The sequence below is a fragment of the Erinaceus europaeus genome, chromosome 10 (assembly GCF_950295315.1).
Source record: "Erinaceus europaeus chromosome 10, mEriEur2.1, whole genome shotgun sequence".
Taxonomy (NCBI): Eukaryota; Metazoa; Chordata; class Mammalia; order Eulipotyphla; family Erinaceidae; genus Erinaceus; species Erinaceus europaeus.
In genome coordinates, this window is record NC_080171.1 from 94,272,386 (window position 1) to 94,344,474 (window position 72,089).

At 38.9% G+C, this 72,089-nt stretch overlaps 3 protein-coding genes across 3 annotated transcripts; 1 reads left to right on the forward strand and 2 right to left on the reverse strand.

Moving 5' to 3' along the window:
* Window positions 1-784: 784 nt before the first annotated feature.
* Window positions 785-1,800, reverse strand: LOC103129010 (olfactory receptor 1L1-like). The gene has a single exon (XM_007539952.2). It carries the CDS (start codon window positions 1,715-1,717, stop codon window positions 785-787), a length of 933 nt encoding a protein of 310 aa, XP_007540014.2. The 5' UTR covers window positions 1,718-1,800.
* An 18,238-nt stretch (window positions 1,801-20,038) lies between these two features.
* On the reverse strand, window positions 20,039-20,974 carry LOC103129009 (olfactory receptor 1L1-like). The gene has a single exon (XM_007539951.2). It carries the CDS (start codon window positions 20,969-20,971, stop codon window positions 20,039-20,041), a length of 933 nt encoding a protein of 310 aa, XP_007540013.2. The 5' UTR covers window positions 20,972-20,974.
* Window positions 20,975-66,408: 45,434 nt separating this feature from the next.
* Window positions 66,409-67,341, forward strand: LOC103129059 (olfactory receptor 1361-like). The gene has a single exon (XM_007540019.1). It carries the CDS (start codon window positions 66,409-66,411, stop codon window positions 67,339-67,341), a length of 933 nt encoding a protein of 310 aa, XP_007540081.1.
* The last annotated feature ends 4,748 nt before the right edge of the window (window positions 67,342-72,089 follow it).

Sequence of the window (72,089 nt, forward strand, 5' to 3'; positions counted from 1 at the left end):
ATAAAATTAACATCAGGAAAGACAAATAATTTAGAGGATTTTTTCTTTTTTATTAGTTATTTGATATTGATTTAAAAAATAAAAATATAACACCTCCACACTATTTCAACCACCTGAGTTCTGAACCCCCAGTCCCTCTATTGGAAGCTACAGCAGTTCTCCCAAGTTTGCAGATATGGGGTAACTATTATGTTTACTGCTGTCCATCTATGCTTATGTATATTTGTCCTTTTTTTTAAGGTACAATCTATTCCTTTCCAAGTCATATATACACCAACTACCTAGTCTAATGCAAACTCTCTGGTTCCTGATGGAGTTAGGAGTTCAAATTCCTCCAGTCATCTTCCCATTATCATTTCTTTCCCACAGGGTGTATGGATCAAAATTATTTATGAGGTGTAGAAGGTGGGAATTCTGGCTTCTGGAATTGCTTCTCTGCTGGGCATGTGTGATGGCAGGTCAGTCCATACGCCAGCCTGTGATCAGAGGAATTTTCAGCTGAGTTTGGAAGAAATACAGTAAGACTTCCTGGAAATGTGAGATATGATGGAGTAAAAATAAAACCATGTAGAAAGATTCAGATAGCGCTCATCTTAACTAATGGGTCATAAGTATTACTGAATACAATGTTAGCAATGATGGGAAAAAGCCCTATAAGCCCTATATATTTTTCCATCACCCACGATGTGCCTTTATTAATATTCCTCAGTTACTCATAAAAAGCATTTTAAATTAGGGATTAGAGAAGCTGCATAGTTCAACAAATGCTTAACAGAAACCCATATTATTGAGATTTTATTTTGACAAGCAGCTTCCCCAAGCCCCGCTTCATGTCTTTGTTTCTCAGACTGTAGATAAATGGATTTAGCATTGGAATTAGTATAGTATAGAAAAGTGTTGCTACGCGATCTTTGACTGTATAACTAGATAGGGGCTGAAAATATACATAACTTGCACTTCCATAAAACAAAATAACCACAGTGAGATGAGAACCACAGGTAGAGAAGGCCTTATATTTCCCAGCTGCTGAAGGGATCTTCAGAACAGTGATGAAGATTCTCAAGTAGGAGATTATGATACATGTACAGGGGGTCATTATGACAAAAGGAGCTTCTGTCTTTATCACTATCTCATTGACAAACGTAGATGAGCAGGACAACTTAAGCACTGGGTTTACATCACAGAAGAAGTGACTGATAACATTGGAGGCACAAAAGGTGAGTCGATTCACTAAGAGGACATGGAGTAGTGAATGAAGAAATGGGATGATGAACGCGAATACCAATAAGATGCCACAGAATTTATAGCTCATTTTGGTGACGTAATGAAAGGGGTTGCAAATGGCCACATAACGATCAATGGCCATGGCGCCTAGGAGGTAACTATCCACATTTCCAAAGGATAAGAAGAAATACATCTGTGTCAGACATTCAGTATAAAGGATGGACTTTGCTTCTGATAAGAAGTTTGTCAGCATCTTTGGAATAGTAACTGTTGTGTAGCAAATATCAACAAAAGACAAGATGCTTAGAAAGAAGTACATGGGAGTCTGCAGGCGATTATCGGAATAGATGACAAGGATAATGATTAGATTTCCCATCAGAATGACCATGTAGATGGCTAGAAATAAGGCAAAGAGAGGCATCTGATCCTCTGGCCTAGAGGAGAGCCCCATTAGGACAAATTCAGAAGGTCTTGTTAGGTTGTTCCATCTCATAGTGTTGACTTTCCTTAAAAATAAAACAGACTTTTATTATACATAGCACACATTTCCCAAGCATTTAAGACTTATTCTCCCACTTATAGTAAATGGAATGTTTATCATACTGCTACTTTCCTCCATTAGTGTAGATTATTCATCATAAAAATTTTTTTTGGACTTCCAGGTAGGATTTCCATGACCTGATCATGGAAACTTGAAGCTCTCTCATCAAAATGACTAAATGAATTTCATCATTAACTGAGGAAAAAAGCAATTTCCAGACTAATTCAGCTATCTCCTGTTGTCTCTGAGGTAAATTGCCTCAAAAGTGAACCTTGGACCCTGCACCCAACCACCACAGTCACCTACCACCTGCACTGACACAACACACCTGCCACCCAACTCCCACTGCCTGCCATCACTGCAGCCCTCTCAGAGGACTCCTGGTGCAGGCACCAAACACAGCAATAACACTGGAAGCAAAAAAAACAAAAACGGGGTGGGGGGATATGAACAGACTATCACTGCATAAGAGACACAAAAGGCCAACAGCCATGGGAAAAAGTGCTCCAAATCACTGATTGTCAGAGAAATGCAAATAAAGAGAATAATGTGATACCACTTTACCCCTGTGAGAATGTCATACATCAGAAATGAGAGTAAAAACAAATTCTGGAGAGGCTGTGGGGACTAAAGAACACTCTTGCACTGTGGGTGGGAATGCAAATTGGCCAAAGCCCCATGGAGAGCAGTCTGGAGAACCCTCACAACAGTATAAAGGGACTTTCCTTATGACCCAGTAATTCCACACCTAAGGAATCAAACACACTCATCCAAAAAAAAAAAATCTGTTTATACCTATGTTTGTTTGTTTTTTTAATGAAAAGAAAACACTGACAAAAACCATACGTTAAGAGAGCTACAACTCCACACAATTCTCACCACCAGAACTCCCTATCCCATCCCCTGCCTAGATAACTTTCCTATTCTTTATCCCTCTGGGAGTATGGACCCAGGATTATTATGGGGTGCAGAAGGTGGAAGGTATGGGTTCTGTAATTGCTTCCCCATTGAACATGGGCACTGGCAGGTAGATCCATACTCCCAGCCTGCCTCTCTCTTTCCCTGGAGGGGCAGGGCTCTGGGGAAGCAGGGCTCGAGGACACATTGGTGGGGTCATCTGCCCAGGGATGTCTGGTGGGCATCAGGTTAGCATCTGGAACCTGGTGGCTGAAAAAAGAGTTAACACACAGAATCAAAAAAAAAATAAATAACTGTTGACTAATCCTGAACCTAAAGGTTGGAAAAGTTCATATGAAGAGTTGGGGTGGGGGATCTCTGTTTCATAGATAGTTAGTAGGCCTATTTTAGTTATATTCCAAAGGGCCAATGACTATACTAGTTGTTTCTTTTTCCTGAGCCTGATATCTGATATGCAGGTGCATCTAAATTGTATAACTAGGTTTATAGCATCACAATTTATAATAGCCAAAAACTAGAAATAACCCAGATGTCTAGCAACAGATGAATGACTGAGAAAATTGTGGTGTATATACACAATAGAACATTACTCAGCTATAAAGAATAAAGAATACAACATCTTTGACCCATCTTGGATAGAGCTAGAAGGAATTGTGTTAAGTGAGATAAGCTAGAAATAGAAAGATGAGTGAGATGATCCTGCTCATAAACTAGATGTTGAGAAAGGAAAACAGAAAGGAAACTCAAAGCAGAATTTGGACTGGGTATGAAGTATTGCACCAAAGTACGTGTTTCAGGATTGAGGGAGGGTAGATTTTCAGCGCCACTATATGGGGTAGGGGTAGTGACACACCTTTTTTTTTTTTAAATCCTCATTGAGGGATTAAAAGTTTATAGTCAACAGTAAAATACAATAGTTTGTACATGGGGCACAGATCTTTGATGGTGGGAATGGTGTTAATCTATACTCTAATTTATAGTTTTATAAATCACTATTTATTCAATGTTGGGGGAAATATATTACCTCTAGTTCGTTAAATTCATAGATTTCAGCTCTGAGTATATATTTCTTTAGTCTAAGAACTTAATGTTTCAGTTTTATACACTGAATATATTTGGACACTGACCTTACATTGTTAAAGCATTTCTAATAATAATTTTTTGAAATACTATATCAAAAATAATCTTAGACCAGGTAGAGCAGAAGCAACCAATCTTTTCTTCATCTAATAGTTATTTATAAATAGCATTAAATGATGTAAATCATGGTAACATCTCCTCTGGTACACTAAACCTAAACATGATATTTTCAAAGTAAACCAATGCCAAATAACTTGTGTATATCAGTAAGTCTCTGTTGCTTTCTTAAATTCTAAGACAGCAAGGAAACTTCCTCATTCTCTTTAAAATTTACGTTTCTTTCAGTCCCAGAACCTCTGGGACTTTGTTTGTATTTCTTCATGCTTCTCCTTTTGATTTCCGCCCCTGTGATACTGCCTCTGCTGTCTTCAATCAAATCCATGTAACCTGGGCCACCATACCATGTTTTTCTTCACACTGTATCCAGAGATGCCAAGCCGGTTACCTCAAACTCCAGTAATCTGGTGAGACTTATTACCTAACACATGGGACTCCCTACCTCCATTTCATATGGTTCATTCCCTAACAACGTTACAGACTCTAGATATAGTCCAGGGCCGAAGGGGCAGGGTACATGGGCACATGTATCCATTCAGTTAGGAGAAAATATATACCTCAAAGTAAAAGTTCTCACTAATCTGCTGTGGCTAGACATAGACTCAATAAGTTCAGCAAGCAAGTAGAAAAAACTAAAGAAGACATCAAGTACCTAATCAAATATTCACTACTTAGGCCTACACACCCACCTCTCCTATCTCCTACTTCACTTCTCTCAATAAATTCAACCTTGTCTAACCTTGTCAGATAAAGTAAGAACGACAAAAGCTAGACAAGGGCATGAGACTGGCACACTTTAATGATGACTGTTTTGGTCACTCCCAGGCCATCCTATCATCTGAGACTCTAGTCAGTTAATCTCTGAATTTGCATATTGATATATAGGCCTACACCTCTAATAGATACTTCTCTCCACCATCACTGGTAAGTTCCATCAAGAAATCATCATCAGTCCTTTTGTGGGACTTTCCAGGAGCTTGCCCTCACTGTAGAGCAGCAATAGTAGGGACGGCCCCACTCTCTGAAGGGACATTTGGTCAACATACTCTGCCACTTGAGGAAGACTGATCTGGAATGAGTGCATCAGAATGTTCCTGGTTGTGATCATAGACTGCAAGTTTAGATTGACAGGGAGTCAGAGGTTACAAAGGCTTCTGTGCTGAATATGATGAGACATGGGCCTTACATCAGATCAATGGGGTAAACAATTAATGATATTTATATAACTTCCTCATTTTTGGAGCTATTTTCTGCACTAACCCAGCTCTCTAGTCATAGTCTGAACTCTAACACCATCTTCCCAGACAATACTTTTAATTCACCTGCATGTTTCTTACTGATCTCAGGCAAAAATTACTCAGGTCATGGGCCACATGGAATAAATCTAAAATAAACTTCTTAGCTTCTTTTCACATGAAGACCCCTAGTTTCATTTGCTTTATTCCTACCTTTAGGTTCCTGTTTATTGAACAATTTGCTTCACATCTTACCACGTTTCAGCCTCCAAGTTGCGGATGCTACCTTAACACTGTCTTGACCTCCCTAGACAGATAACCTCAACAGTGTGTCCTGAAACCTCACCTCTCCAGAGACCTACCCCACTAGGAAAAGACAGAAACAGGCTGGGGGTATGGATCAACCTGTCAATGTCCATGCTCAGCAATTACAGAAGCTAGACCTTCCTTCCACCTTCAGCACTTAATAAAGAATATTGTTCCACACTCACAGAGAGGGGTAAAGAACACAGAAGCTTCTAATTGAGGAGATGGGATATAGAACTCTGGTGGTGGGTACTGTGTGGTATTGTACCCTTGTTATCTTACAGTATTTTTCATCATTATTAAATGACTAATACAAATTATAAGAAATGGAAACTATTTCTACAACAGACAATAAATTCTTTTTTTTTTTTTTTGCTCCCTGCAATTTCAGAGACATGTAGAGAATCTGGGAAATAGACTACAGAAAGGATAGTAAGATCAGAGGAAGAAATGGGCATAGAGAGACCTACCTCTTCTCTCATCTGAAATGCTGTCTGATAATCATATTCTGATTCAGCTTCATACAAGTCAGGTACAGATTAGAACAAGGGGGGGAAGCTTTACCTATTTGGGTATTTTTGTAGGCCAGCTTGCTTGGGTAATTATTTTGGGATCACCTATACATTTAGTTTCTAAGTTTTTTCCTTGATTATTTATTTTGGAATTTGGACATTGAATATTGATATTATTTTATAACCCTTTTGCTGCCTTCATTGTGATCAATAGATCTTCCCAACCCCCAAGTGAATTATTACTTAACTAGGAAAAAAAAAGGCCCAGAGAGTTGAATCTAGTGTTGCATAGATATAGCCTCTTTCTTATTTTTAAGCATATCCTATTCTTACTTACCAACTTGTGGGCATATTATTTTTTATGAGATCATGACTCATTTGGCAGTCCCAATTCAAGGCACACAATAGGGAGAACAGCTACTCACTTATTCTCTTCGTCTGCTTTATAACTATGAATTTTCTCCTATGACTATCTCAATCACTACTGCAGATGGCTAACACTTACTTACCTTTGACAAACTTTCAACTATTCCTGAATATGAGTGCATTCCCAGGTACTGCAAGGCTCTCCCAACTGATGAAGTCATATTGAACCTTTTTTCAATTTTTGTTTGTCTTGTACCTTTTCATCAAATCCCCAGTGTTCAGTTAGAAAACTAAGTTGAAAACAACTTATTATTTTCAATTATGAAAGACAGTCCTCTAAGGAACCAGGAAAATCATATCTTCTACTCCAAATACCACTGTTCTTCTTCATTTTTCCTAAAATTTCTTACAGTGTCTTGATGTTTATGCCATAGGAAACAGTCAACAAATTGCAAAACAAGTAGAATAGGAGAAAGTGTTTGTAAAGCATATGTTTCATATAAAGACTTAATGACCAAAATATATAAGGTAGTGTAAAACTCAACAGGAAAACAAGCCAATTAAAGAACTAACAAGGGATCTGAAAAGACATTTCTTCAAAGAAAGATATAGTTATAAGATGTAATGAGGAAAACACCAAATGAAACTTGGACTAGATGTAGAGTATTATAGCAGAGCAAAGGACTCTGGGGAAGAGGGGAAAGGAGGGATTGTAGAGGATGCTGGCATCCTGGAAATGCATTTAATTTGGGGCTGAGAGTGTATTGCAGACATCTGTCATGAGATGATGAGAAATTTTACCCATATGTCAACAATGGCATTGTAAATCAGTAAGCCCTCAATAAGATGATTAAAATGATATAGTGAAGAATCTAGTATTTATGTAGGAATTATTAGAATTTCAATTAATATATCAGAACACCAAAGATTTGACACTATATTACACACATGACTATAGAATTCTATAAACATTTATTACCTATCACCACTAGTTCAAATAATTAACCCAGGGCTCAAGCGTTAAGAGTAGACTGTTTTAAGATACAGTTAAGGGTGGATGAGAGTGTGATCTGGCTGTGACATCTGTCACCGTATTGATCACCAGGCTTGATTCTGCTGATCTAGCTGGCTAGGCAGGCGTCCCTTTCCTCCCTCACTGCTTCATGCTGCACACGTGGTCAAAAAGGATGCCTTCCCTGAAAAGAGAAGACCAGTCTTTGGTAGAGTAGCTGCGCTTCCATACTAGAACCTCCAAACAAGCTCTCAAGATCCATTTGTAGGAGAATGTGGGGTAATCAAGCTTCCAAGACTGCAGATACATCCAAATGAGGTTCTGCATGTGGCAGTCTGCCTTTCTAAAAAATAAATAAATAAATAAATACAATTAAGAATTAAGGGCTGGAGAGATAGCATAATGGTTATGCAAAAGACTCTCATGCCTGAGGCTCTGAGGTTCAATCCCCAGCACCATTGTAAAACTGAACTGAGCACTACTCAGGTTTCTCTTTCTCTCTTTCTGTGTTGCTCTCATTAAAAGAAAGTAAACAAAATATTTAAAAATATACAATTAAAACTAAACAACTCTATCCTGTATACTTCCTTCCTCTTAAATTGCTACAACTATAATTTTTTTATTGGTTTCAAAATTTACCTTAATATTTCCAATATAATTATGAGAAGATTCTATTTAATTTTTTTAAAGATTTTATTTTATTTACTTATTTATTTATTTTTAACTTTTTAATTTTAAAAAAGGAAACACTGACTAACCCATAAGATAAGAGGGGTAGAACTTCACACAATTCCCACCCCCAGAACTCTGTATCCCATCCCCTCCTCTGATAGTTTTCCTATTCTTGATTCCTCTGGGAGTATGGACCCAGGGTCATTATGGGATTCAGAAAGTGGAAGGGCTGGCTTCTGTAACTGCTTCCTAGCTGAAGATGGGCATTGGCAGGTAGATCCATACTCCAAGCCTACCTCTCTCTTTCCCTAGTAGGGTGGGCCTCTGGTTAAGCAGAGCTCCAGGACACATTGGTAGGATTGTCTGTCTAGTGAAGTATGGTTGGCATCATGCTAGCATCTGGAACCTGGTGGTTGAAAAGAGTTAAGATACAAAGCCAAACAAATTGTTGAACAATCAGGGGCCTAATGGCTGCATTAGTGCAGGTGAATAGTTGGGGGGCTCTCCATTTGGTAGATAGCTAGTAGGCATATTTTAGTTATATTCCAAAGGGCCTGTGGCTATACTAGTTTTTTTTTTTCCCCTCAAGATTATTATGCCAAAACAATCTTGAGAAGACAGAACAGAACTGGAGTCATCACATTGCCAGACCTCAAATTGTATTATAAGGCCATTGTCATCAAAACTGCTTGGTACTGGAACATGAATAGACACTGACCAGTGGAATAGCATCGATAGCCCAGAGGTAGCTCCCACACCTATGGACATCTATCTTTGACAAAAGAGCCCAGACTATTAAAAGAGATGTGTCTCTTCAACAAATGTTGCTGGAAAAAATGGGTTGAAACATGCAGAAGAATGACATTGAACCACTATATCTCACCAAACACAAAAGTAAATTCCAAGTGGATCAACGACCTGGATGTTAGACTAGAAACTATCAGATACTTAGAGGAAAATATTGCCAGAACTCTTTTCTGCATAAATTTTAAAGTCATCTTCAATAAAAACTATGGGACTACATCAAATTAGAAAGTTTCTTCACAGCAAAGGAAACTATTACCCAAACAAAGAGTCCCTTCACAGAATGGGAGAAGCTCTTTGCTTGCCATATATCAGACAAGAGGCTAATAGCCAGAATATATAAAGTGCTTGCCAAACTCAATAACAAGAAAACAAATAACCCCATCCAAAAATGGGGAGAGAACATGGAAAGAATATTCACCACAGAAGAGAACCAAAAGGCTGAGAAACACATGAAAAAATGCTCCAAGTCTCTGACTGTCAGATTAATGCAAATAAGACAACAATGAGATACTACTTCACTCCTGTGAGAATGTCATACATCAGAAAAGGTAGCATCAACAAATGCTGGAGAGTTGTGGGGTCAAAGGAACCCTTCTTCACTGCTGATGGGAATGTAAATTGGTCCACCCCTGTGGAAAGCAGTCTGGAGAACTTTCAGAATGCTAGAAATGGACTTACCCTATAATCCTGCAATTTCTTTCCTTGGGATATATCCTAAGGACCTAACACATCCATCCAAAACGGTTTGTGTATACCTATGTTCTTAGCAGCACAATTTGTAATGGTCAAAACCTGGAAGCAACCAAGTGTCCAACAACAGATGAGTGACTGAGCAAGTTGGAATCTATATACGCAATGAAATACTACTCAGTTACTAAAAATGTTGACTTCACCGTTTTCAGCCCATCTTGGATGGAGCTTTAAGAAATCATGCTATCGAGCACATACTGAAAGAACTACAAAAATACATCAACAGTAATACAATAAGGGTAGGAGACTTCAACACCCCACTCTCACAATTAGACAGATCAACAAAGCAGAGAATCAACAAAGAAACAAGAGAATTAAATGAAGAGATGGACAGACTAGACCTCCTGGACATTTTCAGAGTCCTTCACCCCAAAAAACTGGAATAGACATACTTTTCATATCCACACAACCCATTCAAGGATAGACCACATGTTAGGCCACAAAAACAACGTCAACAAATTCAAAAGTATTGAAATCATCCCAAGTACCTTCTCAGACCACAGTGGGTAAAGCTAACATTCAACAAAAAACAGAAAATTACTAAAAGTCACAGAATTTGGAAACTCAACAACATGCTGCTTAAGAACTGCTGGGTCAGAGAGGTACTCAAGCAAGAAATTCAAATGTTCCTGGAAACAAATGAAAACAAAGATACAAGTTATCAAAATATTTGTGACACAGCTAAAGCAGTATTGAGAGGGAAACTCATAGCCATATAATTCCATATTAGAGAACAAGAAAAAGCTCAAATAAACGACCTTACTGCATGCCTTAAGGACTTAGAGGAAGAACAAAGGAACCCTAAAGCAACCAGACGGATGGAAATCACTAAAATTAGAGCAGAAATAAACAACATTGAAAATAAGAGAAACATACAAAAGATCAATAAAGCAAAATGTTGGCTCTTTGAAAAATTAAACAAGATTGACAAACGCCTAGTCAGACTCACTAAAAGAGAGAGAGAGAGAGAGAAAGAAGACTCAAATAAATAGAGTTGTAAACAATAAAGAAGATGTCAGAACGGACATCACAGAAATCCAGAAAATCAGCCAAGACTTCTACAAAGAACTATACTCCATCAACCTAGAGTATCTGGAAGAAATGGAAGAGTTCCTGGAAACATATACCCTTCCAAAACTGAACTAAGAAGAACTACAAAAAATAAATGCACCAATCAAAGACAGAGAAATTGAAGCCATTATTAAGAATCTTCCCAACAACAAAAAGCCTGGACCAAATGGCTTCACAAACGAATTCTACAAAACTTTCAGAAAACAATTAATACCTATATTTCTAAAGCTCTTCCAAAAAATTGAAGAAGCAGGAATACTCAGTTATACCTTCTATGAAGCCAAAATCACCCTTATAACAAAAGCTGATAGGGAAACAACAAAAAAGGAAAACTATACACCAATATCTCTGATGAACATAACTGCCAAACTAATAAACAAGAACCTAGCCAACCAGATACAGCAGTATATCAAAAAGATTGTTCATCATGACCAAGTGGGATTCATCCCAGGAATGCAAGGCTGGTTCAACATCCGTAAGTCAATCAATGTCATACACCACATCAATAAAAGCAAAACCAAACACCACATAATTATATCAATAGATGCTGAGAAAGACTTTGAAAAAATTCAAAACCCATTCATGCTCAAAACACTACAAAAAATGGAAGTAGATGGGAAATTCCTCAAGATAGTGGAGTCCATATATAGCAAACCTACAGCCAACATCATACTCAATGGACAGAAGCTGAAAGTGCTTGCCCTCAGATCAGGGACTAGACAGGGCTCTCCACTATCACCATTACTCTTCAACATCCTATGGGAGGTTCTTGCCATAGCAATCAGGCAAGAGAAAGAAATAAAAGGAATACAGATTGGAATGGAAGAAGTCAAGCTCTCACTATTTGCCGATGATATGATAGGATACATAGAAAAACCTAAAGAATCCAGCAGAAAATTACTGCAAGTTATTAGGCAATATAGCAAGGTGTCAGGCTACAAAATCAATGTACAAAAATCAGTGTCATTTCTATATGCAAACACTAAATCTGAGAAGAAGACATCCAGAAGTCACTCCCATTCACTGTTGCAGCAAAATCAATAAAATACCTAGGAGTTAAGCTGACCAAAGATGTAAAAGACTTGTATAGTGAAAGCTAAGAGTCGCTATTAAAGGACATAGAAACTGATACCAAGAAATGGAAAGACATCCCATGCTAATGGATTGGAAGAATAAATATCATCAAAATGAATATTCTCCCCAGAGCCATATACAAATTTAATGCAATACCTATCAAAGTTCCACCAAGCTTCTTTAAGAGAATAGAACATAAAATACAATCATTTATCTGGAACCAGAAAACACCTAGAATTGCCAAAACAATCTTGATAAAAAGAAACAGAAATGGAGGCATCACACTCCCAGATCTCAAACTATATTATAAGGCCATCATCATCAAAACAACCTGGTGCTGGAACAAAAATAGGCATACTGACCTGTGGAACAGAACTGAACACCCAGAAATAAACACCCACACCTATGGGCATCTAATCTTTGATAAAGGGGCCCAAAGTATTAAATGGAAGAAGAAGGCTCTCTTCAATAAATGGTGCTGGGAAAACTGGGTTGAAATATGCAAAAGAATGAAACTGAACCACCTTATTTCACCAGAAACAAAAATAAACTCCAAATTGATCAAGAACTTGGATGTTAGACCAGAAACTATCAAATACTTAGAGGAAAACATTGGTGTAACTCTTTCCCACCTAAACCTCAAGGACATCTTTGATGATCCAAACCCAATTGGCAAGAAAGACTAAGTCAGAAACAAGTCAGTGGGACTACATCAAATTGAAAAGCTTCTGCACAGCCAAAGAAACTATCACACAAACAAAGAGACCCCTCACAGAAAGGGAGAAGATCTCCACATGCCGTACATCGGACAAGAGTCTAGTCACTAAAATATACAAAGAGCTCAGTAAACTTAGCACCAAAAAAGCAAATGACCCCATCCAAAAATGGGCAGAGGATATGAACAGAACATTCACTCCAGAGGAGATCCAAAAGGCTAGCAAACATATGAAAAACTACTCCAGGTCGCTGATTGTCAGAGAAATGCAAATAAAGACAACATTGAGATACCACCTCACTCCTGTGAGAATGGCATACATCAAAAAGGACAACAGCAACAAATATTGGAGAGGCGGTGTAGACACAGGAAACCTTCTGCACTGCTGGTGGGAACGTAAATTGGTCCAGCCTCTCTGGAAAGCAGTCTGGAGAACTCTCACAAGGCTAGACAGGGACCTACCATATGACCCAGTAATTCCTCTCTTGGGGATATACCCCAAGGACTCTATAACACCCAACCAAAAATATATGTGTACACCTATGTTCATAGCAGCACAATTTGTAATAGCTAAAACCTGGGAGCAACCCAGGTGCCCAACAACAGATGAGTGGCTGAGAAAGCTGTGGTATGGAATACTATGCAGTTATTAAGAACAATGAACCCACCTTCTCTGACCCATCTTGGACAGACCTTGAAGGAATTATGTTACGTGAGCTAAGGCAGAAAGATAAAAATGAGTATGGGATGATCCCACTCATCAACAGAAGTTCAGAAAGAAGAACAGAAAGGGAAACTAAAAGCAGGATTTGACTAAATCTGGGGTAGGGCACCAAAGTAAAAACGCTGGTGTGAGGTTGAGGGTGGATATTCAGCTTCCCACAGTGGCAGGGGTAGGGGTTGGGACACAGTCTTTTGGCAGTGGGAATGGTATTTATATACACTCCTATTAACTTGTAGTCATATAAATCTCTGTTTAATTTATGTGAACGGGGAAAATTGATTGTATGTTTCAAACTTTTTAAAGCACAGACAGAGTCTTTTAATACATAGGCTTAGTCATTGATATGTTGACTCTCTCAAAAACCTAGACCAAGGAGAACAGAAGCAACAGGTGACACAGTCGAATATAAAACATTAATCTCCCAATAAGAAAAATTTTTAAAAAGTTCTACGTAAGTATTCAGTTGCTTGCTTTTATGATGCTGTGAAGGGAAATACTACACAAGAAAATATATAGCTAAGTGATTATTCATAATAATTAATATAAGGAATCAACTTTAGTGCCCATAGACAGATGACTGGATAAAGAAGTTTTGGAATATATATTCAATGGAATAGTACTATGCAGTAAAAAAGAACAACGATTCATAAACTAAAACAAACTAATCACCAAGCAGAACTCTGCTGTCTCTTTGCGGCGGCGCAAGCACTCTCTCTTACTCTGGAACTCTGGAACCCTCTGAACTCTGGAACTCTCTCGGGGTTCCTTCGGGGCGGGACCAAGCAGGCCCGAGAAACTAACTGGACTGATCCAATTCTCTTGGCGGGGGAGAACTACCCAATGTAAAGCATACAATAATTCCCCCTTTTCTTTTTAACTAAATGACTATAGTATCAAGGGTGAGGGGTGAACAGAAACATATATCATATAGGCATTTTTAAAAAAGAAACTGGCACAAACATGGAGAAACATGTAAGCAAGTAACAAGAACCAGTGTGCTGCTAAGGGAAGGCCTGAGGGGGCCATTTTTGCCTCTGTGGGCAAAACTTATCAGCTTAAAAAAACATTTCTTGCCTCTGGGTGGGGGCGTACTTTCTTGCCTCTGGGGGGCGTACTTGCCTCGACAGGCATTTGCATGGGGGCAGGGAACAGCCTAGAGTCTCAAAGGCAGCTGGCTGCAATTTACTTACTATGAAACAAAACTTGTTATTAGCATAACCAAAGCACAATCTAATATTCTAATAGAGAAGGAATTTGAGACTTTTACATATCAACAACGTCTTTTTAACCTTTTGTTGCACCCATTTAAGATGGAGTTGAGTGCAGGAAAGGAAACCTCAGGCATGAGAATAATTAGCATAGCCATTGTGCGATCTACCATTTCTAATAGAGAAGGTAATGGAGAGTTTTACATATCAACAAGTCTATTTAACCTTTTGATTAGACCAACTTAGTTAAAATATATTGTTTGTTAACTAATTTTTACCTTAGACTTTAAATGTAAGTTAATTTTATCTTTATGAGAATTACGTTGAAAACCTTTTTCATTTAACTTTGTTAGTAAGAATTTAGCCTTAAAGTTACTGTTTACCAAACTTTAAAGATACACATAAACATGGTCATTAATACACAAGGAGAGAAACCTTTGTTACGAAGACATGTCATTTTTAAACATGAATTTAAATCTGTACTGTCTTAGTTGTTGGGGGGGGGGGTTTCACCATCCGGAGGTGGCTTCTCACGCAGCTTCACTTCTAGGAATTGCAGGTTGCAATCTCTGTACAAATATCTGCGTACTCCAGCTTGTATGCATTCAGACCGGACCGGCAGCTGGAGATCTCGTGTGCCCAGTTTAGGCAGGGAGCCCGGGGGTCCAGGAGGTCCGGGATCGTTCCAGAATTTATAGCAAGAGGGTGGGCAGGCCATCTTTGTAGAAGGCGTGGGCCTAGGTGCCCAGGAGTGGCGGCCATGATAGGCCGCCGCGGCCCTGCCCCATGGCCCTGCCATGTCTGCTGCCCTGCTCGCAGTGGCCGAGCAGCGTGGAGGGATCACGGGTCCAGTGCCCTGCGCTACGCGGTGGAGAGCCGGCTCCTGTGGGCTGGCCTGTGTGGTGGCATCGGGCTCCTGCGTATTGGCATCGGCTCCTGCGTGCTGGCATCAGGCTCCTGTGTGCTGGCGTCAGCCTCCTGCGGGCTGCGGGGCTGCGGGCGCGGTGCGCGGGGTTGTCTGGGCGCAGCCGGCTGGCTGGCTGTTTAACCAGGTGGAAACAGCAGCTCCGCGCCTCGCCTCCCGCCCGCTGGCTCTTCCCGCTGGCTGTCCTAAGTTCGCCCGAGCGAGTGGAAACCACAGAGTGGTCCAGAGATAAATGTTCCAGAAACAGCGAAACAGTCTTGTGAAGAAAGAGCAGAGACCTTTGGAGATCTCTTCACAAGCAGAAGAGAAGGCCATAGTACATAGGTAGCCAAGTTGTCTTTACTTATCTGAGAGATGCGCAGGTCAGGTCCATGTAGGCGCCATTTGTTGTTAAAATTCGGAGGCTCTAGCTGGCCGGGCGGGTCTAGCTTCACGGGCGGGTAACAGAGATGCGGAGACAATTGCTGGGCAGGGAAGCTGTATTTCTTTATTCAGGAACAACGATTCATAAACTAAAACAAACTAATCACCAAGCAGAACTCTGCTGTCTCTTTGTGGTGGCGCAAGCACTCTCTCTTACTCTGCAACTCTCCAACTCTCGAACTCTGAAACTCTGGCACTCAGAACCCTGGAACTCTGGTGGGGTTCCTAGGGGCGGGGCCCAGCGGGCCCGCGAAAACTAACTGGACTGATCCAATTCTCTTGGCGGGGGAGAACTACCCAATGTAAAGCATACAACACAAAATGCCTGGATCTGGGAGTGCTTCTGCTAAATGCAATAAGAAGCAAAAGACAACTATCAGATGATGGTTTTCCTCATATATGAAATGTTGACTGAAGCAAATGAACTTGCAACAACAAAGGTAACCAAACTGTCTTGGACTTTGTGAAAATTATGTTGGTTATGGGTGGTGGGGGTAGTCGGTGTACAGAACTGTTTGGTGTGGTGACTCATAAACCACACATAGGTGTGAAATTGTATCCCTGGAATCTTCTACTTTTGTAAAATATTGTTAGACCACTAATAAAAATTCTGCTTAGGAGGTGGCTTAGCTATAGAATAAGCACATGAATGTGGTCCTGGATTTGATTTACAATTGTGGTTTAAAAAACCACTCTTTAAAGATATTATGTGGAGGGCCACACACATTTTAGGCAATTGTTCTATCACATTATAGAAGGTGGGCAGTGACATTATGCCATATTGGCCTCTATATGGAAACTTTCTGGAGAATAAAGGACATGATATTGGATATGAAGAAGCTCATATGCAGGATGAAGATCCAGGAAGAGAGACTTTATGTTGTCAAAGAGAATATTTTGAAATCTTTGAACCTGAATGCCATTAGGTGTCCATTATTATAATTAGAAGCTGATATTATACACAGTGAGGTATTTCATAGAAGATGGAGAAATGCTTACTGCCTTATTTAGGTTGATGTTGACACTGCCCTTGAAAATGTTCTCCTGCCTATAGTCTCTGTATTATTTGGTAGGAGCAAGCACTCCATGTGTCTTATTGCCTAAGTCCCAATAATAGGTGTAAGAAGTTTCTATGTAAGAAATAGCATCTCTCACTCCCATCAGGAACATCACTGTAATCCCGCTTGTGGTCCTCTCCAGAACCTGCCCTCACTGTAGAGCAGCAATGGTAGGAACTGCCCCACTCTCTGAAGGGAGGCTGGGTCAACATACTCTGCTACTCACGGAAGACTGTCCTGAAATGAGTGCAGTCTAGAATGTTCCCAGCTATGACCATGGACTGTGAGCTCAGATTGACAGGGATTCAGAGGCTCCTGTGCAAAATGTGGATAGATATGGGATCCGGCTCAGATCGGTGGGGTAAACAGTTAATTGTATTTACGTATTCTCTTCAAATTTGAGAGTTATTCTTTGTCTAGGCCTATTCTCAACTCTGACAACATCTTCCCAGATAATGTTTTTAGTCCAACTGCATGTTAGCTATTGGGTTCAGACAAAAATTACTAAAGTCATGGGTCCCTTTGGAACATACCTAAAATAGATTTCCTACCTTCTTCCCACCCAAAGACCCCTAATTTCATCTGCTCTATTCTTACCTTTGAGTTCCTGTTTATTAAACATATTTTCCTGCTTTATATCTTACTGATTTCAGCTACCAATTTGCAGATGCTGCCATGATGCTATCCTGACTTCCCTGGGCAGACAACCTCACCAATGTGTCCTTGATGTGATGTCATTCATTGTACCCAAACCAGTATTAGGTTTATGAGATCTGGCCTCAGGTTAGGGAGGAAATAGACCCAGGATTCTAGTGGGATCTTAATTAGCTTCAAGTTTTTCTGCATTTATTTTCTTGATGATTCCAATAAAGGATGTCATAGGGACAACACTTGTACTTTACTTGATATATAAGTTTTTGCCAGTGTAACTTTTGGCCAGTTGTATACTATTTCTTTGCGAGCTTATCAAGGAGTAACAATAACGTTGATGCTCTGTTACAGAGATTAAAAAGGATGAAAGAATATACCTTTTTAGATTTGCTCTAAGAGTGACATTTTAACTAGGGAGTGAACAGTCTAGTTATATGCTACCAACTTGGTCATATCCTTAAATAGAAATTCACATGTATAGACAAGTCAAGACAAAGCATAGACAGTGAGGTTGTTGTCAGATATAACTACATGACAATCAAAAAAAAAACTATTCAGAGTAAATAAAAAATGAATTTGTTGGCATATCTGAATGTGGACTCAAATTTTTTAATATCAGTCCCTTGGATCTCACTAAATGTAGGTCCTGGGAGAACAGCCTCAAGTTATTATGTGCAATTGGTGTTTTGGTTTATTTTTTGGATGTTATTGTTTTGATGTTAAAATAAGGCATTGGGTAGCAATGATATGTTAGAATAAAAGAATTATTTCAACTATTTTACTCATAAAAAGAATATATTACTTCCTTTTTTTTACATTCTTTATTCCCATATTTTATTTATTTATTTTAGTGAGAAAAAATGAGAGAGGCAGACACCAGAGATCTGCTCTACTCTGGATTATGGTAGTACAACTGATTAAAACTGGGAGGTCAGAGTCTCAGGCATGAAGGTCATTTTGCATAACCATTATGCTATTTCCCCAGCTCCTTACTTCCTTTTGTATAGTTCATTGAGCAGGTAGAGTGATTGAGGGAAGTGTCATAAGAGGTAGTGGAGGAGGGTGTTTAGGCTCAAGTAATAAATATTAATAAATATATGATCCTAGAATTTGTGATGCTTTCTTTAGACCATTCTACTAGCACACCTTTACAACATTCTATTATGTATCAGAGATCATTAGCGAAAGGGAAATGCTTGACTGCAGATTCAGGGAGATAAAATGCTATGGTAGCGTTTTTGCTTGGCAAGCCTGAGACCCCAGGGATGAAATCCAAGGGAGAGGAGGGGGACTTTTAACATTGAAATCTTTTAAATACATGTATGAAGTATCTAGTGAACTTTTAAAACAAAATGATAAGCAAAGTGTGCATATTTTTAAACCTCACTATCAGTTATGGTATGAAATTAACTGATTTTCATAATTCTGTTTTATGATTGCAAATTGTTCCATCACAGATATACTGATGATTTTAGTGTTTTGTTGCTGGGCATTTAGGTGGCAATCAATTTTAATTTATTAATTTTTGCAATATTATTCAATTCTCAACTCTGTCCTTTTGATTCTATTTACAGAACGTGTTCTTGATAAACATATCTCTTTTTCCCCTGCTCCAGCTATTGCAAAAGATGACAACCAAGAGCATTACAAGACTCCCATTAGCGGTGCTGAAACATTCAGACACATTCTAAAATTTATTGGGTAGAGATTAAATGTGAAGGGATATTTTCCCCAATAAAATGCCAAACTGTAAAAAATTTTCCTTTGGTTAAGAAAATGGCTCTATAGCAGAGAGTACCTACTTGCAGAGATTTGTAGCAGACCACATGGCTGCTTTTAGTCAATTCATTAAAAAATTATAATTTATAAAATTAACATCAGGAAAGACAAATAATTTAGAGGATTTTTTCTTTTTTATTAGTTATTTGATATTGATTTAAAAAATAAAAATATAACACCTCCACACTATTTCAACCACCTGAGTTCTGAACCCCCAGTCCCTCTATTGGAAGCTACAGCAGTTCTCCCAAGGTTGCAGATATGGGGTAACTATTATATTTATTGCTGTCTATCTATGCTTATGTATATTTGTCCTTTTTTTTAAGGTACAATCTATTCCTTTCCAAGTCATATATACACCAACTACCTAGTCTAATCCAAACTCTCTGGTTCCTGATGGAGTTGGGAGTTCAAATTCCTCCAGTCATCTTCCCATTATCATTTCTTTCCCACAGGGTGTATGGATCAAAATTATTTATGAGGTGTAGAAGGTGGGAATTCTGGCTTCTGGAATTGCTTCTCTGCTGGGCATGTGTGATGGCAGGTCAATCCATATGCCAGCCTGTGATCAGAGGAATTTTCAGCTGAGTTTGGAAGAAATACAGTAAGACTTCCTGGAAATGTGAGATATGATGGAGTAAAAATAAAACCATGTAGAAAGATTCAGATAGCGCTCATCTTAACTAATGGGTCATAAGTATTACTGAATACAATGTTAGCAATGATGGGAAAAAGCCTTATAAGCCCTATATATTTTTCCATCACCCACAATGTGCCTTTATTAATATTCCTCAGTTACATATAAAAAGCATTTTAAATTAGGGATTAGAGAAGCTGCATAGTTCAACAAATGCTTAACAGAAACCCATATTATTGAGATTTTATTTTGACAAGCAGCTTCCCCAAGCCCCGCTTCATGTCTTTGTTTCTCAGACTGTAGATAAATGGATTTAGCATTGGAATTAGTATAGTATAGAAAAGTGTTGCTACGCGATCTTTGACTGTATAACTAGATAGGGGCTGAAAATATACATAACTTGCACTTCCATAAAACAAAATAACCACAGTGAGATGAGAACCACAGGTAGAGAAGGCCTTATATTTCCCAGCTGCTGAAGGGATCTTCAGAACAGTGATGAAGATTCTCAAGTAGGAGATTATGATACATGTAAAGGGGGTCATAATGACACACAGCCCTTCTGTCTTTATCACTATCTCATTGACAAACGTAGATGAGCAGGACAACTCGAGCAATGGGTTTACATCACAGAAGAAGAGACGGATAATGTTGGAGGCACAAAAGGTGAGTCGATTCACTAAGAGGACATGGAGTAGTGAATGAAGAAATGGGATGATGAACGCGATTACCAATAAGATGCCACAGAATTTATAGCTCATTTTGGTGACGTAATGAAAGGGGTTGCATATGGCCACATAACGATCAATGGCCATGGCGCCTAGGAGGTAACTATCCACATTTCCAAAGGATAAGAAGAAATACATCTGTGTCAGACATTCAGTATAAAGGATGGACTTTGCTTCTGATAAGAAGTTTGTCAGCATCTTTGGAATAGTAACTGTTGTGTAGCAAATATCAACAAAAGACAAGATGCTTAGAAAGAAGTACATGGGTGTCTGCAGGCGATTATCGGAATAGATGACAAGGATAATGATTAGATTTCCCATCAGAATGACCATGTAGATGGCTAGAAATAAGGCAAAGAGAGGCATCTGATCCTCTGGCCTAGAGGAGAGCCCCATTAGGACAAATTCAGAAGGTCTTGTTAGGTTGTTCCATCTCATAGTGTTGACTTTCCTTAAAAATAAAACAGACTTTTATTATACATAGCACACATTTCCCAAGCATCTAAGACTTATTCTCCCACTTATAGTAAATGGAATGTTTATCATACTGCTACGTTTTTCATTAGTGTAGATTATTCATCATAAAATTAATTATTTTTGGAAATCCAGGAAGAAATATTTTGACCTGATCATGGAAACTTGGAGCTCTCTCAGCAAAATAACTAAATGAATTTCATTATTATCTGAAGAGAAAAGCAATTTCCCGGCTAATTCAGCTGTCTCCTGTTGTCTTTGAGGTAAATTGCCTCAAAGGTGAACCTTGGACCCTGCACCCAACCACCACAGTCACCTACCACCAGTACTGTGACAGCACACCTGCCTCCCAACTCCTGCTACCTGCCACCACTGTAGCCCTCTCAGAGGACTCCTGGTACAGGCACCAAACCCTGGAGGCAAAAAAAAAAGGAGGGGAGGATATGAACAGACTATCACTGCATAAGAGATTTAAAAAAAAAAAAAAAAAAAGGCCAACAGCCATATGGAAAAGTGCTCCAAATCACTGATTGACAGAGAAATGCAAATAAAGAGAATAATGTGGTACCACTCTACCCCTGTGAGAATGTCATACATCAGAAATGACAATAAAAACAAATTCTGGAGAGGTTGTGGGAACAAAAGAGCACTCCTGAACTGTGGGTGGGAATGCAAATTGATCAAACTCTCTTGGAGAACAGTCTGGAGAACCCTCACAACACTAGAAAGGGATTTTCCTTATGACCCAGTAATTCCTCACCTAAGAATCAAACACACCCATACAAAAAAAAAAAAATCTGTGTATACCTATTTTTTTTTCATGAAAAGAAAACACTGACAAAAACCATAGGTTAAGAGGAGCACAACTCCACACAATTCCCACCACCAGAACTCCCTATTCCATCCTCTCCCTAGATAACTTCATACCCAGTCCAAATTCTGCTTTGAGTTTCCTTTCTGTTTTCCTTTCTCAACATCAAGTTTATGAGCAGGATCATCTCACTCATCTTTCTATTTCTAGCTTATCTCACTTAACACAATTCCTTCTAGCTCTATCCAAGATGGGTCAAAGATGTTGTATTCTTTATTCTTTATAGCTGAGTAGTGTTCTATTGTGTATATACACCACAATTTTCTCAGCCATTCATCTGTTGTTGGATACCTGGGTTATTTCCAATTTTTGACTATTATAATTGTGGTGTTATAAACATAGGTATAAAATTTAGATGCACCTGCATATCAGATGTCAGACTCAGGACAAAAAAGAAACTATTATAGTCATGGGCACATGTATCCATTCAGTTAGGAGAAAATATATACCTCAAAGTAAAAGTTCTCACTAATCTGCTGTGGCTAGACATAGACTCAATAAGTTCAGCAAGCAAGTAGAAAAACCTAAAGAAGATATCAAGTACCTAATCAAATATCCACTACTTAGGCCTACACACCCACCTCTCCTATCTCCTACTTCACTTCTCTCAATAAATTCAACCTTGTCTAACCTTGTCAGATAAAGTAAGAAAGACAAAAGCTATATAAGGGCATCAGATTGGCACACTTTAATGATGACTCTTTTGGTCACTGCCAGGCAGCCCCATCATCTGGGACTCTAGTCAGGCAATCTTTGGATTTTCATATTGATATGATAGGCCTGTACCTCTAATAGGTACTTCTCTCCACCATCACTGGTAAGTTCCATTGAGAAGTTATCATCAGTCCTTTTGTGGGCCTTTCCAGGAGCTTGCCCTCACTGTAGAGAAGCTATAGTAGGAACTGCTACACTCTCTGAAGGGACATTTGGTCAACATACTCTGCCACTTGAGGAAGTCTGATCCTGAATGAGTGCATCCTAGAATGTTCCTGGTTGTGACCATAGACTGCAAGTTTAGATTGACAGGGAGTCAGAGGTTACAAAGGCTTCTGTGCTAAATATGATGTGACATGGGCCTTACTTCAGATCAATGGGGTAAACAATTAATGATATTTATATACCTTCTTCATTTTTGGAGCTATTTTCTGCACTAATCCAGCTCTCTAGTCTGAACTCTTACACCATCTTCCAAGATAATACTTTTAATTCACCTGCATGTTTCTTACTGACCTCAGGCAAAAATTACTCACATGGAATTAATCTAAAATAGACTTCTTAGCTTCTTTTCACATGAAGACCCCTAGTTTCATTTGCTTTATTCCTACCTTTCGGTTCCTGTGTATTGAACAATTTGCTTCACATCTTACCACATTTCAGCCACCAAGTTACAGATGCTACCTTGACACTGTCTTGACCTCCCTGGGCAGATGACCTCAGCAGTGTGTCCTGGAACCTCATTCTCCAGAGGCCTACCCTACTTGGAAAAGATAGAAACAGGCTGGGGGTATGGATTAACCTGCCAATGTCCATGCTCAACAATTACAGAAGCCAGACCTTCCACCTTCGGCACCGCATAAATAATTTTGGTCCACACTCACAGAGAGGGGTAAAGAATATGGAAGCTTATAACTGAGGAGATAGGACATAGAGCTCTGGTGGTGGGTACTGTGTAGAATTCTACCCCTGTTATCTTACAGTATTTTTCATCAATATTAAATGACTAATACAAATTATAAGAAATGGGAACTATTTCTACAACAGACAATAAATTCATTTTTTTGCTCCCTGTAATTTCAGAGACATGTAGAGAATCTGGGAAATAGACTACAGAAAGAATAGTAAGATCAGAGGAAGAAATGGGCATAGAGAGACCTACCTCTTCTCTCATCTGGTATTCTGTCTGATAATCATATTCTGATTCAGCTTCATCATTTTTTTTTTCAGAGCACACATTTTTAATGCATTTTAAGAGAAAGAGAGAAAGGCCAGAGCACACCCCATGATACACAATCCTGGGCCTCAAACCTGGGGCGTCAGACATGCAAGTCTACACTTGCCAATGACTCTTCCTTTCTTTTTTTTTTTTTTCCCACCGCCCAATCTCCATATCCAACCCCCTCCCCAGTAGCTTTCCCATTCTCTATCCCTCTGGGAGCATGGGTTGCAGAAGGTAGAAGGTCTGGCTTCTGTAATTGCTTCCCCGCTGAACATGGGCGTTGACTGGTCGGTCCATACTCCCAGTCTGCCTCTCTCTTTCCCTAGTAGGGTGGGTCTCTGGGGAAGCTGAGCTCCAGGACACATTGGTGGGGTCTTCAATACAGGGAAGTCTGGCCGGCATCCTTATGACACCTGGAACCTGGTGACTGAAAAGAGAGTTAACATACAAAGCCAAACAAATTGTTGAGCAATCATGATTCAGCTTCATCATAATACAACTCAGGTACAGATTAGGACCTGGGGGGGGGGGAAAGCTTTGCCTATTTAGGTATATTTGTAGGCAAGCTTGTTTGGGTAATTACTTTGGGATCGCCTATACATTTAGTTTCTAAGTTTTTTCCTTGATTACTTATTTTGGAATTTGGACATTGAATATTGATATTATCTTATAGCCCTTTTGCTGCCCTCATTGTGATCAATAGATCTTCCCAACCCCCAGATGAATTATTACTTAACTAGGAACAAAAAAGGGCCAGAGAGTTGAATCTAGTGTCGCATAGATTTAGCCTCTTTTTTATTTTTAAACATATCCTATTCTTAGTTACCAATTTGTGGGCATATTATTTTTATGAGATCATGACTCATTTGGCAGTCCCAATTCAAGGCACACAACAGGAAGAACTGCTACTCACTTATTCTCTTTGTCTGCTTTATAACTGTGAATGTGAGAATATGACTATCTCAATCACTGCTGCAGTTGGCTAGCACTTACTTACCTTTGTCAAACTTTCAACTCTTCTTGAATATGAGTGCATTCCCAGGTACTGCAAGGCTCTCCCCAACTGGTGAAGTCATAGTGACACATCTTTCAATTTTTTTTTATCCTGTACCTTGTCATCAAATCCCCAGTGTTCAGTTAGAAAACTAAGTTGAAAACAACTAATTATTTTCAATTATGAAAGACAGTACTCTAAGGAACCAGGAAAATCATGTCTTCAACTCCAATTACCACTGTTCTTCGTTTTTCCTAAAATTTCTTACAGTGTCTTGATGTTTATGCCATAGGAAACAGTCAACAAATTGCAAAACAAGGAGAATAGGAGAAAATGTTTGTAAAGCATATTTTTCATATAAAGTCTTAATGACCAAAATATATAAGGTAGTGTAAAACTCAACAGGAAAACAAGCTAATTAAAGAACTAACAAGGGATTTGAAAAGACATTTCTCCAAAGAAAGATATAGTTGTAAGATGTAATGAGGAAAACACCAAATGAAACTTGGAGTGGATGTAGAGTATTATAGCAGAGCAAAGGACTCCGCAGAAGAGGGGAAAGGAGGGATGGTAGAGGATATTGGCCTCCTGGAAGTGTATTTAAGTTGGGGCTGAGAGTATTTTGCAGACATCTGTCATGAGATGATGAGAAATTTTACCCATATGTCAACAATGGCATTGTAAATCAGTAAGCCCTCAATAAGATGATTAAAATGATATAGTGAAGAATCTAGTATTTATGTAGGAATTATTAGAATTTCAAAGTAATATATCAGAACCCCAAGGATTTGACACTATATTACATACGTGACTATAGAATTCTATAAACATTTATTACCTATCACCACTAGTTCAAATAATTAACCCAGGGCTCAAGAGTTAAGAGTAGACTATTTTAAGGTACAATTAAGGGTGGATGAGAGTGTGATCTGGCTGTGACATCTGTCACCCCATTGATCGCCAGGCTTGATTCTGCTGATCTAGCTGGCTAGGCAGGTGTCCTCTTCCTCCCTCACTGCTTCATGCTGCACACTTGGTCAAAGAAGATGCTTTCCCTGAATGGAGAAGACCAGTCTTTGGTAGAGTAGCTACGCTTCCGTACTAGAACCTCCAAACAAGCTCTCAAGATCCATTTGTAGGAGAATGTGGGGTAATCAAGCTTCCAATACTACAGATACATCCAAATGTGGTGCTGCAAGTGGCAGTCTGCCTATCTAAAAAAAAAAAAAAAAAAAAAAAAAAAAAAAAGGATACAATTAAGGGCTGGAGAGATAGCATAATGGTTATGCAAAAGATTCTGTTGCCTGAGGCTATTGACATTCAATCCCCATCCCCATCACTACTGTAAACCTGAGCTGAGCACTGCTCCCTTTAGGGAGTGGAGCAGTCTTTACCACTGCTAGTCTGTAGTGAGGGGAAGGTCTTGCATAGACCAAAAAAAGGGCTAATGAGTTCTTTCTTGATGGAACTGACCATGATGGTGTAGAGAGGAGTCCTTTAGAGGACTAGGCCCCTATTTGGTACTGAAAATTGTATGCAGAAACCACATAACTTAACAATGAAATGCAAACAATCCTATGAAAAGTTGGACAAAATATCTGAATAAGCACTTATTCAAAGGAGACAAAATATAGTTCACAGAGTAAGTGGAATTTATTCCAGGAATGCAAGATTGGTTCAATACATATCAATAAATCAATGTGATTCACCACATTAATAAAAAAAATCAAACCAAAAACCACATGATTATCTCAATAGATGTAGAGAAAGCCTTTGACAAAATCCAATATCTGTTCATGATCAAAACACCACAAAAAATGGGAATAGATGGAAAATCTCTTAAGATACAGCAAACTTGCAACCAACAACATTTTCAAAGGGAAGAAGCTGAAAGCATTCCTCCTCAGATCAGGGACTAGACAGGGCTATTTTTCTTGTTGAAATTCAGCATATCATTCACAGCTTCTATGAACAACTATATGCCACCAAGCTAGAGAAACTGGAAGAAATAGACAATTTCCTAGATACCTACAAACTTCCAAACTTAAATAAAGAGGAACTAGATAATATTAACAGTCCAATCATAGTCAACAAAATTGAAACAGTTATCAAAATCCTTCCAAAGAATAAAAGTCCTGGATTAGATTATCTTACAAATTAATTCTACAAAACCTTAAAGGAAGAACTAATGCCTCTACTTTTAAAAGTCTTCCAAAAGATTGAAGACACAGGAATACTCCCTTCCAGCTTCTATGATAACAAAAGCAGACACAGGAATACTTCCTTCCAGCTTCTTTTGATAACAAAAGCAGACAGGGACACAACCAAAAAATAAAACTATAGACAAATATCTCTGATAAACATAGATGCTAAAATATTGAACAAAATTCTAGCTAACTGGATCTTCTTCTAGCATTTGCCCTTCTTCCGTAGCCAGTCAACAATGTCAGGTTGAGCCTGATGTAAAGTTTCGAGACCTCCTTTGAATCTGGAGAGGTGGCAGTCATTAACTATGTGGGTCAGTCTGTCTGTAGCCGCAGGGGCAGTTCGGGTCGTCTCTGGCTCCCCAGCGATGGAACATAGCAGCGCACCGGCCATGGCCTGTTAGATAGCGATTGAGGAGGGCCCAATCATAACGTGCTAGGTCAAAGCCGGGTTGACGCTTGCAGGGGTCTATGATGAGGTGTTTGTTCTTTATCTCAGCTGACTGCCAACTCTGTTTCCAAGAGTCTGGAACAGAGAAGTTCAGTGTAGGCATAGGGGACCAGATTGGATGGCGAGATGTCAAGCGTTGGACAGGGTGGGTGAAGATATCCGCGTATATTGGCAGGTCCGGTCGAGCGTAAACGTGGGAAATGAACTTAGATGATGCCGCACCCTGACGAATATCTAGCGGGGCAATGTTGCTAAGAACTGGCAGCCATGGAACCAGGGTGGAATGGATGGTTCCAGAAATTATCCTCATGGAGGAATATAATTTGGAATCGACCAAGTGGACACGGGTGCTACAGAACCATACTGGGGCACAGTATTCTGCAGTGGAATAGCATAATGCCAGAGATGATGATCATAGTGTGGAAACGCTCATGCCCCATGAGGAGCTGGCCAGTCTTGCAATGATGTTATTCCTCGTGCCCACCTTTGCTGCAGTTTTTATGAGATGTTCATGAAATGACAGGGTGCCATCGAGAGTAACGCCAAGATAGACTGGCTGGGCTTCATGCCGGATTCTCGTATGGTCAAGCTGCACATTAAGCTCACGCGAGGCTGAGGCATGGTGTAGATGGAAAACAGATGATACCGTTTTTTGCAGTGCTAGGGATTAGTCGCCATTTTTTACAGTAATCAGATATCAGAGACATGTCTTTCGTTAGTGTTTCCTCGAGGATGTCAAACTTGGATGCCTGAGTTGCACAGCAGATGTCATCGGCTTAGATGAACTTCCTTGAAGAAGTTTCTGGAAGGTCATTGATGTAAATATTAAATAGCGTAGGAGCCAGAACAGAGCCCTGGGGGAGGCCACTTGAGACAAGTCTCCATCTGCTAGACTTGTCACCCAGATGCACCCGGAAGCTAACTGGATACAGTAGTATATTAAAAAGTTTGTTCATCATGACCAAGTGGGGTTTATCCCAAGGATGCAAGGTTGGTTTAATATACATAAATCAATCAATGTGATACACCACATCAACAAAAGCAAGACCAAAAACCACATGGTCATATCAATAGATGCAGAGAAAGCCTTTAACAAAGCCCAACACCCTTTTATGATCAAAACACTACAAAAAATGGGACTAGATTGAAAATTCCTGAAGATAATAGAGTCTATATGTAGCAAAGCTACAACCAATATCATACTCAATAGTGAAAAACTGGAAGCATTTCCACTTAGATAAGGTACTACACAGGGCTGTCCACTATCACCATTATTATTCAACATAGTGTTGGAAGTTCTTGCCATAGCAATCAGGCATGAGCAAGGAATTAAAAGGATACAGATTGGAAAAGAAGAAGCCAAACTCTCCCATTTTACAGATGGCATGATAGTATATGTAGAAAAACCTAAGGAATCCAGCAAGAAGCTTTGGAACTCATCAGGCAATACAGTAAGGTGTCAGGCTATAAAATTAACATTCAAAAGTCAGTGGCATTCCTCTATGCAAACTATAAGTTAGAAGAAGATGAAATCCAGAAATCAATTCCATTTACTATAGCAAAAAAAAAGTATCTAGGAATAAACCTAATCAAAGAAGTGAAAAACTTGCATACTGAAAATTATGAGTCACTACTCAAGGAAATAGAAAAATACACCAAGAAGTAGAAAGATATTCCATGTTCATGGGTTGGAAGAATTAACATCATCAAAATGAATTTGCTTCCCAGAACCATATACAAATTTAATGCTATCTCCATCAAGATTCCAACTACATTCTTTAGGAGAATAGGATAAATGCTACAAATGTTTATCTGGAATCAGAAAAGAACTAGTATTGCCAAAACCATCTTGAGAAGAAAGAACAGAACTGGAAGCATCACACTCCCAGATCTCAAATTATATTGTAAGACCATTGGAATTAAAACTGCTTGGTACTGGAACATGAATAGACACACTGACCATTGAAACAGAATTGAGAGCCCAGAAGTAATCCCCCCACACTCGTGGACATCTATTCTTTGATAATGTTGCCAAGACTATTAAATGGGGAAAGGGATGGGGGTCTCCTCAAAAATGGTGTTGGGAAAAAATGGATATGGATTGAAACATGCAGAAAAATGAGACTGAACCACTATATTTCTATATTTACTTAAAAGTAAATTCCTAGTGGATCAAACACTTGAATATTAGAGCAGAAATTATCAGAAACTTAGAGGAAAATATTAGCAGAACTCTTTTCCATATAAATTTTAAAGACATCTTTAGTGAAATGAATCCAGTTACAAAGATGACTAAAACAAAAGTAAATCAATGAGACTATATCAAATTAAAAAGCTTCTGCACAGAAAAAAAAAACAATACCCAAATAAAGAGACCCCTCACAGAATGGGAAAAGACCTTTATATGCCATACATCAGACAAGAGGCTAATAAACAAAATATATAAAGAACTTGCCAAACTCAACAACAAGAAAACAAATGACCCCATCCAAAAATGGGAAGAAAACATGAACAGAATATTCACCACAGAAGAGATCCAAAAGGCCAAGAAACATATGGGGGAAAAAATGGTCCAAGTCACTGATTGTCAGAGAAGTGAAATTCAAGAAAAAATGAGATACCGCTTCGCTCCTGTGAGAATATCATACACCAGAAAAAATAGCAGCAACAAATGCTGGAGAGGTTGTGAGGTCAAAGGAACCCTCTTGCACTGATGGTGGGAATGTAAATTGGTCTAACATCTGAGAAGAGCAGACTGCAATTCCTCTACTGGGGATATATCCTAAGGAACCCAACATCCCCATCCAAAAAGATCTGTGTACACATATGTTCTTAGCAGCATAATTTGTAATAGCCAAAACCTGGAAGCAACCCAGTTGTCCAACAACAGATGAGTGGCTGAGCAAGTTGTGGTCTATTATACAATGGAATACTACTCAGGTATTAAAAATGGTGATTTCACCACTTTCAGCCCATCATGGATGGAGCTTGAAAAATTCATGTTAAGTGAAATAAGTCAGAAACAGAAGGATAAATATGGGATGATCTCACTCTCGGGCAGAAGTTGAAGAAACAAGATCAGAAGACAAAACACTAAGCAGAATCTAGACTGGAGTTGGTGTGTTGCACCTAAATAAAGACTTTGGGGTGGGTGGGGGAAGAATACAGGTCCTAGAAAAGGATGACAGTGGACCTAGTGGGGGTTGTATTGATATGTGGAAAACTGAGAAATGGTATGCATGTACTTACTGTTGACTATAAAATATTAATCTCCCAATAAAGAAATAATTTGAAGAAAAAAAAAGGCCACACCGGGTTGGGGCAGTAGAAAAGCTGGTTAAATGCACATGATGCTCAAGGACTGGCACAAGAATCTCCTTTCAAGTCCCCAGCTCTCCTACAGGGTGTTTGCTTTGCAAGTAGTGAAGCAGGTCTGCAAGTTTCTATCTTTCTCTTTGCCTCTCTGGCTTCCTCTCCTATCTTGATTTCTTTCTGTCCTATCCAACAACAATAACAACAACCAGGGCAACAGAAATGGGAAACATGGTCTCCAGAAGCAGTGGATTTGTAGTTCAGGCACCGAGCCCCAGGAATAACCCAACTTCCTTGTTTGAGAATGGAATATGGGAATATTCTAGTAGTATAAAAAGAAATTAACTAAAAGTTATATAGTAGCATAAAAATGAATACTAGATAATTGAGGTAATTGTGCATATTATCATGTGTCAACAAAGCTATTAATAGCTTTGTATTATTTTGATAATATTTAAAAAACATTTTCATTTATTTATTGGATAGAAACAGAAATCAGGAGGCAAATGGCAGAAAGGGAGAAAGACAGACACTTGTGGCTCTGCTTCGCTGCTGATCTCAAAACCTAGATACAGACCAAGGTTCATGAGATAAGGCATATATACACAAACCCATAAGTTAGGGGGAAATATATACCTTAAAACAAAAGCGCACAATAATTTGCAGTGAGTAAATAAGTGAAGCAAGTAAGTAGAAAGACTTATGAAGATGCCATAAAGTACCTATTGAAATAGTTTTTACTTAGGCCTAGATATACTCCCCACCCTCCTCCTATTACACGTCCTTCAATCACTCCAGAGCTAAGCTTGTCAAACAAGTAAGGACTATAGAAGCTGAATAAGGGCAAAAGATTGGCATATACCTGGAGCCCTAGTCAGGGAGTCCTGGGATTCCCACACAGACATGATGAGCCTAGAGCTCTAACAGATCCCTCTCTACTCTGTCACCAGTCATCTCTAACAGGAACAAGGTAATGGACCCCTTTGTGGGCCCCTATAGGACCTTGCCCTCAAGGCAGGTCAACAATGGTAGAGAGTGTTCCATTCTCCAAAGGGAAATTGGATAACATACTCTACCTACCACCTGAGGATGATGGGTCCTGAAATTAATGCAGCCTAGAATGTTCCTAGTCATGACCACAGAATGTGAGGTCAGACCTACAAGGATGCAGAGGTTACATAGGCTTTTGTTGTGAATATGGGCCCCAGATCAAACTGAGGGGTTTTACAGTTAACAATATTCTTATACTTAACAATATTCTTATACTTTTCCCACATTTGGGAGCTACTCTCTTCCCTGATGAAGCTTTCTAGTCCTTCTTCCAACTATGACATCATCTTCCCAGACAATAACTTGGGTTCACCTGCATATCAGATTACAGGCTCAGGAATGAACTAGTAAAGTGATGGGCCTTTTGGAATATACCTAAAATAGACCTACAAGCTTTTTTCAAAGCAGAGACCCTAAATATTCATCTGTAATACTCTTGCCTTTAGGTTTAAGACTAGTCAACAATTTTTTCTGTTTTATATCTTAACTTTTTCAGCCACCAGGTTCCAGATGTTAACATGATGCCAATCTGACTTCCCCTTGCAGAGGACCCCACCAGTGCGTCTTGGAGTCCCCCATCCCCAGAAAACCAGGCTGGGAGTACGGATAAACCTGACAATACTCATGTTCAGCAGGGAAGCAATTACAGAAGCCAGACCTTCCACCTTCTGTACCCCATAATGATCCTTGATCCATACTCCCAGAGGGACAAAGAATAGGAAAGCTATCAAGGGAGCAGATGGGATATGGAGTTCTGGTAGTGGAAATTGTGTCAAATTGTACCCTTCTCATTCTGTGGTCTTGTCAATATTTCCATTTTATAAATGAAAAAAGGGGAAAAAAATCCAAAATAGCTAATAGCCACCTCTACAATCCAGTTACATGTGACACATATTTCTTTTTTATTTTACTAGTGATTTAATATTTATTTATAAAATTATGTGATAACAGGGATATAATTTCACACTGTTCCCACTACCAGAGTTCTGTGTCCCCATCCCTCCACTGGAAACTGTAGTGGGTCATAGATATAGGTTGACTATTATTTCTACAACTATCTATCTATATTTATATGTATTTGCACTTTTTATTTTCCTATGACCCTGCCTTTTTTTCCATTCTAAGCTACACCTACACCTATTACTACTTCCAAGTGTTCATCCTTTTTTCCTCTTCTCTCTCTGGGTCCTGATGGAATTGAAGTTCAGAGCCCTCTGATGACACATATGTTCTCATATTTCTGCTCAGATATGTTATATTAAATTTATGCCTCTAGTTTTACTATCCCACAGCAGCCTACTGAATGGAAAATGCTTTTTTTTTTTTTAATGATATAAAACTCACAAGGACAGAGAAGAATAGAATGGAATAATGACAAAATTTTTCAGTTGTAAACCATATGGTTCAGTGAGTGAATGGTAATCAAGACCTGAACATTGTTCTGAATTTGATCAAGCTTGAAACAACTGTTTCCTGACTCTAAATCCCTAACCTCCATTTTTCTTAGAGTATTTACTTTAGAGAACTTGGAGGATGGAACAAGGGATGAAGGAGAAGAACTCTAAAATAGTAATAGATAAAATAATCAGCCTCAGCAATAGCAAAGGAGTCCTTGAAAGACTTTGAATCTGGAAATCCTTGGTAATACTAAAGAGAAATAAAATAAGAGGTTCTGACAATTACGGAAAAAAGTTGGATCCCTAAGTATCCTCTGTTTGCCGAAATGACCAGGATACTGTCCCTCTCTTATTCCAGCAGAATTTGGGAGGTTTTATTTCTGGAAAAGGTTGGGAATGGGAATTGTCATATGCAACTGAGATGAGAAAATTATAATTAAAAAAAGAATTATATGAGAATATATTCATATCAAAGACTGAATGCTGAAACTCATAGTCCTTTATCTAGGCCTTACTGACAGATATGTATGCTGAAAACAAAATATTACAAGAATTTTCTTTTAGTCTAATTAGCCTTACAAGAAGGAACTCAAGATACTGGCAGTGACATCCTGTCTTCTAGTATATGTGCTGCCAAAGCGAGCACAACATCCTGTCTTCTAAAGAAGTCTCCCAACCAACTTGTCTTGCAGTGGCATTCAGTCAATAGCTCCATTTATAAATTCAGAGATTTTAGTTAATTGCCAAAAATTGTGTTGGATCATGTCATATGTAAATCACTTTTGTCTGAAGTATATATAGCTCAATGAATTTTCCATATGCATACACCAATGAGAACATTCCCAAAATCAAGATAAATGATATTTCCATTAAACTAGATTTTCTCTTCTCCCTTCTGAAGTATCACCCTCTTAGAAGTAACTATCTTGTGACTCATGTCAATACACGGTTAATTTTACATATTAAAGTTCATGTACGTGGCGATTATGCAAATCATTCAATTATGGAATAGAGCTAATTGATAAGTATCAGGGGTAGAGCACAGAGGAAGAGAGAGACAGAGACATGTATCTCCGTGAGCTAAGGTAGGTTTATTGAGATGCAACCAGAATTTTATTGAGAGGGACCAGCAGACAAAGGAGTCAGACCAGTATCCTCCCTTACAAACTTGGAAGCTTTATACCTAAGTAAGCAGGGGAAAGGGAATAAGAGGAAGGGGTGTGTTTGCAGAAAAGTTGGGTGGTCAGGTGTTGTAATTTGGGTGTGAGTGGAGATATGCCTGAGGCGACTCCATTACATCTAAATAGGTCACTTTGCCCCTTGCTACATCCTGGTTTTGTTTTGAAAGCCCAGAGTCATAATGTCTATCTTGCCCTGTTTACATTTTCTTTGCATGGCAGTCAGTTCCTCTGGAGAGGTCTCTCACTCATATCTGGCCTTTTCTTTTTGTTTTCTTTTCTACTCTTTCTTTCTTTTTTGTTTTTATTTATATTTTCCACGATGTTTATCAGTCAGTCTCAGTGTCTGTATGACTCCACCATTCCCCAGTAATATTTCTTTTCCTTTCTCTTTCTTTTTGATGGAGAGTGAGAGACTGAGAGTTATAGAAAGGGAAGCAGACAATGGCATGTGCACTGTTTAAACCACTTGTGAAGCATCCTCCACCAGGACTTGAACCTAGATCCTCATGCATGGTAACGTGTTCTATCAAGTGATCCCCATCTGGCTTCCTTAGTTCAAGACTATACTTATTAGATTCAGTTACACTATTGTATATATCAGAAGTGCATGCTTTTTATTGACATATAATATTTCATTATTCGAATAACATGCATTTTATTGTTTTGTTTATGAACATGTGAATTTCTAGTTTTGGCTATTGTAAGTAAGTTTGATAGAAACATCCCTACATATGTCTCTTGTGGACCATATGTGTTTATTTGTTTCAGATATATATTTGTAGGTCTTATTTCTGAGTAATAAGGCAAGTAATATTTAACTTTAGTACATGTAAACAAGGTATATTCTAAAATTTTTATGCAAATTCACACTTCTACCCCCAAATAATTGTGAGCTGCACCACATTTCCAAGCACAATTTTCTTAAGTTTTTAGTATAAAAATGTCCAAACTTGGGAGTCGGGCAGTAGCACAGCGGGTTAAGGGCAGGTGGCGCTAAGCACAAGGACCAGCGGAAGGATGCCGGTTCGAGCCCCCGGTTCCCCACCTGCAGGGGAGTCACTTCACAGGTGGTGAAGCAGGTCTGCAGGTGTCTGTCTTTCTCTCCCCTTCTCTGTCTTCCCCTCCTCTCTCCATTTCTCTCTGTCCTATCCAACAACAATGACATCAATAATAACTACAACAATAAAAAGAACAAGGGCAACAAAAAGAATAAATAAATAAATAAATAATTTAAAAAAAAATGTCCAAACTTAAAGCCAAGTTGAAAGAATTTTATACCAGCCCCCTAGATTTAATCTTTAGCATTTTACTGTTTCTGTAGCTGTTCATCTATCAATCTTTAGCTCTACTCATTCTTTATTATTTCCTACTTTCAAATCAATTTATTGAGTCACAATTTATACTCTGATTTTAAATATGTATATAACAAATTATATAATTATATTTATTTTATATACCAATTTTATAAATTTTTATAAAAATACTTACCTGGCAGGAGAGATACCATGACCATGAAAATGGTTTTTCTGGGGCAAGACTTATCCATTATACTCCAGATATGCTGACTCCTACTATACTTGTTTCTCTTCACATCAGTTTTTTGAGGCAGAACTGTGAGAACTATGATTCAGGATGCTAAGCAATTTCCACAAAAAGTAAGTTTGACTCCCACACACATGCTTTGTCTATAATGTCACATTCTGGAAATTATAGCAAATATTGAATGATTTGTGATAGCAGACCAAAGGATTACATTAATATATGTTTTATCGTATCACTTCAATATCTTATTTCTTTAGTTTAAAAGTTTTTATCTTACTCAAGTGATCAAGTGAAAGGAATCAATATTTGTTGTGTGCCAATTCTGTATCAAGTACATAATTCATTCTATGAGTTATTTCTTTAAAAAATAAGAATACTTCAAAGGTGCTGGTAATTTCAAAAGAATAATTTGATTAAAAGTAATCTGGTTAAAAATTGCTATTCTAAGAACTTAAAAAACATGGTAGTAGTGGGATTGCTATGATTACTTCTTCCACATATATATATATATATATATAATCTAAAAGTATTCAGATATGTTTAGAACCAGGAAATACGATCTGGGGGTTTGTACAAAAACCGTTCCAAACTAGTAGATCACAGAGTTAAAGAAAGACCTAGAAGCTGGAGAAGTAGCTCAACTTGGCAGAGTATATGAATTACATACCAGAAATTCCTAGTTTACCCTTGGTGCAGCATGACTACAGTGGTATTCTGGCATTGTTTCTCTCTCTCCTCTCTTCTCTTCTCTCTCTCTCTCTCTCCCTCTCCCTCTCTCTCTCTCTCTCTCTCTCTCTGTGTAAAACTCTCTCTCTAGTTCTGGTGAAACAAACAATAGTACATTTTCAATAATAAAAAAGGAAACACCAAAAACAGTTCTCTGAAGTCCCAAGATCAAAATCATCCCAGACCAAGTCTTTATAAAGGGAGAATGTGATTTTTTTCTTGTATTATACACATGCCTTACTTTGTGGTACTGTTTTCTGTTTTCATCAGTAGTTTAAGTAACAGGTCTATAAGATTATAGGAATCTAGTTCCATATTGTACCTACCACCAAAGTTCTGTGACCTAGTCCACCAGAGGTGAAAAAAAAATCCTGTTTTTAAATGAATTTAGTAATTGCATGAATCTTTCTTTGAACAGCTTCCCTTATCCCTCCTGCCCTTTCTCTTACATGGAAGTGAAGATAATGAGACAACTAGGAAAATCAGACTGGGTCATCCTGGCCTTGAGTTAGGTTATTCGACCCTGATTATAATAATTACTGCAATTTCTAGTGCGATTTTTTTAAAGCTAGATTTGTGTTTGCCTATAAAACGCTTTATTTCTGAACAAATTTTCTATCTCTCACATCCTCTCTATGCCTTGCAATCACCCAGGCACTCCATGTGATTTACTGGCTATTCATTCTTTTCTCTGCCCTGTATCAACTGTATTCAGGATACAAATCAAAGCTCTTAGTGCAGAGAGAGTAACATCATGGTAGAAGATGAGGTATACTTACACAAATTTAGGGGAGATGTGAAATTGTACCCCTAAGAGAGCAGTCTTGTAAAATGCCATTTCCTCAAAAAAATATATGTTAAGAATAAATAAACACTCTTATTTCTGGAGCACTCAGCTAAATATTATTATAATTTTATTCTTATTTTTTAATTTTATTAGTGATTTAATATTGATTTACAAAATTATAAAATAACAGGGGTGTAAATCTGCACTGTTCCCACTACAGAGTTCTGTATCCCCATTCCCTCTACTGGAAACCTACAGCAGTTCTCCCAAGGTTGGAGATATGGGTTAACTATTATTTCTATAATTATTTGTATATATTTACCCATTTTTTCATGGTCCCATAATTTCTTCCTTTCCAAGTCATACCAACATCTACTACTACTCCCAAATGTCCCTCTCTTTTTCCTCTTTTCTCTCCAGGTCCTGATGGAGTTGGAGTTCAAAGCCCTCTGGTCATCTTTCCCTATCACTTCCCCCCCTCTGGGAGTATAGACCAAAACTCCTTTTAAGGTGCAGAAGGTCAAAGCTATGGCTTCTATAATTGCTTATCTGCTGGACATGGGTGTTGGAAAGTTGATCCATATCTCCAACCTGTTTCTATCTTTTCCCTAGTGGAGTAGTGTTGTTAAAATTCGGAGGCTCCAGCTGGCCGGGCTAGCTTCACAGGCGGGTAACAGAGATGACCAGAGACATACGGCTGGGCAGGGAAGCTGTATTCCTTTATTCACTAACAACGATTCATAAACTAACCCAAACCAATCACCACACAGATCTGTCCTGCATCCTTCCCCCGCAGCAGCGCCAAGCACTCTCTCTTACTCTAAAACCCAGGAATCCTGTCGGGGTTCCTAGGGGCGGGGCCAAGCGGGCCCGCGAAATGAGCAGGACTGATCCAATTCTCTTGGCGGGGGAGAGCTAGAACAAACCAATGTAAAGCATACAACAGTTCCCCCTTTTCTTTTTAACTAAATGACTATAGTATCAAGGGTGTGGGGGTGAACAGAAACATATATCATACAGGCATTTTTAAAAAAGAAACTGGCACAAACATGGAGAAACATGTAAGCAAGTAACAAGAACCAGTGTGCTGCCAAGGGAAGGCCTGAGGGGGCCATATCTTGCCTCTGTGGGCAAAACTTTATCAGCTTAAAAAAACATTTCTTGCCTCTGGGGGGCGTACTTGCCTTGACAGGCATTTGTATGGGGGTGGGGAACGGCCTAGAGTCCCAAAGGCAGCTGGCTGCAATTTACTTACTATGAGACAAAACTTGTTATTAGCATATTTCTAATAGAGAAGGAATTTGAGACTTTTACATATCAACAATGTCTTTTTAACCTTTTGTTACACCCATTCAAGATGGAGTCACACCCTAGTTGTGAGCAGGAAAGGAAACCTCAGGCATGAGAATAATTAGCATAGCCATTGTGCAATCTACCATTTCTTATAGAGAAGGTAATGGAGAGTTTTACATATCAACAAGTCTATTTAACCTTTTGTTTAGACCAACTTAGTTAAAATATATTGATTGTTAACTAATTTTTACCTCAGACTTTAAATGTAAGTTAATTTTATCTTTATGAGAATTACGTTGAAAACCTTTTTCATTTAACTTTGTCTAGTAAGAATTTAGCCTTAAAGTTACTGTTTACCAAACTTTAAACACACACATAAACATGGTCATTAATACACAAGGAGAGAAACCTTTGTTACAAAGACATGTCATTTTAAACACGAATTTAAATCTGTACTGTCTTAGTTGCTGGGGGGGGGGGGTTCACCATCCGGAGGTGGCTTCCCACGCAGCTCCACTTCAAGGAATTGCAGGTTGCAATCTCTGCACAAATCTCTGCGTACTCCAGCTTGTCTGCCTTCAGACTGGACCGGCAGCTGGAGATCTCGTGTGCCCAGTTTAGGCAGGGAGCCCAGGGGTCCGGGAGGTCTGGGATCATTACAGAATTCATAGCAAGCGGGAGGGTGGGCCAGCCTTATAGAAGGCGTGGGCCTAGGTGCTCAGGGGTGGCGACCATGATAGGCCGCTGTGGCCCTGCCCCATGGCCCTGCCATGTCTGCTGCCCTGTTCGCAGTGGCCGAGCAGCATGGAGGGATCACACGTCCAGTGCCCTGCACCACGCGGTGGAGAGCTGGCTCCTATGGGCTGGCCTGCGTGCTGGCATTGGGCTCCTGCGTGCTGGCATCGGGCTCCTGCATGGTGGCATTGGGCTCCTGCGTGTTGGCATCGGGCTCCTGCATGTTGGCATCGGGCTCCTGCGTGTTGGCATCGGGATCCTGCATGCTGGCATCAGGCTCCTGTGTGGTGGCATCAGGCTCCTGCATGGTGGTATCGGGCTCCTGCGTGCTGCGGGGCTGCGGGCACAGTGCGCAGGGTTGTCTGGGCGCAGCCGGCTGGCTGGCTGTTTAACCAGGTGGAAATAGCAGCTCCGGGCCTTGCCTCCCACCTGCTGGCTCTTCCTGCTGGCTGTTCTGAGTTCGCCCAAGAGAGTGGAAACCACAGAGTGGTCCAGAGATAAATGTTCCAGAAACAGCAAAACAGTCTCGTGAAGAAAGAGCAGAGGCCTTTGGAGATCTCTTCACAAGCAGAAGAGAAGGCCATAGTACATAGGTAGCCAAATTGTCTTCACTTATCTGAGAGATGCGCAGGTCAGCCCCATGTTGGGTGCCATTTGTTGTTAAAATTCGGAGGCTCCAGCTGGCCCACTAGCTTCACGGGCGGGTAACAGAGACGACCAGAGACATACGGCTGTGCAGGGAAGCTGTATTTCTTTATTCACGAACAACAATTCATAAACTAACCCAAACCAATCACCACACAGATCTGTCCTGCATCCTTCCCCCGCAGCAGCACCAAGCACTCTCTCTTACTCTGGAACCCAGGAATCCTCTCGGGGTTCCTAGGGGCGGGGCCAAGCAGGCCCACGAAACTAGCAGGACTGATCCAATTCTCTTGGCGGGGGAGAGCTAGAACAAACCAATGTAAAGCATACAACAGAGTAGGGCTCTGGAGAGGTGAGGTTCCTGGACACATTGGTGAGGTCATCTGCCCATGGAAGTCAGCATGGAATCATGATAGCATCTGCAACTTTGTGGCTGAAAGGAGGTAAGATATAAAATGGATAAAATGATCAATGAATAGTAACCAAAAAGTAGGAATAGGGCATATAAAGATATTAGGGCAAAAAGAAGTGAGAAAGTCTATTTTAGCTATGTTTCTAGAACTTGAGTTTGAAAGCTAACATGGAGTTGGACAAAGATATTTTCCAAGAAGATGGTATCATAGTTGAGAATAGGGCTAGAAAGTTTGATTAGGGCAGAGAGTACCTCCAAATCTTGACAAAAATCTACTAATAAAATTAACTTTTTAGCCATCTACCTGACTCAAAGCCTATATATATTTATAGCTAAATATTATTATATCCCTTAAAATATATGCTTCCAATTTGTTGCTAAGACTCATTCCTCCACAAAATCATTTGCATTTATAACAGGGAGAACTTTTTTAATTTATTTTTTATTTAAGAAAGGATAAATTAACAAAACCATAGGATAGGAGGAGTACAACTCCACACAATTCCCACCACCCAATCTCCATATCTCATCCCCTCCCCTGATAGCTTTTCCCTTTCTCTATCCCTCTGGGAGCATAGACCCAGGGTCGTTGTGGGTAGTGAGGCAGGAGCTACAGGTGTCTCTCTACCTCTCTCCCTCTCTATCTCTCCCTTTTCTCTCTATTTCTGACTATCTCTACCCATTAAATAAAGATAATTAAAAAAATTTTAAAGAAACAAACGAAGAAAAGGCAGGACCATAGGGAAAAAATGGGCAAATACATATAAATAAAGATAGTTGTAGAAGTAATAGTCAGCCCATACTTATGACCTTGGGAGAACTACTGCAGTTTCCAATGAAGTGAATAGCACAGAACTCTAATAAAGGGAGTGGTGTGGAATTATAGCCCTATTGTCTCATAAGTTTGTAAATCAATATTAAATCACCAATAAAAATGTCCAAAAAGGGACTGGGTGGTGGCACACAAGTTACAGTGCACAATGACCAGGGTTCCAGCCCCTGGTCCCCACCTGCAGGAAATCTTTGCAAGTGGTGAAGTAATGCTGTAGGTGTCTCTCTGTCTCTCTCCCTTTTTATCACTCCCTTCCCTCTCGATTTCTGGCTATCTCTATCCAATTAATAAATAAATATAAATTTTTAAAAAGTAAAAAAATATAGATATAGTTATACATATAAAGTCAACCCATGTCTGTGACCTTGGGAGAACTACTATAGTTTCCAATGGAAGGATGTGGCTGCAGAATTTTGGTGGTGAACATAGTATGGAATTATATCCCTAGTATCTTATGATTTTGTAAATCAAAAATAAATCACTCATAAATAAAATAAAAAGTAGTGTCTAGTGTAAAATGAGTATGTATACATACATGAATATATGAATCTGACTCGGTATAAATATTAAAGCAAGAAACTAGAGTATACAAGAATTTGTTCTGCTTCATTTCTCCACTGTTTCTTCTTGGTTTAACCATTGTATAAAGTGTGTTATGAGGTCTTTTCTCAGTACTTTTCAGTCCACTGATCACTCTTGCCTGGACTGACTTGTGTCTAATTACTTAGTAAGTAAGATAATTAAAGAGTTCACATTTTATGGACATTAACAGTTGTTTCAATGTTATATCAACCCCTGAGTTGAAGCACAGTAGCACAGTGGTTGTTAAACCCTCTTATGTTCTTTTTCTTTCCTGTAGGCTATGGGATCCTTGGGGCTTTTTAACTATAGGTAGGTTTTTAGCTTAAACACTCACTCATATGACTTGGTGGGTTCCCAAAGTGGTACTAGTCTTATCTTGCTGCATTTTCAAGTAGTCTTCTTTTCTACCATGCAACAGTTTGGATACCAGCTTCAGATAACAAATTTCAATCCTCTGTTCCTTACATATACTAATTGTAATTTCTCCATCTGTAAAATATGGTGATTATTGAACCTAGTCCAAGATAGATATAATTGGAGAACTATATTGCATGACAAACTTTTATAATAATACAATTATATGATACACTAATACAATAAAATGGCAAAATATTCACCTTTATGGAGAAATAATAATTTAACTTGTATTGTATATAATTTCATATATGTTTAATAAATAAAACACAAAAAAGTGAATTCCATTAAGGTAACAGAATCAATATCTTCCCTATGTGACAGAGAACCTGGAAAATGGAGAAATTAACACAAGGTGGGTGAATTATATGTTAAAAATATTTACACTTTCATTAAAATAACATAATTAACCTTTATTATGTCTAGCTTAGATGGCTGGATACAACTATAGAGTAATATGGGTGACATTCATAAGATAGTGAATTTTTTGTGAAATATACTGATCACATACAATGCATTATCAAATTTGGATGAGTAAGAGAATGATTTACTTAGTTTCCTCTAAAGACTAAGAAAAAACACTAATATAGTCATAGACCCTTTGGAATATAACTAAAATAGGCCTACTATCTACAAAACGAGACCCTCAAATCTTCATCTGCAATATTCCAGCCTTTAAATTCATGATTAATCAACTATTTGTTTGGCTTTATATGTTAACTCTTCTTTCAGCCATCAGCTTCCAGATGCTACCATGATGCCAACTGGATTTTCCTGGGCAGATGACCCCACCAATGTGTCCTGGAACCCTTATTCCCTAGAGCCCCGCCCCACCAGGGAAAGAGAGAGACAGGCTGGAAGTATGGATCAAACTGCCAATGCCCATGTTCAGTGGGGAAGCAATTACAGAAGACAGACCTTCCACCTTCTGCACCCCATAATGACAGTGAGTTCATACTCCCAGAGGGATAAAGAATAGGAAAGCTATCAGCGGAGGGGATGAGATACAGGGTTATGGTGGTGGGAATTATGTGGAGTTGTGCCCCACGTGTCCTATGGTTTTTGTCAGTGTTTCCTTTTAATAAATAAAAATTATATATATATATATATAAAGAAAATGTAGTGAATGAATTATATTTATTAATAAACACATGGATTCTTTATAATGTAACTTCATATTTGCAAATAGAATTAATGTCCCTGAGAAGAGAGTGTGAAGATTCCAAAGAGCATTCTCAGTGAAGTCTTCATACCATTATTCCTAAGGCTATAAATGAAAGGGTTTGGCATGGGGGTCACTGCTATATAAAATATAGCTGCAACCTTTTCCTTATCCCAAAAATATGGTGGAGGAGGGTACAGGAATTTATGCTCCATAAAAGAAGACAACAGTGAGGTGGGATCCACAGGTGGAGAAAACCTTTTGCCTGCTGAAGGAGATAGAGGAGATGATGTATGCATATGACAAGATGATCAATAACAAGAGTGGAGTGTTGAATATCAAGGAGCCAACAATGAATAGAGCTATCTTGTTAGTGTCAGTGTCTGAGAAGGAGAGCTGAAGCAGAGTGACCACAAAAGAAGTGATGGACTGTGTTGCCTGCACAGAAAGAAAGCCTGGCTATGGGCAGGATGCACACAAGAGGGCGGCAAGGTTGGTGAGAACTGAGCTTAATACTAGAAGGAGCATGCATACAAGAGGACTCATGAGTCTCACTCCAAAGAGGAAGCAATGTGAAAGCAATGAATTATTACTCTGAGCCTTAATTGTACACAATGTGGCATCTGAGTGAACACTCCTAAACTGTATTACATAAATCTCAAAAGTGACTTTTAAAGCTCAGAGAAATAAAGTCACTTGCACAATAACAACAACAACAAAAAGTAAATGCAAACTCAGATTCTGAAGTCATTTCCCATGTCTTCTCACAGTCATCTCTAAGCTTAGTCTCTTCCTCCAAAGTAACAGAGCAAGATGCTCACTTTGTATGGGAGTAACTGCCTATTTCAGTGTGTCTGAGAAATAGGAGGTAAATATTGACTCAGACTCTGACTTTCAGAGAGAAAACATAACTCCCTTTTTCGCAGCACTGTCCAAAAATAACTGTTCCAAACAACTTCCATCACCAAAGCAACACACCCAATGCCTGCAGTTCTCTCTTTTGTCCTCAGTGAACATGTAGGACTCTTGTAAGCCAAAAGGAAATGAAAGAGGAAAAAGATCCAAGGAGGCAGGTTAGTTTTTCCATTTAGAGACCAGCAACCCAGATTTCAGTGATGAGTGTTAGATATTTTTATGTAATAGTCACAGAACTATTTCTAGTTTCTGAGCCTCTGGGGTATGATTTTCCCAAAAGATCCTCAGCGACAAACATGAAATAATTACTTTAGCTTCAGAATTTGACTCCCTAGGCCAAGGAGCATGGGAGTAATATGTGAAATATATTTGGAAGTTTTGAATTTGCTGTTTTGTCCCCAGGGATCTCTGTATCTCTATTTTTAGTAAGGTGAGTGCTTTAGAAACCTGGAAACTAGAAGAAGGAAGTCAGAACAGGAGATTGCATACAGCAAATTTTTATTCCATACCTAGCCAAACATTTCTAGGTTCTGCCACCTTGTAGGGGAATTATTTGACTTCTATGAGCCTTTGTGCTTTGAGTTCTTATTGAGAAGGTGATTAGCTTATACTGGCTGACTCCAACCAATTCTCTTTAGTTGGTGGTGAGAATGATGCATTCCAGTATTATTTATGATAACCAAGATAAAGAAACAACCCAAGTGCCCAATGATAGATAAGTAGATAAAGAGAAGACAGGGAATCCTTGGAGTCCCCATAGATAATATTGGCCTAGATTTCTGATAGATTTTTTTTTTTTTTACCAGAGCACTGCTCAGCTCTGGCTTATGGTAGAGTGGATGATTGAATCTGGGACTTTGGAGCCTCGGGCACAAAGAGTCTCTTTGCTTAACTATTGTGCTTAACTATTGTACCCTCACCCTGATAGATCCCTCTGTCTACCATCTCTGGTCAAACACATTGGGAACATCACTATAAGCCCTTTTGTAGGTTTCTTCAGGACTGTACCTTCACTATGAAATAGCAATGGTAAGTACTTCCCACCTCTCTAACGGGAGGCTAGGTCAGCCAACTCTGCCACTTGAGGAAGACTAACACTGAAATAAATGCAGCATAGATATTCTCAGCTTTGACTATGGACTCTGAGCTCAATCTGACAGGGACTCAGAGATTGTACAGTCTCCTGTACTAAGTATGAATAGATATGGACCTCGGATTAGATCACTGTGTTAAACAGCTAATTGCATTTATATATCTTCTTCAAGTTTACAAGCAACTCTGTCCTAATCCTGCTTCCTAGTTCTGTGTCAACTCTGACACTATATTTCTAGACAATATTTCTGGTCCACCCCCATGTTAGATATCAAGCTCAAGCAAAGTTGTTGTTGTTACTGTTTTAAATACTGATAGACAAGACCATAGGATAAGAGAGATACAGTTCCACACAATTCCCACTACCAGCATCCCATATCCCATCATCTCCATTGGAAGCTTTCCTATTTACCTGTCTGGTAGTATGGACCCAGTATCATTATGGGGTACAGATGGTAGGCAGTCTGGCTTCTGTAATTGCTTCTCTGCTAGACATGGGTGTTGGCAGGTCAATCCATACTACCAGCCTATTTCTATCTTGCCCTAGTGGGGCAGCACTTTGGAGAGGTGAGGTTCCAGGACACATTGGTGAGGTTGTCTGCCCAGGGAAGTCAGGTTGGCATTATGGTAGCATCTGCAGCTTGGTGGCTGAAAGATGGTAAGATATAAAGCAGAACAAATTGTTTAATATTCAGGAACCTAAAGGTGAGACTATAGCAGATGATATTTGAGGTCTCCATTTTGGAAAAAGCAAGTAGGTCTATTTTAGGTATAGTCCAAGGAGCCCATGACTTTACTAATCTTGCCTGAGCCCAACAGCTAATATGCAGGTAGGCTAAAGGTGTTGTATGGGGAGATGGTGTTGGCGTTGGAAATAGGACTAGAAACCTGGATCAGAATAGACAGTAGGTCCCAAGTATAGGAAGAGTATATAAATAGCATTAACTGTAAACCCCATCGATCTGATTTGGGGTCCATATTCATCACAGAAGTCTGTATAACCTCTGTATCCTTATAGGTCTGAGCTCACATTCTGTGGTCATAGCTAGAAACATTTTAGGCTACACTCATTTCAGGACCTGTCTTTCTCAAGTGTAAAAAAATTAAGACATTGGCTTCTAGGAACTAATTCCTGAAATGTATCTTCTAGCTTCCTTCTACCTAATATCCCTACTCTCACCTGCTCTATTCCCACTTTATGTTTCCTGTTTATTAAACATTTTGTCCTGTTTTCCATCTTACCATTTCAGCAACCAAGTCTCAGATGCTACTATGATTCCATCCTGAACTCCCTGAGAAGATGACCTCACCAATGCTTTCTGGAACCTCACCTCTCCAGAGCCCACCCCCACTATGGAAACAGGCTTAGGGTATGGATTGGCCTGCCAATGCCCATGTACAGCAGAGAAGCAATTACAGAAGTCAGAACTCCTATATTATCGTCCCAAATAGAATTATAGTACCTATTAATACCAGAAGGATAAACAATAGGGAAGTTTCCAATGGAGAGGGTAGGATGCAGAACTCTGGTAGTGGGGAATGTATAGTATTATACCCCTATTACAATTATATTCCCTACAGTCTCATAAATAAATACTAAATCGCTAATAAAAAGATAAAACATTTTAAAAGTAGGTAGATGTGTGTCTGGCGGTAGCACAGCAGGTTAAGCATGTGGCGCAAAGTGCAAGGACCCGCATAAGGATCCTGGTTAGAGCCCCGCAGCTCCCCACCTGCAGGGGAATCGCTTCACAGGTAGTGAGGCAGGTCTGCAGGTATCTGTCTTTCTCTTTGCCTTTCTGTCTTCCCCTCCTCTCTCCATTTCTCTCTGTCCTATCTAACAATGATAACATCAGTAACAATAACAATAGTAACTACAACAACAATAAAAAAATCAAGGGCAACAAAAGGGTAAATAAATAAATAAATAAATAATTTTTTTCCTTTTTTTATTTAAGAAAGGATTAATTAACAAAACCAAATAAATAATTTTTTAAGTAGGTAAAGAGATATATGGGACAGGGCAGTGGCACTCCATTTGAGAACACATTTCACCTTAAATTCACCAGCCCTAATCTCACCACCAAATGTTATATTACTGCCAATTGCCTTTATTTTGCTGACTACACTGAGAATCACTAGTGTTGCCTTGGAGGTCAGTAATATTACACAAAAAAGTAAGATTGTTGGTGACAATAAGAGAATGTTCATAACAATAGCCATATATATGATTCAAACTGGCACAACCATCAAATCCCTGAATGCAAGATAAAGTTTCTTGGTGGATAGCGTTGCCTACTCTTGGAGTATCTGCTGACCATTCAGGAGCTATTTCTTTCCTAATGGGTGTCTAATGTTATATATGGATAAACAACTCAGGTGAAATTATTCAGATAGCACAACACATAGTCTATTCATCCTACAGAAACTTTTTGACTGTCCTATCCTAATGGGTGTCTAATGTTATATATGGATAAACAACTCAGGTGAAATTATTCAGATAGCACAACACATAGTCTATTCATCCTACAGAAACTTTTTGACTGTCCTATCCTAATGGGTGTCTAATGTTATATATGGATAAACAACTCAGGTGAAATTATTCAGATAGCACAACACATAGTCTATTCATCCTACAGAAACTTTTTGACTGTCCTATCCCTTAAAGTACTAGACAAAAATCAAACAAAATTTCTTTGCTTTACCTAAGTCAGCTTGAACCAGCTCCCATCTGCTCAGTCCTCTTCAGAAGTCATTTGACTGAATGGTAAACTTTCTCCTAAATTAATCTTTCTGTGTAAAGTATCACCAGCCTTTGACACCCAAACAAATCATGTATCATCTCTTTGTTCTAGATTAATTGTAGACATGGTCTCTGGAGCAAGCCAATAGGGTTGCATTCTTGGCCACCATCTTGCCATAAGTCCTCTCTTTTTATATAACCTCACTGTTTTATTTTTGACTTAGTCTTCTTGGTAATTGGGTTTGTATCATTGAAGATGCCTTTAAAATTTAGACAGAAAAAGAGTTCTGCCAATATTTTCCTCTAAGTATTTGATAGTTTTCGGTCTAACATCTTAGTCTTTGATTCATTTGGAATTTACTTTTGTGTTTGGTGAAATATAGTGGTTCAGTTTCATTCTTCTGCAAGTTTCAACTTAGTTTCTCCAACACCATTTGTTGAAAAGACTCTACTTTCCCTATTTAATAGTCTTGGCACCTTTGTCAAAGACTAGATGCCCATAGGTTCCTGTGCTGAATATGGGCCCCAGGTCAAACTGATGGGCTTATAGTTAACAATATTTGTATACTTTTCTCATAATTGGGAACTACTTTCTTCCCTGATACAGCTTTATAGTTCTATTTCCAACTCTGACACCATCTCCCCAGACAGCAACTTTGGCCCACCTGCATTTTAGCTGTTGAGCTCAGCCCAAAATTTGTAAAGTAATGGGACACTTGGCATATACCTAAAATAGACCTACTAGCTTTTTTTCAAAATGGAGACCCTAATCTATATTCTTACCTTTAGATTCCTGATTATTAAATAATTTGTTCTGCTTTATATCTTAATAATTTTTAAGCCACAAAGTTGCAGATGACAACCTGACTTCACTGGACAGATGATCTTACTAATTTGTCCTGGAACCCCACCTCCCCAGAATGCTGCCCCACTAGGGAAAGAAGGAAACAATATGGGAGCATGTATTGACCTTCCAAAACCCATGTCCAGCAAAGAAACAATCACAGAAGTCAGACCTTTCACCTTCTGCACCCCATAATGATCCTGGGTTCATACTCCCAGATGAATAAAGAACAGGAAAGCTTTCAATATCAGGGATAGGATACAGAACTCTGGTAGTGGGAATTGTATGGAAATGTACCCTTTTTATCTTATGGTCTTGTTGATCATTATTAAATAAACAAAAAAAAAGAGTTAATAACTGTACTTTCCAAGGTCTTCCAAAATATCAAGAACAGAGTAATATTCCCTACTAACTTCTAAGAATTGGGAGAATGCGAATTAAAATCATAAGATCTCACTTCATGTGCTCTAGAATGACAAAAATGTTAACTCTATAGTCTTTTTAAAAAAATATTATATTGAGTTTATCTTAATGATAGAAATACATAAAGGCAAAGAAAGAAAGACCAGTACACTGCTCAGCTTTGGCTTATGATGATGCTAAGGGTTGAACCTGGACCACAGAGCCTCAGACATAAAAGTTTTTGCATAACCATTATGCTAACCTCCCCCACCCCAACTCAATGATTTCTACTGTGAGAAAATACTTTGTATTTTGATTTATTTAGTTGAAAACATCAAGACCCAAAGAGACGATAGGTAAAGTGCACACAATAACAGTGCAGCTCATTTGCAGTTCAACGACAGGAACTGGGCAATGAAACAAGGTTTTTTCCATAACAGAGATCTTAGAGACTGGTATTCCCAAATGTCTCTACAACTTCCAGCAGGGTGCTCTGGGGACTGTACCAGAAACTACTTGTAGATAATTTATTTTTTTCCTAGATTTTTCTAGTCAATATAACTCAGGATTGAGGGTGGCTTTATTTGGAACAGATGAAGCTTCAGTCTCTTTTTGCCTTAAACATGTGGATAAGGTATTATCTTTTCACGTAGTCATCAAATATGATTTCTTCATGATCCTGATAAGTAAAACTGAGAGCAAAAGAATCAATCCTAATCCTCTGCCTTATCATGAAGAAATGAAGAATACTTTTTGGTCCAACTCAGAACTGACTGTAAGTCCTTGAACATATTCCCACCTTCTGCAGCAGTCAAAAGAAGTAGACCAGTCTAGGAAATAGTATCAGGAATTTCAATGTTGGTATCAGTTGGAAAGCTGAACTTGGAAAGATTACAGAAGCTCTTGAGATTATTTTTTACTCATTCATAAGGTATCAGAGTACATAAATTAATATATATTGGTCCTTAACAAATGAAGTGTTTGGATAAATTTAATTCAGAGGGCTATTTCACTATGCTATGAATTTAGTCCTAAGATCCCTAAAAACAGTTTTCTAAAATCCCCATATACTCCATAAACGAGGTTGGATTGTACATGGAGCACATCAGGTCAGGTTGATAGCTTTCACCTGCAGAAAATTAAGAAGTTTGGGGACACATTTCCTAGAACTGAGAAAGAGTACAACAAAGAAATTTCATGTGTAAGAACAAATATATTCATTTGGAAATCTGAATTCCAAGCACAATTTTTTATTAGTGATTTAATATTGGTTTATAAAATCCCAAGATAACAGGGGAACAGCTCCATACCATTCCCACCACCAGAATCCTGTATCTCCATTCCCTCCATTGAAAATTACAGTGCTTCTTCCAAGGTCACATATATGGGTTGACTATTATTTCTATAATTATCTGTGTGTATATATACCATATATATTTGTCCTCTTTTATCTATAGTCCTACGTCCTCTTCCTTTCTAAGTTATACCTACACCTATTACTACTTCTGAATCTTTGTCTTTTTCCTGTTTTCTCTCTGAGTCCTAGTGGAGTTGGAGTTCAGAGCCCACCAATTATCTTTTCCTACCATTTATCCCCCTCTGGGAATATGGACCAAAATTCTTTTTAGGATTCAGAAGGTGGGAGTTTTGGTTTCTGTAATTGATTCTCCACTGGACATGAGCATTGGCAAGTCAATCCATACCTCGATCCTGTTTCTGTATTTCCCTAGTGGGGTATGTATCTGGAGAGGTGAGGTTCTAGGGCACATTGTTGAAATCTGCTACCCAGGGAGTTCAAAATGGAATCACAATAGCATCTACAACCTGGTGTCTGAAAGGCAATAAGGATATAAATCAATTAAGTGTTTAATAAATAGGAACCAGAAAGCAGGTGAGAACAGGGATTTTAGGGTGGTAAGAAGCTAGAAAGTCCATTTTAGGTATATTCCTAGGGGCCCATGACTTAAGTAATTTTTGCTTGAGCTTGGTAGTTAACATGGTGATGGACTAAAAATATTGTCTAGGAAGATATAGTCAGAGATAAAAATAAGACTAGAAAGCTAGATTAGGACAGAGAATAGCTACCAAACTTGAAGAGGATATATAAATATAATTAGCTGTTTACATCTATATACATGTATATTCACACTTAGTACAGGAGCCTGTATAACTACCAAGTCCTTGTCTGAACTCACAGTCCCCCAAGCAAAATTTAACTAGACTTAGTTCTAATGCAAAATATAAACAAAACTTGTATTCAATTTTCACAAACAAACTTGTTTGTGAAAATATGTAGCTGATTTGACTGAATTGTTCAGTATTCACAATACTTTAATTTTCAGTTTTGGACTTCTCCATGCTACAGCTTCTACATGCTGAAGCATATGCTATGCAGCCAAAGAGCTAGGAAGCAAGTGTAATCTCTTATTAACTATCTCTATAAGATAGACAACAAACTATCTCTATAAGAAAAAGACAACAATGATAGCTAAATAATAACATAGTACTCCATCATAGCTTAAAGTTTTTTTGCGTACCTATCCACTATTTTATTTAATAGATGATTATCAAATACAAGTATAAGAAACAGAAACAAGTTTAAAAATGTGTCCCCAGCACCAAGCAACACAAAGTCCAATAGCGACAAGCAAGTACTTAGAAGACAATCCTCCAAAAAAAGAGAACGTAAAATAAAAACTATTCACAGAGATTGACATCATCTCTTTTGAGGTGAGGAGGAGGAAGAAATCACCCAGAAGGTGGGATAGCCAAGGGGAACATAGTACTTTCACAATTAGGGGTTGATTGATATGGCATGAAGGGGAAATTGAGGAGGTAGAGACAGAATTATAAAGGGACAATGATGTCACAATAAACAACAGCATGGGAACTGGCAAGATAGGTTATCTGGATAGTGCAGCCTGCTTTGCCTTGCACACAATACAAATTCAAGCCCAACACCCACCACACTGAGGGAAGCTTTGGTTCTCTCCTTTTGATCTCTCCTTTCTTCTCTCTGTCTCCTTCTAGCTAGAAAAACCAGCTTGAAGCTGTGAAACTCCATAATTACACACACACACACACACACACACACACAGACACACACACACACACACACCCTAGGCATTCCCTTGATGTGAAGCAATAGAGAAGGCTTACCACAATCTGACATGAGATTGTTGCCCTTCTTGACAGAGAAAGAAACTAAGGTTCAAAAAAAAATTAAATGAATTATCCAAAACCTTATCATTAATAAGTTTGATACAGACCTTCCACCTTCTGTACCCCATAATTACCTTGGGTCCATACTCCCAGATGGTTAAAGAATAGGAAAGCTATCAGGGGAGGGGATGGGATACAGAGTTCTGGTGGTGGGAACTGTGTGAAGCTGTACCCCTCTTATCCTATGGTTTAGTCAATGTTTCCTTTTTATAAATAAAAAAAATTAATAAGCTTTATACAAAAGGTGAATCAAGGGGCCAGGTGGTGGCACACCTAGTTGAGTGCATATGTTCCAATGTGCAAAGACCAAGGTTCAAGCTCCCATTCCCCACCTGCAGGGGCGGGGAAGCTTCACAAATGGTAAAAAGCAGTGTCTGCCTCTCTTATTTTTTTTTTAATTTTTTATTTAAGAAAGGATTAATGAACAAAACCATAAGGTAGGAGGGGTACAACTCCACACAATTCCCACCACCCAATCTCCATAACCCACCCCCTCCCGTGATAGCTTTCTCTAGCCCTCTGGGAGCATGGACCCAGGGTCATTGAGGGTTGCAGAAGGCAGAAGGTCTGGCTTCTGTAATTGCTTCCCCGCTGAACATGGGTGTTGACTGGTCGGTCCATACTCCCAGTCTGCCTCTCTCTTTCCCTAGTAAGGTGTGTCTCTGGGGAAGCTGAGCTCCAGGACACATTGGTGGGGTCTTCAATCCAGGAAAGCCTGGCCAGCATCCTGGTGGCATCTGGAACCTGGTGAATGAAAAGAGAGTTAACATACGAAGCCAAACAAATTGTTGAGCAATCATGGACCCAAAGCTTGGAATAGTGGAGAGGAAGTGTTAGGGAGGTACTCACTGCAAACTCTAGTGTACTTCTGCTTTCAGGTATATATTTTGCAGTAGTTTATGGATACGTGTGCACATAAGCTCTCTCTCACAGAAACTGGTGTATATCTAGGTTATGGGACTTTGTTAGAAAGTGAACTACCTGAGATGAAATTAGAGTGTACTATAAAAGGAAAGGTCTCACCCGAGTAATGAAGCTGAAGGGTTGTCATTCCACATGTGAAGTCTCTGGACACAGTCTGAGGTGAAGCATGTTGAGGTGGCAATCGTTGCGTTGGTTAGGTTGTGATCGGCGGATGCAATATTATTTGGTTTGGATTGGGAGACGCATACGGGAAAGTGGGAGGGATGGGTCACAGTCTTTTGGTGGTGGGAATGGTGTTTATGTACACTCCTAGCAAAATGTAGACATAGAAATCAGTAGTTAATTAATATGAGAGGGGGAAAATCAGTTGTATGTCTCAAAGTTTCTCAAAACACAAACTGAATCTTTTTAATATATAGGCTGTGTATTTGATATGCGGACTCTCTCAAAAGCCTAGACCAAGTAGATTAGAAGCATCCAATAGCACAGCTATATACAGGATACTGGATACTGTACAGCAAACCATAACAAAAGGACTTTTCAAAGTTAACCCAATTACCAAATAATGTGATGATAACATTAACTATCGATTGTCTTTTTGAACCCTAAGACAGCAGGAACCTCACATCTCCACTATAGAGCCCTTACTTCCCCCAGTGTCTTCCTCTCCATCTCCCCCTTCCTCTCAATTTCTGGCTGTCATTACATAGTAAATACATAAAGATTTTTTAAAAAATAATTAAAACAAAAGGGTGAATCAGCATTGCCTTCATGTATAGTAATTATTATTTTCCTTAATTCTGTGTAATTTAAATAATCTCCCCCAGAAAAAAATAAATGATTCTAATTCAGTGTTTCTAATGCATGTGATTGTGCACGTTTCTACAACTTAGACCGCTGGCTAGGATGCTAGGCCATTATTATGATTATAATAATAAAGTTTAAATAAACACATCTTTGTTCCAGAAGTGAATTTTCAAATTTTACTAGTTTACCCAGAATCTCAGAAGAAGAATAAATAAGTAGCCCATATCTGTGACCTTGAGAGAACTACTTTAGCTACCAAAGGAGCGAATGGGATACAGAACTCTGTTGGTAGAAACCATGAGAACTTATACCCCTGTGACCTTATAATTTTGTAAATAATATTAAGTCACAAATAAAATTAAAATAAACTTTAAAAAAGAATAATGGATAGAAGTTCATCATAAATTTTCCATTCGAAATCAGTGTTTTTGATAATGTGCTATATTTTTCTAGAAAATAATGAAATTTTCTTTTTTTTTAAAATTTTTTATTTAAGAAAGGATTAATGAACAAAAACATAAGGTAGGAGGGGTACAACTCCACACAATTCCCACCACCCAATCTCCATAACCCACCCCCTCCCATGATAACTTTCCCATTCTCTAGCCCTCTGGGAGCATGGACCCAGGGTCATTGTGGGTTGTAGAAGGTGGAAGGTCTGGCTTCTGTAATTGCTTCCCCGCTGAACATGGGCGTTGACTGGTCGGTCCATACTCCCAGTCTGCCTCTCTCTTTCCCTAGTAAGGTGTGTCTCTGGGGAAGCTGAGCTCCAGGACACATTGGTGGGGTCTTCAATCCAGGAAAGCCTGGCCAGCATCCTGGTGGCATCTGGAACCTGGTGATTGAAAAGAGAGTTAACATATGAAGCCAAACAAATTGTTGAGCAATCATGGACCCAAAGCTTGGAATAGTGGAGAGGAAGTGTTACGGAGGTACTCACTGCAAACTCTAGTGTACTTCTGCTTTCAGGTATATATTTTGCAGTAGTTTATGGATACGTGTGCACATAAGCTCTCTCTCACAGAAACTGGTGTATATCTAGGTTATGGGACTTTGTTAGAAAGTGAACTACCTGAGATGAAATTAGAGTGTACTATAAAAGGAAAGGTCTCACCCGAGTAATGAAGCTGAAGGGTTGTCATTCCACACGTGAAGTCTCTGGAGACAGTCTGAGGTGAAGCATGTTGAGGTGGCAATCGTTGCGTTGGTTAGGTTGTGATCGGCGGATGCAATATTATTTGGTTTGGATTGGGAGATGCATATGGGAAAGTGGGCCCTATCCAAGGGTTCCAGGACTGGGGGAAGTAGGGGCTCTATAGTGGAGATGTGAGGTTCCTGCTGTCTTAGGGTTCAAAAAGACAATTGATAGTTAATGTTATCATCACATTATTTGGTTATTGGGTTAACTTTGAAAAGTCCCTTTGTTATGTTTTGCTGTACAGTGTCCAGTATCTTGTATATAGCTGTGCTATTGGATGCTTCTAATCTACTTGGTCTAGGCTTTTGAGAGAGTCTGCATATCAAATACACAGCCTATATATTAAAAAGATTCAGTTTGTGTTTTGAGAAACTTTGAGACATACAATTGATTTTCCCCCTCTCATATTAATTAACTACTGATTTATATGTCTACATTTTGCTAGGAGTGTACATAAACACCAGTCCCACCACCAAAGGACTGTGACCCATCCCTCCCGCCCACTCCCACAACCCACTGGCCCAGGAAGCTGCATGTCTACCCCTCACCACTGGGTTTTTACTTTGGTGCCCTACTTATAATTTGATCAGGTCCTGCTTTTAGTTTCCCTTTCAGATCTTCTTAATCAACTTCTGTTGATGAGTGGGATCATCCCATACTCATCTTTATCTTTCTGACTTAGTTCACTTAACATAATTCCTTCTAGCTCTGTCCAAGTTGGGTCAGAGAAGGTGGGTTCATTGTTTTTGATAGCTGCATAGTATTCCATTGTGTATATATACCACAGCTTTCTCAGCCACTCATCTGTTGTTGGGCACCTAGGTTGCTTCCAGGTTTTAGCTATTATGAATTGTGCTGCTATGAACATAGGAGTACACACCTCTTTTTGGTTGGGTGTCATGGAGTCCTTGGGGTATAACCCCAGGAGAGGAATTACTGGGTCATATGGAAGGTCCATGTCTAGCCTTCTGAGAGTTTTCCAGACTGCTCTCCACAGAGGCTGTACCAATTTACATTCCCACCAGCAATGTAAAAGGGTTCCTCTGTCCCCACATCCTCTCCAGAATTTGTTGCTGCTGTCCTTTTTGATGTATGCCATTCTTACAGGAGTGAGGTGGTATCTTAGTGTTGTCTTAATTCGCATTTCTCTGACAATCAGTGACCTAGAGCAGTTTTTCATATGCTTGTTAGCCTTTTGGATCTCCTCTGAGGTGAATGTTTTGTTCATATCCTCTGCCCATTTTTGGATGGGGTCATTTGCTTTTTTGGTGCTAAGTTTGCTGAGCTCTTTATATATTTTGGTGATTAGTTTCTTGTCTGATGTCTGCCATGTGAAGATCTTCTCCCATTCTGTGAGGGGTCTCTCTGTTTTGTTTAATAGTTTCTTTGGATGTGCAGAAGCTTTTCAATTTGATGTAGTCCCATTGGTTTGTTTCTGCTTTAGTCTTCCTTGCAATTGGGTTTGATTCATCAAAGATGTCCTTGAGGTGTAGGTGGGAAAGTGTATTACCAATGTTTTCCTCTAAGTATTTGATTGTTTCTGGTCTGACATCTAGGTCTTTGATCCATTTGGAGTTGATTTTTGTTTCTGGTGAGATAAAGTGGTTCAATTTCATTCTTCTGCATGTTACAACCCAGTTTTCCCAGCACCATTTATTGAAGAGAGCCTCCTTTTTCCATTTAATCCTTTGGGCCTTCTTATCAAAGATTAGATGTCCATAGGTGTGGGGATTTATTTCTGGGCTTTCAATTCTGTTCCACTGGTCTGTGTGCCTATTTTTGTTCCAGTACCATGCTGTTTTGATGATGATGGCTTTATAATATAGTTTAAGGTCTGGGAGTGTGATGCCTCCATTTCTGTTTCTTTTCCTTAAGTTGGTTTTGGCAATTCTAGGTGTTTTCAGCTTTCAAAAAAATGATTGTAGTGTTTGTTCTATTCTCTTAAAGAAGGTTGGTGGAACTTTGATGGGTATTGCATTAAATTTGTATATGGCTCTGGGGAGAATATTCATTTTGATGATATTTATTCTTCCAATCCATGAGCATGGGATATCTTTCCATTTCTTGGTATCAGTTTCTATTTCCTTGAGTAGCGACTCATAGTTTTCAGCATACAAGTCTTTCACTTCTTTGGTCAACTTTATTCCTAGGTATTTGATTGATTTTGCTGAAGCAGTAAATGGGAGTGATTTCTGGATGTCTTATTCTTCAGATTTAGTGTTTCCATAAAGAAATGCCACTGATTTTTGTACATTGATTTTGTAGCCTGATACCTTGCTATATTGCCTAATAACTTCCAGTAATTTTCTACTGGATTCTTTAGGTCTTTCTATGTATACTACCATATCATCTGCAAATAGTGAGATCTTGACTTCTTCCCTTCCAATCTGTATTCCTTTGATTTCTTTCTCTTGCCTGATTGCAAGAACTTCCAATACTATGTTGAAGAGTAACGGTGACAGTGGACAGCCCTGTCTAGTCCCCGATCTGAGGGGGAATGCTTTCAGCTTCTGTACATTGAGTATGATGTTGGCTGTAGGTTTGCTATATATAGACTCCACTATCTTGAGGAATTTCCCATCTATTCCCATTTTTTGTAGAGTTTTGAGCATGAATGGGTGTTGGATTTTGTCAAAGGCTTTCTAGAAACTGCATCTATTGAGATAATCATGTTGTTTTTGGCTTTGCTTTTATTGATGTGGTGAATGACATTGATTGACTTATGGATGTTGAACCAGCCTTGCATTCCTGGGATGAATCCCACTTGGTAATGATGAACAATCTTTTTGATATGTTGCTGTATCTGGTTGGCCAAGATCTTGTTTAATATTTTGGCATCTATGTTCATCAGAGATATTGGTCTGTAGTTTTCCTTGTTTGTTTTGTTCCTATCAGCTTTTCGTATCAGGGTGATGTTGGCTTCATAAAAGGTGGAAGGGAGTATTCCTGTTTCTTCAAAATTATGGAATAGCTTAAGAAGTATGGGTATTAACTGTTTCCTGAAAGTTTTGTAGAATTCGTTTGTGAAGCCATCTGGTCCAGGACTTTTGTTGTTGGGGAGATTCTTAATAATGGTTTCAATTTCTTTGTCTGTGATTGGTGCATTTAGATTTTGTAGTTCTTCTTGGTTCAGTTTTGGAAGTGCATAGGTTTCTAGGAATTGTTCCATTTCTTCCAGATTCTCTAGCTTGGTGGCATATAGTTCTTTATAGAAGTTTCGCAGGATTCTCTGGATTTCTGTGGTGTCTGTTGTGATATCTCCTCCATCGTTTACAGTTCTATTAATTTGAGTCTTCTCTCTTTTTTGTTTGGTGAGTCTGGCTAGGGGTTTGTCAATTTTGTTTAATCTTTCAAAGAACCAACATTTGGCTTCATTGATCTTTTGTATGGTTCTTTTATTTTCTATGTTGTTTATTTCTGCTCTAACTTTAGTGATTTCTGTCCTTCTGGTTGCTTTAGGGTTCCTTTGTTCCTCTTCTTCTAAGTCCTTGAGGTGTGCAGTAAGGTCATTCATTTGAGCTTCTTCTTGGTGTTTAATATGTGATTGTATGGCTATAAGTTTCTCTCTCAGTACTGCTTTAGCTGTGTCCCAAATATTTTGATAGGTTGTGTCTTCATTTTCATTAGTTTACAGGAACATTTGAATTTCCTGTTTGAGTGAGTCTCTGACCCAGTGCTTCTTAAGGAGCATGTTGTTTAGTTTCCAAATTCTGTGTCTTTTAATAATTTTCCGTTTGTTGTTAAATGTTAGTTTTACTCCACTGTGGACTGAGAAGATACTTGGGATGATTTTAATGCTCTTGAATTTATTGATGCTGTCTTTGTGGCCTAACATGTGGTCTATCCTTGAGTATGTGTTATGTGGATTTGAAAAGAAGGTTTTTTGGGGTGGAGGAGTCTGAAAATGTCCAAGAGGTCTAGTCTGTCAATCTCTTCATTCAATTCTCTTGTATCTTTATTGGTTCTCTGCTTTGTTGATCTGTCTAAGTGTGAGAGTGGGGTATTGAAGTCTCCCACTATTATTGTATTACTATTGATGTATTTTTGAAATTCTTTCAGTAGATGCTTAATGTATTTAGATGGTCCCTCATTGGGTGCATAGATGTTAATAATTGTTAAGTCTTCTTGGCTGATTGATCCTCTAATCATTATGTAACGTCCTTGCCTATCTTTTATTACTTTATTTAATTTAAAATCTATTGTATCTGAGATGAGAATGGCTGTTCCTGTTCTTTTTTGTGGTCCGTTAGCCTGTATGATAGTTTTCCATCCTTTCACTTTAAGTCTGTGTTTATCTTGTTGTGACAGATGGGATTCTTGCAAGCAGCATATGGTTGGGTTATGTTTTCTGATCTATCCCCACACCCTGTGCCTTTTGATGGGTGAGTTTAAGCCACTGACATTTATTGATATTATGGATTTAATGTATTGTAGTGCCATTGTTCTAAAAAAAATTTGTTTGCTCTGATTTATTGCAAGTATTATAGTGATGTTCTTGTTTATAAGAGGTCTTTTAGTACCTCTTTCAGGGCCAGCTTGGTGATGGTTGCCTCCTTTAACTGTTGTTTATCTAAGAATTTTTTGATCCCTCCATCTAGTTTGAATGAAAGTCTAGCAGGATATATTATCCTTGGCTGAAACCCTTTTTCATTCAGGGCTCGACAGATATCTTGCCACTCCCTTCTGGATTTTAGAGTTTGAGTGGAGAAGTCTGCAGATAATCTTATGGGTTTTCCCTTGTATGTGACTTTTTGTTTCTCTCTTGCAGCCTTTAGGATCCTTTCTTTATCCTTACTTCTTCTCATTGTGACTATGATGTGTCTTGGTGTCTTCAGGTCTGGGTTGATTCTGTTTAGTACTCTCTGGGCCTCTTGAGCCTTGATATCCTTTCTGTTATTCAGGTCTGAGAAGTTTTCTTCTATTATTTCCTCTAGAATGTTTGCTTCCCCTTCCTCTCTTTCTTCCTCTGGCAGGCCAATTATACGAATGTTACTTCTTTTGAGATCATCCCATATGTCTCTGTTGTTGTTTTCAGTGTCTCTCCATCTCTTTTTAAGCTCTTTCACCTCTTTCTTTGTTTTCTCTAACTCATCCTCTGTCTGACTAATTCTGTTTTCTGCTTCTGTTAGTCTTCTTTCCCTTGCCTCAGCTTCTTTCTTCATTACAGCTATTTCAGCTTTCAGTTATCTAATTGCCTCAAGATAATCAGTATTTTCCTTGGGGGTCTCAACTGTTGTTTCCCTAATACTGCCATTCCTTTCCTCCAATGTTGTTTTCTCTTCTGTGATTAATAAGTTTATTATTGCTTGCATACTTTTCTTATCTATGGGTACTTCTAGCTGATTTGTAGTTTCTTCTGGGCTCTTGTCTTCATTCATTGGAGTAGCAGTTTTATTTGTTTTTGATCTACACATTTTTTTAATTTATCTGTTTCTTTCTTCTTTTTTTTATGCTCTGTTGTTCCTCAGTTGTTGTGTCTTGAGTACAAGTAACACTGTACTAAATACCTTTATGACAATTGCACTCACCAACCTCCGGAATTACAGTAGCAACTGAATTAAGTATTGAAGTAGTTTAATCGTTACCAGTTAGCCAAACAATTTCTCCAGTCCGTGAAAAAATAGTAACCAAATTCCAGTGAAGAAAGAGAAAAGAAAGAGAGGATAGCAAGAATAGACAGTTATGCAAATCTACTATCCACCATATATTCTAGGGGTAACAAGAGGGGAAAGGCAACTAGAGCAGAGATACACACATAGAGAGTCTGCTCTGAGTCAGATTTCTTCCCTAAAGTAATTCACAAATTCAGAAAGGCAAAGAAGAAGGAAGAAGTGTATGACAAGATTAAAAAGAAGAGAGAGAGAGAGAGAGACAAGAGAGAGAAAAGGGAGAAGATAAGAAAAAGAGTTGTAATTAAAGAGCAGTGCAAGGAACTTCCCAAATGTGTATCAGTGAATTCAAAAAAGCACCCTGTTTGGTGGTGTGGGGTATCCTGCTAGGAGCTGGTCCCCAGGGACTGTTTATGGCGGGCAGGGGGGGTAGGAGGTATGCTTGAAAATTAAAAGGAAGAAAAAAGAATTTTTCCCCTACTCTGGTTCTTAACCCAAATTAAGTTATAGTCATCTCCTTGTCACCGCTATGACACCTTATTGGCTGGCCTGCTAAAGGCAGAAAATCCTATTGTTTCCAGGGGATGTGTTTGGAGCTCAGCGGCTAGCAGCTTCTCAGTCCGCCATCTTCCGGGAAACCCCCCCCCTCCAGACTTTTTTAAAGGATTTCTCAAAAATGAAAACTAGCTCCAAGTCCTTTGATCCAATGAGAGCTATACTCAAGAAGTCTTTTGATCCGCCCTCAGGGTCATGGTGGTCCCTGGAGACTCCCAAGAGAAAGCCCCCGAGCTATAGTGCTCCCTCCGGGTCCTCTGCCGGCCGCCCAGCAGCGCTCTGCAACCGGCGGAGGAGCCGCCTTCCTGGGCGGAGGACAATGCCCGGCGCACCCGCCTTGCCCGCCGCCGCCTGGGAAGTCTGGAGCAGCCCGCCCGCTAATCCGTGCCACCTTTACTCTAATTCTTAACCCAAATTAAATTATAGTCACCTCTTTGGTGACTATAATTATTGACTGACCTGCTAAAAGCAGAAAATCCTACCGTTTCCAGATGTGATCAGAGCACACGCTGCTAGAAGCTTCTCAGTCCGCCATCTTCGAAAATAATGAAATTTTCAAATGCTAAATATCCTTGAGCAAAAGTGAAAACTGGAATAAATACCCATTTACTTCTGTTTTTATTTTTTATTGGGGGATTAATGTTTTGCATTTGACAGTAAATACAATTCTTTCTAATTTTCACTAGAAAAGTGACATAATTAGGCGTCAGGTGTTGGTACACCTAGTCCCCATCTGCAAGGGGAAAGCTTTACAAGTGGTTAAGCTGTGCTGCAGGTGTCTTGCTTTCTCTCTTTCCCTCCCTACCTCCCTTGCCCCTCTCATTTTCTCTGTCTCTATTTAATAATAAATTAAAAAGATATGAAGTGACATAACTGAACGAATGTAATCAAACACATCACTGTACTCGCTACTTGCTAAGTAGCTGAATTTCCCCTTAAATGTAGTTGGAAGTAGAGGAAAAGACTGAGTGGAATAATAAACCCTTGGTCTATGTCAACAGACCTAAGGAGAGGTGATGGGGTGGATTTGGGGGATGAAAAAAAGGAGACCCACTGCCCTACAGCAGATAGAGATGATACTTTGGTGAGGTATTTAAAGGTGATGTGAAACTGTATCAAGTGTACCCCTGAGACAATGGTCATGTAAAAGAATATTTCCTGACTAAAATTAAAAATTTTAAATAGAGTTCCACTTGGAATTTCAATAGAGATTGCATTGAGTCTGCTTAGTGTCTTGATTGTAAAATAGTCACTGTTACAACATCAACTCAAGTCTCATGAACATGGGCTATTCTTACATTTACTTATATTCTGATTCTCTTTGCAGTGGCTTATAGCATTCGATGTACAGGCTCTTCCACTAGCTTTGTCATATTTATTCCTAGATAGCAAAGTCATTTTTCAGTTGTTAAGAGATTTTTTTCTGGATCTCTTCTTCTAAATCATTGTTTCCATATAAGAATATTTCTAAGGTGACCAATTATCTATGTTTTCAATCTTTTCCCAAAATTTAAAGAGAATTCTTCCAGTTCTTATGAGATGACAATCACCCAAAATCTGACAGAAACTTTTCTTAAAAAATAAAATTTGATAAAGATATGTTATAAGATCCTAAACAAAACCTTAGCAAAATAAATTCAATAACATAGTCAAAGGTATATGTGTGTGTGTATACACATATATATACTTATTTCAAGGATGTAGAAGTAGTTCAACATGTGCAAATAAATTAATATAACAACCATATTAACAAAAGGAAAAATAAAAACCCCTTGACTCTATCAACAGATGGAGAAGAGAATTATATTTTGGCAAGATTCAACATTTATTTATGATTGCAAAATCTCATTAAATTGGGAGATCAAAAGAAGGCACCAGGGGCAGGGTAGTGGCACACCTGGTTGAGCACACATGTTATAATGCACAAGGTCCCAGGTTCAAACCCCTAGTCCCCACTTGCAGGGGGAAGCTCTACAAGTGCTGAAGCAGGGCTGCAGGTGTCTCTCTGTCTCTCTCCCTATTTTCCCTTCCTCTCAACTTCTGGCTGTCTCTATCCAATTAATAAATAAAGATTTAAATTTTTATATCTTGATTGGGGATTAATGTTTTACAGTCAACAGTAAATATAATAGTTTGTACATGCATAACATTTCTCAGTTTTCCACATAACAATAAAACCCCCACTAGGTCCTCTGTCATCCTTTTCCAGGACCTGTACTCTTCCCCCCACCAACACCAGAGTATTTTACTTTGGTGCAATACACCAACTCCAGTCCAAGTTTTGCTTAGTGTTTTCCCTTCTGATCTTATTCCTCAACTTCTGTCTATGGGTAAGATCATCCCATATTCATCCTTTTGTTTCTGACTTACTTAACATGATTTCTTCAAGCTCCATCCAGGATGGGGTAAAGAAGGTGAATTCACCATTTTTTTTATTTATAAAAAGGAAACTCTAACAAAACCATAGGATAAGAGGGGTACAACTCCACAAAATTCCCATCACCAGAACTCCGGATCACATCCCCTCCCTTGATAGTCTTCCTATTCTTTAACCCTCTGGGAGTATGGACCCAAGGTCATTGTGGGATGCAGAAGGTGGAAGGTCTGGCTTCTGTAATTGCTTCCCCACTTAACATGGTCATTGGCAGGTCTATCCATACTCCCAGCCTGCCTCTCTCTTTCCCTAGTGGGGTGGGGCTCTGGAGAAGTGGGGCTCCAGGACACATTGGTGGGGTTGTCTGTCCAGGGAAGTCTGGTTGACATCATGCTAGCATCTGGAACCTGGTGGCTGAAAAGAGAGTTAACATATAAAGCCAAACAAGTTGTTGATTAATCATGAACCTAAACTGGAATAGTGCAGATGAAGAGTTGGGGGGGTCTCCGTTTTGTAGATAGCTAGTAGGCATATTTTAGTTATATTCCAAAGGGCCTGTGGCTATACTAGTGAGCCCCAGATCAGATAAAATCAATGGTGTTTACAGTCAACAATATTTATACACCTTTCCCATATGTGGGTGCTACTCTTTTCCTTGATGCAGCTATCTGGTCCTTTTTCCAGCCATGGCATCATCTTCCCAGACAATAACTTGGATCCACCTGCATATCAGATTTCAGGCCTAGGGAAAAAAAGCTAGTTTAGTCATGTTCCCTTTGGAATATAACAAACTATCTTTTTAAAATAACTTTGTTGAGGAAATGTTGATTCATGGGGTTGTTGTCAGAGGCTTCTTCTTGTGCTTCACAGGGTACAGTTCCACATCTTCCCAAGATGGATGTCAGTAAACTTCTCCTTCCACCAGACTGTCAGCTTCCTCCAGCAGAGGACACTGGATTCCCAGCTCCCCTCAACACTTTGCTCCCCAACACTGGGTCTCCAGCTCTGATGTAGAAGACCACAGTTCATTAAGGTTTCTGTCTGTATTACCTCTTGAGTAATTTCTTAGATTGCACCTATCAATACTACCATTGTAATGTGCACAACTCAAATTCTAATTTTACCAAAACAGGATAGACTAAACCACAGTTATTTTATTTATTTTTTATCTATTTATTTGTTATTTGATAGGACACAAAGAAGTTGAGAATAGAAGGGAAGTTAGGCAGAAAAAGACACCTGCAGCACTCATTCACCATTTGTGAAGTTTTTCCCCTGTAAGTGGAGACTGGGGGCTTGAACCTGGGTCTGTGTGCATGGTAATGTGTACACTCAGCTGGGTTATTGTTGGGGCTAGTGCTGGCAGTACGAATCCACACCTGGTGGCCATAGTTTCCATTTTATTCTATAGGACAGAAAGAAATTGAGAGGGGAGGGAGGATAGAGAGAGGGAGAGAGAAAGAGACACCTACAGACTTGCTTCACTTCTTGTAAAGCTTCCCCACTTTAGGTAGGTGGGGAGTGGGGGCTTGAACTCGTGTTCTTAAGCAGAGTACTATGTGTGCTTACGCAGTGAACCACTGCCCAACCCCCATACATAATTATTTTGTATAGTAGTAAACACAGACATTTATTTACATATGCTTTTCCCAAGCCACTTTTTATTTGTAAGTAATACACATTAGTAGTTAATACGATTAATAGTGGTTTACAATATTGTAAGATTATAGGGTTTTTTATTTTAATTTTTTAATTTATTTATAAAAAGGAAACATTGACAAAACCATAGGATAAGAGGGGTACAACTCCATACAATTCCCACCACCCCAACTCTGGATTCCATCCCCTTCCTTGATAGCTTTCCTATTCTTTAACCCTCTGGGAGTACGGACCCAAAGTCATTTTTGGAGGCAGAAGGTGGAAGGTCTGGCTTCTGTAGTTGCTTCCCCACTGAACATGGGCATTGACAGGTCAATCCATACTCCCAGCCTGCCTCTCTCTTTCCCTAGGGAGGTGGGGCTCTGGGGAAGCAGAGCTCCAGGACACATTGATGGGGTTGTCTGTCCAGAAAAGTCTGGTTGACACACATAATTATTTTTAAACAAGAGTTCAGAGTACTTTCAGCATAGATTATTTCACTTTTCTGTCATTAACATCACAATAAAATTTATTTCATACAGAATTATAGACATGGAAAGAAGAAACCAGACCAGAATCTATGAATTTCTTCTCATGGGTCTCTCTGAGCATCCAGAACAGCAATCTCTCTTCTTTGGGTTCTTCTTGGGAATGTACCTAACCACTGTGATGGGAAATCTGCTCATCATCCTGGCTGTTGCCTCTGACTCACGCCTCCATACCCCCATGTACCTCTTTCTGACCAATCTGTCCTTGTCTGACATTGGGTTTATCTCTACAGTAATTCCCAAGATGCTTGGTAATATTGGTTCAGGAAGTAAACTGATTTCTTATGGTGGGTGCCTGACACAACTCTATTTCTTCGGCCTATTTGCAGATCTGGACAATTTTCTCCTGGCTGTGATGGCACTTGACCGTTATGTGGCCATCAGCCACCCCCTCCATTATGCCATGACCATGAACTCCCAACGTTGTGTTCTACTGGTGACTGGCTCATGGGTGATCACTACATTTCACGCTCTACTGCATACTCTTCTAGTGATCAATCTTTCCTTCTGCGGCCCCAATATCATCCCCCATTTCTTCTGTGATCTTGTCCCACTCCTGAAGTTGGCCTGCTCCAGTACTTATATCAATGACCTGATGCTCATCCTTGTAGCAGGAACATTGCTTGTAGGACCATTTGTCTGCATCCTTACATCTTACTTTTACATTGCTTTGGCTATCCTGAAAATTGATTCCCCAAAGGGTAAGCAAAAGGCCTTCTCCAACTGCACCTCCCACCTTTCTGTGGTTTCTCTATTCTACAGCACAGCTATTGGGGTCTATTTATGCCCTCCATCCTCCTCCTCAGGTGGGAAAGACAGAGTCTTCTCAGTAATGTACACAGTCGTGACCCCCATGCTGAATCCTTTCATCTACAGCCTGAGAAATAGGGATATGAAGGGGGCACTAGGGAAATTACTCAGAATAAAAACATTGTAACACTTTCTAAAGACATTCAAATGTTAGTCCAAAACTCTTATCTAAGAGTTAAAAATTGTTTAGGGGGAGATGGCTGAAGGACTCTGAACTCCAATTCCATTAAGACCCAAAGAGGGAAGGGGAATAAAAAAGGACATTCAAAAGTAGTCATATGCATCAGTGTGACTTAGAAAGAGAAGTCAGAACCACAGAAAAAAAAAATGGGCAAATATATGTAAGTGTAGTTATAAAAATAAGTCTGTGACCTTGAGATAACTATTTCATTTTCCACTGAAGGGACACAGAACTTGAGTGGTGGGAACTGTGTGGAACCTGTTATATTATAATTTTGTAAATAAATTCTAAATCACTAATAAACAATTGGGAGAAATTTGGTGTGTTGAGAGTTCAACCATTATACTGTCTCTGAATCTGAAACATTTCTTGTTCTCATACTTACATTATGTAATACAGATTACATCTCAGGACAGGAAGGGGCTCAGTGATTTCAACAAACTCTAATATCTTTATGATATGTCCATAATCAGAAAACTCAGTTTCTTCAGCCCCTGTGGACAACAGTCTGGAGTTACCTCAGAACATTAGACATGGACCTACCCTACAACCATCAATCCTTCTCCTAGGGATCTAACAAAAACAAAATTGCCTATCCAAAGAGATCTATGTACATTTATGTTCATAACAATACTATTTGCAATAGCCCAAAGTTAGCAGCAACCCAGATACCCAATGACAGATGAATGGTGAAGAAAGTTGTGGTACATATACACAATGAAATATTACTTAGCTATTAAAAATTATTAAATCTGGAGTAGGGCACCAAAGTAAAAACCCTGGGGTGAAGGTAAGGGTAGACATTCGGCTTCCCAGGGTGGTGGGGTGGGGGGTGGTATGGGACACAGTCTTTTGGTGGTGGGAATGGTGTTTATGTACACTTCTATTAATTTATAGTCATATAAATCACTAATTAAAATGAGACGGGAAAATTTGATTGTATGTCTCAAATTTTTAAAGCACAGACTGAGTCTTTGTAATACATAGTCTGAGTCTTGGATATGTTTACTCTCTCAAAAGCCTAAACCGGGGAGAACAGAAGCAACCGGTGGCACAGCTATATACAAGATATTGGGTATTATACAGCAAATCCTAACAAAGGGACTCTTCAAAGTTAACCCAATTGTCAAATAATGTGATGATAACAATAGCTATCCATTATCTTCTTGAACACACAAGACAGCAGGAACCTCACATTTCCACTATAGAGCCTATATTAACCCCAGTCCTGGAACCTCAGGGTGGGGCCCACTTTCCCGCATGCTTCTCTCAATTCATATCAAATAATATTGCATCCGCCGAACACAACCTAATCAACACAATGAGTACCACCTCAGCATGCTTCACTTCAAACTGTGTCCAGAGACTTCAGGTGTGGAATGACAAACTCCAGCTTCATTACTCGAGTGAGACCTTTCCTTTCAGAATATTCTCTAATTCCATTCCAGGTGGCTCACTTCCTAACAAAGTCCCAAAACCTACATATAGACCAGGTCCCCTGAGATAGAGCATATGGTCACATGTATCCATAAACTAGGGTAAAATATATACCTGAAAGCAAAAGTACACAATAGTCTGCAGTGAGTACCCCCCAACACTTCCTCTCCACTATTCCAAGCTTTAGGTCCATGATTGTTCAACAATTTGTTTGGCTTTATATGTTAACTCTCTTTACAGCCACCAGGTTCCAGATGCCAGCATAATGCCGAACAGACATCCTTGGACAGACGACCCCACCAATGTGTCCTGGAGCTCCGCTTCCCCAGAGACCCACCCTACTAGGGAAAGAGAGAGGCAAACTGGGAGTATGGATCGACCAGTCAACACCCATATTCAGTGGGGAAGCAATTACAGAAGCCAGACCTTCCACCTTCTGCAACCCACAGTGACCTTAGGTCCATACTCCCAGAGGGATAAAGAATAGGAAAGCTATCAAGGGAGGGGGTAGGATGTGGAGATTGGGTGGTGGGAATTGTGTGTAGTTGTACCCCTCCTATCCTATGGTTCTGTTAATGTCTCCCTTTTTAAAAAAATAGAAAAAAAAAAAGAAGTCATAGGAGATAACTTTGGTGCTAGTTTTTCCAAAGCATATTTCTGCAGTCTCACATAGATACTATATTTAAGTATGTAGAATATTAATATTTTGCATATATGTTTTGTATAATCTACTTATAATTGGACCTTATTTGAATATGTTTATTTAAAAGGTTTTTGTAGATATACAAAATATAAATGTACAATATAAAAAAATGATTAAATCATCTCCTTTGCCTTGTCTTGGATAGAACTTGAAGGACTTATGTTAAGTGAGATCAGCTGGAAGGAGAAAGATGAATACTAGATTATATGATTTACAGGTGGAACTTAAGAAAAAAGAAATAAAACTGAGTCTTCTTGTCCATGCCACATAAAGTATGAACACACACTTTTATGGGTTTCAAAAATATTAAATAGTTGATAAGATTAAATCAAAGTGTTTATAGTGATGCCTCACACATAGGAGAGACTCAAAAATAATTGTTCTTTGGTTGTTTTTCTTCATAAAGTCATTCTTGGCATTGTAGTTCTTGTCAACTCTACCCTCCACAGCTGACTAATCAGAGTCAGTGAATTTAATCACATGCTTTTCAGTGATTGTCACTTTTTCATGATAGTAATAGGATTTTCAAAGTTAATCCGAACAAATCCTATCCATAGCATTTAGCTGAATAAATATAGAAATTAGTGAATAAGTGAATGGATTCTATTTGGAATGTTAATTTATTCAAATTAAAAAGTCATTTGAATTTGTAATTATTTGCTGTGATTTATCACAAGTCAAACATCTCAGTATCTATCATATGTTTCAAAATTTGTGTTTCTATCAAGTAGTTTCTCCTTTCTCCCCCATAAAATTAACTACTATTCTGATATTTTACACCGGGGGCCAGGCAGTGGTGCACCTGGCTAGGCGCACACATTACAGTGCACAAGGACCAGGGTTCAAGTCCCTAGTCCCCAGCCTCAGGGGGAAAACTTCATAAATGGTGAAATAGGGGTGCAGATAGATGTCTCTCTGTCTTTCTTCCTCTCTATCTCCCCCTGCTCTCTAAATTTCTCTCTGTCTCTATCCAACAGTAAATAAAACAAACTTAAAAAGGAGAAAATTTTTTTTAAAAAGGGGAGCATTCCCAAAGCCATCTGACTATTAGAGACACAAAACACTTATGAATGGAATGTAACATCTGATATCATATATTAATTAGTTTCTTGGCTTCCCTTTTTTTAATTTACTACCTATAAATCTATGCCTAAATACTATCTCTTAATTTTTTACATTTTAATTTTTCCAACTTCACTGATATAATCAGCATATGACATTGTGTAATTTAAGGTCTAGAGTATGATAAATTGATAAATGTACTTATTATGAAATTATTACCAGGGAGTCGGGCAGTAGCACAAAGGACTGGAGTAAGGATCCCTGTTCGAACTCCCGGCTCCCCACCTGCATGGGAGTCCCTTCACAAGCGGTGAAGCAGGTCTGCAGGTGTCTATCTTTCTCTCCCCCTCTCTGTCTTCCCCTCCTTTCTTGATTTCTCTTTGTCCTATCCAACAACGAACGACATCAACAACAACAATAACTACAACAATAAAACAAGGGCAACAAAAGGGAATAGATAAATATTTAAAAAAAGAAATTATTACCAAACAAAATTATTTAATATACTCATAACACACACAGTTATAATGTGTGTGTGTGTGTTGAAACTTAAGATCTATATACTCTTAGCAACTTTAAAGTACACAACACATTGTTGTTAACTATAGTCACAGTGCTGACACTTATTCCCCAGAATGTTCACCTTATAAAGGTAAAAGTATGCATGTTTTAAAAATACTGTTTTACACAGTTGTTTTCTCAGGCTTACAGTTTCACAGTTCTCACAAAATATATCAGCACAACTCACCCACTACCAAAGTACTGCCTCCCTCCACCACAGGGCATTGAGATCCTCTCATGTTTAGCCCCTCCTTCTCCAATAACCCCAGACATGCAGACACAAGCCAAGGTCTTATTTATGCTCCTCTTGTCTGTTCCATTATTCTGTCTCCTAAATTCCACATATGAATGAGATCATTTGGTATTTGTCTTTCTTTCTGATTTATTGCACTTAACCGGAGCCTCAACAGTTCCACCCATATTACAACAAAAGGCAAGTTTTTTTTTCCATTAAAGCTGAGTAATATTCCATAGTATACCTATACATCAACTTTCTGATCCACTCATCTGGAGAGAGAGAGAGAGAGAGAAACCACAGCACCACTTCACTTTTCCTGGAGTTGCCCCTCTGTATGGCATTCCCATGTGAGCCATCTCCTCACCTTCTTCTCACTTGCTAAGGAAATTAATGAAAAAGGACAGAACATTGAATGAAAATAAAATGTTCATCAAATCTGGATATTAATATCAGTCTTGGGTATTATAAATGAGCTGTAATGAATATAGGTGTGCGTATTGTCTTCTCAAATAAGTTTTAAGTTCTTTAAATAGCTAAGAAAGAAACTGGAGATGTGCCTTTTGACCAATCTCTCCCCATTTCACCCTCCACCTCCAGTCCCTGTGTTATGAGAAATGGCATATTATTCCTTCTCCAATATGACATTTTGTTTACTCATTCACTTCTCAACAGACACCTAAGCTTCTTCTGTAT

Coding starts and splice junctions, on each gene's coding strand:
- LOC103129010 (XM_007539952.2), bottom strand. CDS start 1,717: ATGAGATGGAACAACCTAACAAGACCTTCTGAATTTGTCCTAATGGGG.
- LOC103129009 (XM_007539951.2), bottom strand. CDS start 20,971: ATGAGATGGAACAACCTAACAAGACCTTCTGAATTTGTCCTAATGGGG.
- LOC103129059 (XM_007540019.1), top strand. CDS start 66,409: ATGGAAAGAAGAAACCAGACCAGAATCTATGAATTTCTTCTCATGGGT.